The sequence below is a fragment of the Tachypleus tridentatus genome, chromosome 2 (genome assembly GCF_004210375.1).
Source record: "Tachypleus tridentatus isolate NWPU-2018 chromosome 2, ASM421037v1, whole genome shotgun sequence".
Taxonomy (NCBI): domain Eukaryota; kingdom Metazoa; phylum Arthropoda; class Merostomata; order Xiphosura; family Limulidae; genus Tachypleus; species Tachypleus tridentatus.
The window spans coordinates 66,898,666-66,955,347 of record NC_134826.1 but is presented as its reverse complement, the minus strand read 5'-3'; the positions used below and the strand labels follow the sequence as shown (position 1 = coordinate 66,955,347).

At 32.2% G+C, this 56,682-nt stretch overlaps 2 protein-coding genes and 1 long non-coding RNA gene across 8 annotated transcripts; 1 reads left to right on the top strand and 2 right to left on the bottom strand.

Annotated features, from left to right (window-relative positions):
* Window positions 1-4,260: 4,260 nt before the first annotated feature.
* LOC143244080 (beta-arrestin-1-like) lies at window positions 4,261-49,455 on the bottom strand. 6 transcript variants are annotated; one of them, XM_076488127.1, is made up of 14 exons: window positions 48,805-49,455; window positions 40,339-40,419; window positions 34,992-35,178; window positions 32,561-32,591; window positions 31,488-31,548; window positions 29,926-30,170; window positions 29,206-29,333; window positions 28,368-28,503; window positions 25,959-26,043; window positions 25,676-25,748; window positions 24,895-25,038; window positions 14,054-14,140; window positions 11,855-12,001; window positions 4,261-11,087 (listed from the first exon to the last, which is right to left on the bottom strand). In XM_076488127.1, the coding sequence occupies exons 3-14, from the start codon at window positions 35,036-35,038 to the stop codon at window positions 10,997-10,999; spliced, it is 1,275 nt and encodes a 424-aa protein (XP_076344242.1). In that variant the 5' UTR covers window positions 35,039-35,178; window positions 40,339-40,419; window positions 48,805-49,455; the 3' UTR covers window positions 4,261-10,996. The 6 variants fall into 6 exon arrangements, with proteins under 6 accessions (XP_076344242.1, XP_076344241.1, XP_076344246.1 ...); XM_076488126.1 differs by having other exon boundaries at window positions 34,992-35,164; XM_076488131.1 differs by having other exon boundaries at window positions 49,015-49,455.
* Window positions 30,489-31,481, bottom strand: LOC143244081 (uncharacterized). Its single transcript, XM_076488132.1, has 2 exons — window positions 30,820-31,481; window positions 30,489-30,775 (listed from the first exon to the last, which is right to left on the bottom strand). Exons 1-2 carry the CDS (start codon window positions 31,064-31,066, stop codon window positions 30,669-30,671), a joined length of 354 nt encoding a protein of 117 aa, XP_076344247.1. The 5' UTR covers window positions 31,067-31,481; the 3' UTR covers window positions 30,489-30,668.
* Window positions 48,188-49,163, top strand: LOC143244083 (uncharacterized). Its single transcript, XR_013024894.1, has 2 exons — window positions 48,188-48,521; window positions 48,723-49,163. It is a non-coding gene; the product is annotated as an uncharacterized LOC143244083 (long non-coding RNA).
* Window positions 49,456-56,682: the final 7,227 nt, after the last annotated feature.

Here is a 56,682-nt window from a genome sequence, read left to right as displayed (position 1 = left end):
GCAGCTAGTCATCACCACCCACCGCCAACTCTTGGGCTATTTTTTTACTAACTAATAGTGGAATTAACAATATAACGTCCTTATGGCTGAAAGGGCAAACATGTTTGGTATGCTGGGGATTGGAAGTCACGACCCGTATATTGCGAGTCAAACGTTCTGACCACCTGTTTTTTTTTTTTTTTTTGTTGCTGTTTTTCAAAATGTATAGAGCAAGCTCGAATGTTTGTTTGTTTGTTTTTTTAATTTCGCACAAAGCTACTCGAGGGCTATCAGTGCTAGCCATCCCTAAGTCTAGAGGGAAGGTAGCTAGTCATCATCACCCACCGCCAACTCTTGGGCTACTCTTTTACCAACGAATAGTTGGATTGACCGTCACATTATAACGCCCCCACGGCTGAGCATGTTTGCTTACGAGTCGCACGTCTTAACACACTTGGCCATGCCAGGCCACAAGCTAGAATTCTCTTTGGTATAATGTTTTTTCTTTGGCACTGTTGTAAAAAACCTATCTGTTTGTCTGTCCTGACCGGTTTATTTGTATATGCGAGGTATACTGCTGTAGTGATTCGATATTTTCTTTCAGTAATAAACATTTATGTATATTAATCCTAAAAAAGCCGCAAAGGCAAAACGTTGGTTTAAATAAAAACATATTCTTCTATATTTATCTGAGCTACAAAGGTAGTTTTTCATAACTTTTAGCAATCTTTTAGATACCTATTCCCTCTCCCTCTTTTATCTTTTACACTCTTAATATTTATTAATTTGACTATAAATATATCTTGTATGGCACTTTCACAGTTTTATCGATTCAAGTATTATTTCTTCCCATTATTACTATTATTTTCACAAGTACATTGCTTGAAAACTTAAAAATTATAATTTTTACATAATTTTTCCTTCTTGTTTAGCTTGAAGAGTTATTTTTCTACCTTCTATAATTCTGCTTTCTAGGTGCACTGCCCCCCGCTAGTACAGCGGTAAGTCTACGGATTTACAACACTAAAGTCAGGGGTTCGATTCCCCTCGGTGTGCTCAGCAGATAGCCCGTTGTGGCTTTGCTAAAAGAAAAACACATTCTAGGTGCACTATCTCATATCGCTAAGTCAATCGAGTATTTTGTTTATATTAGCCTAATATAAAGTCTTAATGACACATATAATTAATTAAAATAATACTTTGCCAGCTAATAAAACGCATTTATACCATAAATTCATAAGAATTGTTCAGTCAAATCTGAAACGTGGCAGTAATTTTGATTTCAAATATTTCAGGCCTGAAAAATAACCAGAAGCGCTCAGAAGCTGTGTTTGTATTCACTTCTCTCGCAGAATTAAGGTTATAATGAGCCATTTTAAGACTACTATTGTTGTGTCCGTTGCATCTCCGCTGGCCTTAAAATTTCCGAATTGAACAAAATGCATAGTTGGGAATGGATGCGACGAATACGGTAAGACTGAAATACCATTATTATATATTTTTAAATTCATTAAAATCTATAAGGAATTAGGTTAAAAGTGTAATGTTAAAATATGTATATACGAGGTCTGTTAAAAAAATACGCGGACTAACGTCATAAAACAAAATGTACTTTATTTAGAAGTTACAGGTCTGGGACCCCTTCAAAGTACTCTCCTCCCCAACGCACACACTTATCCCAACGGTGTTTCCACTTGTTGAAACAGTCCTGGTACGCTTCTTTTGTAATGTCCTCCAGCTCCTTCGTCGCATTTGCTTTAATCTCGGGAATCGTCTCAAATCTTCTTCCTTTCAAGGGTCTTTTGAGTTTGGGAAACAAGAAAAAATCGCAAGGAGCAAGGTCAGGTGAGTAGGGGGAGTGGGGAAGAACAGTGATCGAGTGTTTGGCCAAAAACTCACGAGTTCTGAGGGCTGAATTTCGCAGCAACGCGGTGCATCTTCAATTTTTCGGTCAAAATCTCGTAACAAGATCCAACTGATATCCCACACTCTTCAGCAAGCTCCCTAACAGTCGGACGTCGATTTGCCCGCACCAGGGTGTTGATTTTGTCGGCGTGTGGGTCGTCAGTTGACGTGGAAGGACGTCCAGGACGCTCATCATCTTCAATGGACTGTCGACCATCCTTAAAACGTTCATGCCACTTGAAACATGCCGTACGATTCATAGCAACATCACCGTAAGTCGTGTTAAGCATAGCAAAAGTTTCAGTCGCAGATTTTCCAAGTTTAACACAAAATTTCACAGCAAGTCGTTGCTCCTTCGGGTCATTCATTCTGAAATCCGCCAAACGAGAAAATCACACTTCACTTAAAACCGCGTAGCTAATACACAAATGAAGATATCTGCAATCGGGAAATGGCGTCGTAATCAGCTGATCTGTGCGAACCTAGCGACATCAAGCGGATTTCCCTGGAACCAACTGGAGCCGCGCAATTCAAACAGTCTGCGTATTTTTTGAACAGCCCTTGTATAATAGGCTTAAATAATGTCTTATGATGAATAACTTGTGGAATCGCAAGATAGCCCGATGTGGCTTTGCTATAAGACAACACACACTCGAGTAAGTTGTTCGCTTATCCCCCGCTAGTACAGCGGTAAGTCTACGGCGTTGCAACGCTAAAATCAAGGGTTCTCAGCCCAATGTGGGTTTGTTATAAGAAAACACACAAACACAAGCTTGTTCGCCGAAATTAGTCCATGATTTTAAATACATATTTAAAACACCTCAAACGTTCATTATAATCGGTATTATCATAAAGTTTAATATTAAAAATAAAAGTGTATGATCGAAGTATGTCTATATGTGCTTTTCTTGATAAAACGAGGGAAAAATTATGCATCTAAGATTTCTGGAAGTGTTGAATGACTAAATTCGGAAAAGTATTCGTTCATTTCAAAACATCGCTGCACAATGTGTCTAGTGTAAATATCGAGCACCAAATTGTAACTTTATAAATCTTGAAACGTATCGCTGAGCGACCAAGGTACTCGAAAATTATATTAAATGCGATTTTGATAAATAATATTACCAGATCTGTCGGGTTGAAACAAAGACTACAGTGTAGAGAGAGAAAGTTAACAGAGTAATAGAAATAATATCACGTATAAATTACAACGGAAAAAAAAACAGAAAAAATATGGAGACGCATTAACCAAATTATTAAGAAAATTTAATATTGATATATATAACGATGAAGTTTTAACACATATAACCCTCTCTTTTTCCTTAATATCTTTTAAAATAATCAAAAAATACTGAATGTTCCGAACATTTTTCAAGAATCACCATTATTTTTTATGATTTTTGTTTGTTTGGAAATTTCGCACAAAGCTACTCGAGGGCTATCTGTGCTAGCCGTCCCTAATTTAGCAGTGTAAGACCAGAGGGAAGGCAGCTAGTCATCACCACCCACCGCCAACTCTTGGGCTACTTTTTACCAACGAATAGTGGGATTGACCGTCACATTATACACCCCCACGGCTGGGAGGGGGAGCATGTTTAGCTAGGGCCATTTTTTATGAGAACAACTAAAGATGGCTTTGAAGGAAATAGGGTAACCGAGGATCAAACCTCATTATAATTAATTATAAATTTCGATGTTTTATGGATACAACAATTGTTTTAGTATTGAAACTTTAAAGAATTTTATTTTATAATCTTCTTGATACAAAATATTTGGTTTTAAAGTGAGACGTAAATGAAAAAAAAAAAGATAAAAGCTGTTTCAGTCGTGGTTTGGACGTACAAGGAACACATTTTAAACTCGGTTCGTTTTTTTTTGGGGGGGGCGTAGTGGATTCGAATCCCCGTTACACCAAACATGCTCGCCCTTTCAGCCATGGGTTATTATAATGTCACGGTCAATCCCACTATTCGTTGGTAAAATAGTTGCCTAAGAGTTGGCGGTGGATGGTAATGATGATTTACCTTCCCTCTAGTCTTACTCTACATATTAAATTAGGGACGTCTAGCTTAAATTGCCCTCGTGTAGATTTGCGCGAAATTCAAACCAAATCCAATCTTTTTAAAAATTATCACTGCCATCTGCAAAGAAACTACCGTGCTAATTATTCTTTTACAAAACAATTATAATAATCATGTGTTTCACCTTAACTTTTTATTGTATTATTTATCTGAAATAAGACAAGAATAACTTCAAACACATACGTTGTCACTATCACATGACAAACGCTTCGAGAGCAAACGCGAAGTTTTACATAGAAACCACTGGTTTCGAGCTTGATGGGAAAAAAGGAAAAGAGAGAGTGAAAAAAAAACATTTTTTTTCGTGGATTTTATAAAACCATTTTATTCAAGAAATGTATCAGTTTATATTGGAAAAATCTTCTAATATTTGAATAGTACTGCCTTCTCTATATAGACATTTAAAATATTTGTAGGCTTATAGGCGATAAGGAGGTCCAATTTCTTGTAAAGTTGTCCACTAACTGTATTTCTTCTACTTGTTCATCGTAAAAATCCTGTTGCTATGTTTTATAATTTTTAACCTTTTCGAATATTTTCTAGACTATACTGGTGACTAGAACTTACATCAAATGTTATGTGAGCGTTTTTCACAGTGAGAAGTTTTACAATTTATTATATTAAATAAATGTTCTATTTATTCATCATTAATAAAATTCCATTAAAATCATATTATCAAGGGTCAAAGATACCACTGTTAATTAAGACATAAACGCTCGCTTTCGCTGAATATCACATGTGCTTGTAAGTAGAACATAAATCATTTTCAGGCTGTTTATTTTCTGAACTTCTTACTATTTTAAATAGACTATTTGTATTCTCCCTACCATGCAGAATCGAACTCCGGATTTTTTGCATTATGAGTTCGTAAGCTTAAAACTAACAAAATGACCCCACACTAGCAGGTCGTTAGGGAAATGTTGCTAAAATCTCAAAAATAAAATCAATCAAGGATTTCCTTTTTACCTATGTTTTTGACAAACTGTTTGTATTGCCTTTCAGTAGCACAGGAGTAACTTATGACACTAGGAACCAAGTTTCAATACCCGTAATAGGAACAGATAACCTGTTGTGTAGCTTTGTATTTCACTACAAACAATCATTTGTGTTTTCGCGCAAAGTTACACGATTGGCTATATGCACTGTGTCCATTATGCGTATTGAAAACCGATTTTTAGCATGTAACTTACTGGGAACTTTCACAAACACTAGTAAGTCACAGAGGATACACGAACTCGGGAATAAGTTGTTGTCAGGTAAATTTTATTGACCACATAATAGTAGGGAAAGGGTAAAACTAGCTAATTTGTAAATGTTTATTTTTATATATTATCAAGTTTTTAAACTGAGTTTCAAAGAGAGCATACAAGAACGTCTGATACTACAATCTGCCTGTTATTTTTTAAGATAAAAAATTGAGTGTTACCAAGGTAAGTCATAGCTTTTGTCAGGTTCACAATGATAGCTTATTTCTTTCACATATGTAGAAAAAAAATATTATTCAAATATTTATGATAGTACATAATATGTTTACCTTCCACAACAATTGAGAAAAAACAAACAAACAAACAAATAACTATTAAGTTTAGTTGACTGATACAATGTAACAGTGACAAAATTATAATACCCGATTTTCTTGGTTTAATGTGGCGAGTTTTACACGAACTTACTATATGTTCAATGTTGGTTGGACATGAAAACGTTGTTCTCATGATTAATACAAACAATTACTATAATACACAGTTCTATCCAATAATCAAGCGTACAACAATATACTGCACTATTCAACAATTCAAACTATTACAAAACATAGATGTACTAAATTTATAAAAAAAATATCAAAGTTTCAAATCAATCTATAGTTTTATACCAACACTAACACCACTATATATATAAATATGGTTATAATTTGTAAACGTTAAAAGTATTGGAGTATACTTAAAAAGATATACAAGTGCACATTTAGCAAAATACTAAGTCACCTGCAAAATTGTAAATTTACGTAAGAACAAAAATAAACAAGTTAGTTATAGAATTTGTAAAAGTTATAGATTATAATTATACTCAATGGGGTTTTATAAAGTGAATTCTAACGTTGCAAGAAACAGTAATGCTGTATGCTAGACATCAAATTTCTGCTGCAAGTTTAAGTATATTTTATTATTCTGTAAATATATTTTCTAATAATAATAATAAAAAAATCACAAAAATTTTCAAGTTCCTAATCACGGTTTAAACACTGAAAACTAGCGATGCATGTAAAACAAACATAAAATAATGTAAACTGCAGATGTTTCCTTTCACATTTCTCTTTAATTTGTTCACATCGGATTACAAGTCAGAGGAAAGTAAAAAACCGCTTTTCAAAATGTACGCCTTGATTTTAAGCTTGAAAGGGCATTGTGAAAGAAAATATTGTAGCTTATGTGAAATCACAAATGCCAGGCTTATTGGATTTTGAGTTCTTGAATATATACTTTTTTTTTCGCTTTCAATCTGTTATCCTTCTTTTGGGGGAGGGAGATAGAAGAACCGAATTCAACTTAGAACTTTATGTTTTTTGTAAAAACATTAAATTATTCATTTGTAGTATATAACAGTCAGTGCAAACGCAGTTCATTGCTGAAAAACAAAAACTGCATCTTTTTGTTCAAAACGAGACCTTTCCAATCTTGTAGTTTCCTTTGGTAAAAAAAAAATTGCTGGATAATCAATTTAAAATTTTAGTTTGTAATTTGTTTTTTCTTACAGAAAGCGGTCAATAACCTGTTGACATATAAAAATGTAAAGTTTTGTTTCACAAATGATACAAGTACAAAATGTCATAAAACGCCACACACAAAAACGTGCAAGTCACTTCTATACTTCTTCACTCTTCTCTACAAGTTCTTTTCATAAAACAAGACAAATCTTTCTATAAATCTTTTGTTGAATCCCACAAGTATTCTTCACATTTTACAATATATAAAAAAGGAATATGGAAACCAACAAGCAAAAACATAGCAAGTTATAGATAAAAAGTTATAGATTGCATAAAAATTCATTATATATATATTTGTGTGTATGTGTATATATATATATTTACACTATATAAAGTAATATACAGGAGTTTCATAAGCCATATGATTTAAAAGTTAATCTACGTAAATGAGGGACTAGATTATAATACAGAAAGAAAAAGACTCAAAAATTATTTACTAAAACTGGTTTTTATACAACTCACTTTAACTCTATCCACTGCAGAAAAAAAACTCACAGGGTTATTCAAAATTTTCAGCATAAGGTTCAAAATGAATTCAAAAACAAATTGAATCTGATTCATGACTAGTGCCACATCTTTATGTATAAAATGGATAAAAAAGTTTAAGTCAATTAAAAGTAAAGGATGCTTTATAGCTTAATATTTGTATATTAAACCAGCAAGCCAAATTACCTTTTCTAGAGAGATTCTAACCTTACTAAAAGGTATGATCTCTGTAGAATATTTTTCAAATATTTATTAATGAATACATCTAGCTTGTATAGTGCAACTACTAAAGATTAATTATGTACTATTTTAATTCATAATTTCATCAGTGACTGGATAAAACTAGGCTACAAGAATGGTACTCTAAATAACTAAGACTAAATGCCAACAAACAACTGTATATCTATCTAGATTACTGTTAATGCAGAAGTGTGAAAAATATCTTAATTTTCCTGATAAAAATACTAAATCGGTCGCACAGTAATCTAAACTTTGTTCTTCAAGACAGAAATACCTTGTTCACTATTAGTATAGAATGATGTATATTACAAAGAAATGTTGATATATATTCTTCTGTGAATTATGACCACATTACATAACACTATAGATCAAAATATATTCAACACAGAACCTTGCTATTTTAACACAAGCAACTGTGATCAATGAAACAATTTCTTTTAATTATCTAAATAAAAGTTTTCTTTTTTTCAGCACAAATCTTAGGTTTTACATAAATAACTAAATAAGGCCTGTCCTTAAATGTTATATACTCACTGTACTACTTTATTCTTACTAGCTGAAGGTTGTGGGTCCAACATATAAGACAACTGACTTCAAAAAATGGACTCAAATTTAGGAAAAACACATCAGAGCCAAGAAATGAGTTGTAGGTGCTAGACTACAAAAAGTATAATCCAATAATACAATCTATAAAGCTTTTTCTTCTGATTGAAAAAATATACTTGTAAGTGAAATCTGTAAAACGCCTTGCCAGGAGCATAAACATAGAAAGAAAGGACTGTTTCGCCTGCAACGTTTGTAGATGCTGCTTACCTTTAGATTCATGCTTGAATAAAGCAAATCATATTAATTTGAAGTGAACAAACAGTGCTGAAAGTGGAGAAAGATGAATAATGAGAAGGACGTGTCCTGAAAGGTCAAACAGAATTAGATTAGAAGCAAGACGTATGGTATTGATTCTGAAGAAGATGGAAACACTAAAACCTCTAAAACTATTACTGCTATATACAGGAGTATGTTTTTTTTATATTTGATGGATTTTAAATCTGAAAAAAAAAAACTGAATTGTACAGTCAAGTAGTTTATTTCTGCCAATCAGTACCTTTTGGGACTAATATTTCAAAATGTGGCACAATGCCTTGAGGAATCAGTTTTTCATGACCAGGGGTTTTAATTTAGTTTTAAAACTTCTAAGGTTATAATCCCACACTACACTACACTTCTCTTCATGCAAGTTGAATATTAAAATTAAACTAATCAACTGTAATTCTTATATATATTTGTTATACCATTCAGTATCTTATTTCAGAAATAAAAAACTGGTGTCAAACATTTCACGTCTCAATATATAGACATGAAATTAATTATATACCTTTTTGTTTTTTTAAAGAAACTGCAGAACAAATGCATTTTTGATATTTTGTGATAACGTATTATCACCATTGTACTATAATTAATGTCTTTATTAAGTCTTTCAAAACCATTTCAGTCTTGATAGTCAGAATACAAATATATCTATTCACGAGAGAGGGAAGGAAAACTAAACCAAAGAAAAAAGGTTAACTGTCATTAATGACATATTTATAGTAACTGGTGTAATTTGTTTAAATACTTCTTTGTTCACCAACAAATTGTTCCTTCAAAAAATACCTTTACTCATTATTATGTAGTTCAATTGACTGATAGTATTCACGTTGTTTCAAATTATTTGTAAGTCAAACAAATGTAAAAGGTAATTTTTAAAAACTTGTTCTGCAAAGGTTACTTAACTATTTCTGGACTAGACAAATGTCAATGATATCTTAAAATTTATTCTTTTTCATCATGGAAATACTTAACCAAATTGCACAGAACTTAGTATATGCTAGCTAAACAGCATGTAATTTTCAATTATTAGATCACATTATGTGCATTTTTTATTTTCAGCATTTTTTTGCATTGCAAATTTTTCAAAATTTTGTTGCAAGACACTTTTGGAAAAAAAAAAATTTTCATCTAAAATTGAAATTTATTTTAGATCAGAAAGTATCACTTCATATATCCTGCCAGTATTCACCACTTTCAGCTATAAATCCTAAAACATGGCAAAAAAATTGAAAAAACAAAGACAGTGCTTAAGATCCACCTTTCAAAACTGCACAACCTTGCCTTCTTCTTGCTAGGTATTATGATTTTCGTTAACAATATTCTTGGTCTAGGTTGACCTGTATCTGATAAATATAGTTCCTTTTCAATAAATAATACTTTATTTGTGTGCAATGTTTGAATAAGATAAAATGTGACAATAATATTCAATAAATAAGAACTTGAGTCACTGGGATTTTCTGTCATTACATACTGTACTTCCTAAACCTAACTAAGCTTACCTGGTGTCTTGTTATAAAAGAAAATTTGTGTATCTTTCAATTAGATGCAATTTAACAATAAAACATTTTCATAAACAAATAAGAGTGTTCAAAGGAACTATCAGAAAATCTGCAGATCGGTGCTTTGTTCTTAATTCTTTTAAAATTACTGCTAGATTCTCTTCTTCACCCTGACAAGAGCTCCAGCTAGAAACTGCAAATTACTGTTTAAGCCACTTTATTTATGCTCCATTGATGCAAGCCATTTACAAACTGCTATATCCAATCATATTCAACTGTTGGCTAGAGCTATTTTCAGGACTTAATTGCATTAGTAATTCTTTATTGGTGGCAACAAAGGGTCATAGTAATAAAACCACTAACAGAGAAAGAAAATAAAGTATGAAACAGACATAAATATTTTCAATGGATGATAACTTCTCAGTAAATACAAACCTATACTCCAGAATGGGAAAAAATTAAAATGAAAATCAGTAAATTCTGTTTACAAGAAAAACTTATGACCCTTGCAGAAATTAATTTTGGTTTGTTTGTTTTAGAGCAAAGCCACATTGGGCTATCTATATGTCTACCTTATGGAATCAAACCCCAGATTTTATCACTGTAAGTCTCTGTAATCCCAGAGCTGTCCTATCAGAAGAGGCAGAAATGAAAATTAGAACTTTGTTCCCTTAATAATTCTTTGTGACTTATACTGAGTAAATGTTAAAACATGACAAAATAACAATAATAAAATAGTTTGTTTAAAAATTACTGAAATACAGTAAAATTTTTCTTTTGTTTTAACACAGGTTTTTAAATTTCATACACAGGTGTGTTCTTGACACTCCAAAATTGTTCTGTTTCCCAGAGAGGGTTACAATTAGAATACACTGATTGAAACTTTTCGTGCTTCATTTTGATGTCTACTGTACAAAATCCTTGTCATCAATATATCAGACAAGCACATGCCTTTGTTTATACAATTAAAATATCAGAAACCTTGAATGAAACAGAAAAATTTAATATTAAAGAACCCCACCAGACACTTTTAAGAAAGCAACTGTATCTTCATTCATTTTGGTTTAATGTCTCTGGATAAGCACTGATGATGCTCTGTCCACTAGAAACCTTAAGTAGTGGAAAATACTGTTTTCAGAAATAAAAGTCCTCACTCAACAGTTATCTGTTACACGTCTTCAAGCTTCAGTTTCTCCTCTCAGTCGAAGTCTTGCAAAATCCTCAAAAATTATGTCGTCGTCCTGATCTAATGATCCGCTCGTTCCCTCACTATAATCAACCAAAAAACAAAAACTACAATATTATCATCACAAAATACAATTTTGGAGTAGCCAAGGAGTGCTGTAACTGCAGAAGTGATACACATACTGTGTAAATTATTTACGACTAACTTCTCATCACAGCATGTTATCAAAAAAGATGAGAACTGGTAATGTGTGTCAATAATTAAATATAATCTTCAAACTTATAATTACTTTTAATGATATTATCAGCAATTAACACAATAATATCTCACAAAGTTTTGCCATCCCAGGAGGCCTAGCTTACCCTAAATCCAAATACTTGGCTAACAATGCAGAACAATCATCGAAATAAAATAATAAATATTGAATCAAATAAGAAATTATAAAAAATAAAGTTGACAAATATTGTAACCAACAAGATTGTAAAAGTTTCAAATGTTTAAGCCAATGTCCAAGTAGGAACTACCATTTAGTGATAAAAATTATACTTGTCATATTCAGCTTAAGAGATTTAGTAATAAAGTATAAAATGATCATTATGGCAATGAATATTGGATTAAGTAGTTTAATCACTACAACAACAGTAAAAATAAAAGTCATAAAGGGAATGACTGCTAAGTGAAAGTAATGCAAAAATGGGCCTACACAGCAATGCTACAACAGAATTTATGTTTACATTTTTAACTAGAACAAGTGGAAAGTTTGTATAGTTCATACTACAGTCACTTATAACTATAATAGTAATTTTGTTTCTTCTAATTCACATCATAGGATTTGAAAACTGTTACTTACGTGTCAAGTTGAATGAGATTGGTATCAACAGGAACTGTCTCATTATCATTCTCTTCCCCTGATCCTTGTGCTGGATGAACTGGAGTACTCTGTGGCTCCTCTGGTTTAGGATTCATGAGAATAAATGGAAGTTCAGCAACCACATCACTTTAAAAAGAAAGGCATTATTTCTCGCAATCTCATAGTGGCCAAGATAATATTTTCTATTGTATTTAGAACAGTAGTCATAAGTGAGTTCCATTTAATACAAGATATGTTTCTCTCACCCAATTTAATCTAGTGCAATACCCACAAGACTCGACTGACTTTGGTATTAATTAATAAGACTTATAACACATGCATCTAAAGCCAGAAATAAAAGACCTAACTTCATCATTACCACAGATTACAAGCACACAATACTATAGAACATGGTAAAGATACTTTCTTTTCTTCCCAAATATAAAATGATATACAAGTCCTAAGTAAGAAGGTTTACACTCTAATTATACTAATAGTAAATAATTTTAGAACCCATAAAAGAAAATAAAGATACTCAAAAAATTCTAGTTTGCAAAACTCTGTATATTTTAAGTTCCAAAAAGAGATGCAATAAGTGTGCTCAGTAAGTCATAATTTCAAGTTGAATAAAAACAAACACATTAGTAAAAGCCACGAATAATAAACTAAAGCTATATAGTGTCAGATACGTTGAAGTTCCAATATCACAATTTAATAATGATCCATTGGTGAGAACTACTACTAATAAGTCGAAAGTTAATTTTTTTCTATAAACTTTAATACACTCTAAACAGATTACGTAAAAAGAATGTTAGTTTTATCCAGTCATAATCTTCTATTATTTTAATGTCCATCAAAGAATAGTTGTATTAAATAAAAGTGTACAGGAAATGAAACTTATAAATATGTTAAACAATTGTTCACTGCCACCATTAAAATAATTTTCTTCCACTAAACAAACCACTTTTGAAATTCTTTGAACATTATTTAGAAAATGAAAAAAAAAAACTATTAAATTATCAGTTTTACCACGTAAGTACCAAAAACCATTTATTCCTACAGTCATTATATTCAAAATTTACACTTACAGGCACAACATAATATTACCAAAATACATAAATAATAACTGATGTTGGGGAAAAAAAAAGAATGCTAAAGATAAATCTACAAAAGTGGATCAAAAATTGAATAATGTGCCATTAAATGTTAAAAATAATTCTCAAACAACAGCATGGAAGGATTCTAGAATCAACCAAATGGGAAAAATAAATCTTAGAATGTAAAAGAATTCCCCAAAGTTAGGTTGTGTATGCTTCTGTTTGCACTTTGAATGATATGGTCATTGTAAAAAACGTTTGAGATTCCCCGTGATTTCTACAAAGATTATTTTTAGGTGACAGAAGCACATTTAAGAATTTCATTATATCCATATATCACAACTGATAAAAAAGTTAAAAATCTTTATAATGAACACATGTACCATCATGCATTGCCAAGTATCCCCACTCACTAAAGTAATAACAACAGAATTACTAATGAGGCCTGTGGTTCCTATTAGGTTTAAAAGCACACTTCCAGAACAATTGTGCACCATGTTGTCTGCAATTCCATGAAATTGTTGATTACAGGGCCCCTAATTACACACAAATAACACAATTTTTTAAAAACAAACATTCCCTCAATTTGGTATTTAACCTCACTAATTCTTGTTAGGGGTTCATCAACATATCTTTCACAAAGAAAAAGAGCGATTTTGCCATAAGTTTTAATCACTTCCTTAGAATGAGTATTTTAGAAGGCAAAAATATAAAACTTATGATGCAATAAATGAACATCACCTGTATCAAATGATGTACAAACAAGTTGGTAATTTGATGATTAAAACCAAGTACATGAATTGAGTTAATACAAGACAGTAATTTGATGATTAAAAACTAGTACATAAATTTAAAGTTAAAACAAGACAGTAATTTGATGATTAAAAACTAGTACATAAATTTAAAGTTAATACAAGGTGATAATATGATTAAAAATTGTACATAAATTTAAAGTTAAAGCAAGATAGTAATTTGAGGGGTAAACTATTCAATGCTAAAATTCTTTTTGTTTTCTTAGAAAAACAAAATAATTAAAACTGATTTAATACAACTTACTTGTGATTTGTTAATATGCACCATCATACATTTTAACCTAACTTACCCCCCAAGTGGGCCCAGACACAACTTCACCTTAACTTTATACTGGACAATAATACCCAAGTTTTCTTTCTGTTGTGGATCTGTAATTCTGAAAAATGATACATATCAGTTGGTCTGATAAAAAATAACAAAATATTAATAATAATAAATAAGAATAATTAATAATAATATTGAGCTTGTGTTAATATTAAAAAATATTGCAGTTCTTTTTAGTGCTAATGAAAAGAGATTTTACAAAAGAAATGAATGAAAATAGTGCATAAATTACACAGTATCATAAAAGTTATGAGATCAAAAGAACACATTTCATTACATTATCATTTGAGTCCTGATCTTAACACTAATTTTATGTATGGAAAAAATAAATAATGTAAAATACAGAAGGAACTATAAATAAGTTCTCTTTTCTTCCCACAATTTAATTTATTTTTTTCATTTCTTATTGATGCTCATCTCATTGCTTTTTCTCATTTTTTATGTATTTACTCTTAAGCCAGACAGGTTAGGATTACAGTAAAGCAAATAAGATATGGGTAAGATATGATAATTCGAAATTTACAAGAAATTACCTGAAATTCAAAACTTTGTTAAAACCTCATGTGCAATGTACAAGGTTTGCAGGAAACACTTACCACAGAATAATATATGAAAAAAAACGAATGTTCATAAAAGTAGGTAAAAAAATTAATAACATCAATTACCAATGATTTCCTATCATTCATCCTCTTCTTCAACTCTATATACCAGTGGATAAATACCATTTTCTATGAAGTTTTCAAAAGCTTTTTATTACTGACTTTGAATGAGTGCTAGAACTACCAACCACTGATACAGATTTCTAGTACTTAAAAACCCTGTTTATAGATTAAATCATACTATTGTCCATTCTGGAAAAGCACGAGTCTATTTTACATTTAATTAGAAAATAGCCAAAAACTGAAGAGCATGGAAACTTTATTATCTGATAGAGTAAAACTAGTTAGACACTTTATTGAAAGTAATTCATGAGAATTCTGTGCAAAGTTTGGTGAAGCTAGCCTGTCCAAATTGAAGCAAATTTTAATGAAGCTAGCCTGTGAGAATTAAAGCAAAGTTTAATGAAGCTAGCCTGTGAGAATTAAAGCAAAGTTTAGTGAAGCTAGTCTGTGAGAATTAAAGCAAAGTTTAATGAAGCTAGTCTGTGAGAATTAAAGCAAAGTTTAGTGAAGCTAGTCTGTGAGAATTGAAGCAAAGTTTGGTGAAGCTAGTCTGTGAGAATTGAAGCAAAGTTTGGTGAAGCTAGTCTGTAAGATTTAAAGCAAAGTTTGGTGAAGCTAGTCTGTAAGATTTAAAGCAAAGTTTAGTGAAGCTAGTCTGTGAGAATTGAAGCAAAGTTTAGTAAAACTAGTCTGTGAGAATTAAAGCAAAGTTTAGTGAAGCTAGTCTGTGAGAATTAAAGCAAAGTTTGGTGAAGCTAGTCTGTGAGAATTGAAGCAAAGTTTGGTGAAGCTAGTCTGTAAGAGTTAAAGCAAAGTTTAGTGAAGCTAGTCTGTGAGAATTGAAGCAAAGTTTGGTGAAGCTAGTCTGTAAGATTTAAAGCAAAGTTTGGTGAAGCTAGTCTGTAAGATTTAAAGCAAAGTTTAGTGAAGCTAGTCTGTGAGAATTGAAGCAAAGTTTGGTGAAGCTAGTCTGTGAGAATTGAAGCAAAGTTTGGTGAAGCTAGTCTGTGAGAATTGAAGCAAAGTTTGGTGAAGCTAGTCTGTAAGATTTAAAGCAAAGTTTAGTGAAGCTAGTCTGTGAGAATTGAAGCAAAGTTTAGTGAAGCTAGTCTGTGAGAATTGAAGCAAAGTTTAGTGAAGCTAGTCTGTGAGAATTAAAGCAAAGTTTGGTGAAGCTAGTCTGTGAGAATTGAAGCAAAGTTTGGTGAAGCTAGTCTGTAAGATTTAAAGCAAAGTTTGGTGAAGCTAGTCTGTAAGATTTAAAGCAAAGTTTAGTGAAGCTAGTCTGTGAGAATTGAAGCAAAGTTTAGTGAAGCTAGTCTGTGAGAATTGAAGCAAAGTTTAGTGAAGCTAGTCTGTGAGAATTGAAGCAAAGTTTAGTGAAGCTAGTCTGTGAGAATTGAAGCAAAGTTTAGTAAAACTAGTCTGTGAGAATTAAAGCAAAGTTTAGTGAAGCTAGTCTGTGAGAATTAAAGCAAAGTTTGGTGAAGCTAGTCTGTGAGAATTGAAGCAAAGTTTGGTGAAGCTAGTCTGTAAGATTTAAAGCAAAGTTTAGTGAAGCTAGTCTGTGAGAATTGAAGCAAAGTTTGGTGAAGCTAGTCTGTGAGAATTGAAGCAAAGTTTGGTGAAGCTAGTCTGTAAGAATTGAAGCAAAATCTGCTCAAATTAGCCTGTGAGAATTGAAGCAAAGTTTAATGAAACTTGTCTGTCAAACCTGAACGAAAAGTTTGCTAATACTAACTTGACAAAGTTGGGTGTAAAAAAAATTATCACAACTTTTTCATCATTATATTTGTTGTTGAAACAAGTAACAAAAAATGGTTTTTCATTAACCCTCTCGTCCTGGGCATCCTTTACTGCAAGTGACACAAAGTTTTAACGTCTTAGATTCAAAACTTTATCAATCTACTTTTTGTTACAATGATTAATATAGCATAACATTTTAGCTGATAATCCATATTTTAATACAAATTTTAAGGTCTTAATTATACAAGGAAATATTTAAAAAATCTTGAATTTCCCATAATGTGACAGATATGATACATTTTCTCTAGACATCTCCTCTATTTTATCCATCACCCCTTCAAAAAGTACAAAATTAAACACAAATAACTCACTATAAATTCGTCATTACTCAGACAAACCTTTTTATAGCCTTCAGTTCCGTTTGGTTCCAGAACTACCAACAGAAAATCAGATCCCCTCTATCAAACTGTCTTTCAGAATTCATTAACAGTTCTCTCTTACACTTAATTATACATTACCTATAAACCTACAGAAAGTCAAGGTTTTCATCTATCAAATGACATACTGTATTACATCATGTTTTCAATAGATAAGTGCCAATTTCACTTATAATACAATTTTGGTTTTCACAAGAATCACAATTGCTAGTATGGATGAATTTGTAATGGCTCTTGCTACATAGTTAGGAAGCTAGGTAAATTGTGGTTAGAGGAAATTATCTGCTTTTTCCATGTTATTAATCTATATTTTTTGGTGCATTATTTAGTTAAATAAAAATTAATTAGTGTATTAATACTGTTATAATAAAGAAAAGGGTTAAGTGTCATTCACAATTTACAGCAAGAAAAAATATTTGGGTTAGTACTTTATTTCATGATTTTTCTTTGTTTATTATTATAAAAGTTACTGAAATGTATAAAAAAGAGGGATCTCTTTAAGTTTGTTGAGGTAAGAATAGGTAAAAATAAATTATAATACAATAAATTTGTGTCATGAGGCACATATAGCAGCTTATGGGTAATGTAGTTTGATAGCTCCATATCTGTGAGCTCCACATGCCCCGAGTGACTTACAACTTATAATGGCACATATAGTAAGTAGTTAGACACACTCAAAAGAAAATAAAAGAGTGAAATTTACTTACAAATAAATGTATATTTTTATCAGTGTAAAAATATTTAGGCTAAACAAACACAGTTTCATATTATAATAATTTTACAGTTTGAAGTCATTCTAGAGAGAAAAAAAAGGGTATTATAGATTTATTTTGATTTGTTTTTGTGGTTATGAGGTTAGTCAAATTGAATAATCTCATTTCAAGATAGAGTATAAAAATAACTGATAAAATATATAGTTCTAATAGAAAAAAAACGTTTGAAATGTATTTAAGAGGTCTCAGAGATTACATAAAGGAAACATGAGAGGAGGAAAAGTACTTTTAATCTTAACAAGAAAATTATTTTTCACATGGACTTATCCAAAACAAATATTCATTTTAGTTTATTATAAATATTTCACCAAAAAATATTATTTTTTGAATGTGAAAGATGTATAATGTTAACTGAAAGACTTCCATATTGAAAGTTAAATGCATTAAATCTACAAACATTTCCAGAGTACAAAAAGGTCACAATGTCAGTCAAATTGACCAAGCTCATACTGAGAGAGCTAATAACTTTTACACCTTTTCTCTACAAAAGTAATATTAATTCCAAAAGGATAAAATAGTTACAGTTTCACTGTCTGAAGCCACCTGAAGTTGAAGGATTTTTACTCTGTTATTAATAAAACAGAAGCTTTAAGTACCCAAGGAAATGTTCTACATTTTGGAGATATAATAAATAAATAATAAGGATAAGAGACTGCCATAACAATTGTTGAAGATTAGATTTCAATACAACTAAACTTTTGTTTGACAGAAAACTTCTCACAAAGTTAATTTTAACATTGACAAAAATTCTGTAATATTTCCATCCAAATAAAACATTTACTTTACTGGTTATGATTATAATAAAACATCAAAACAACAAAGCTGCTTCTTAGAAAACTGCATGTTAAACATTTAAAACATTTTATGGCAGGTACTAACAAACAGTTTTAGAAAATTGAAAGGTGGAAGTCTTAATAGTACATTTGTCACAGAAGAACAAGAATCACATACTTTAACAAATTATGAATGTCAAAAGAAAAAATAATTACCAGCAGTGGAAATAATATCAGACTGTTGCATATGAAATGTTGGATTTTTAAAGGAAAATGTGAAACAACTACATCTATTTGTTGTTTAATTTATTTAATCAAACTAAGCTTCTTTAGACATAATACACTTCTGCCAATGAGTTTATAAATGCCATCCTTAAAGAACTATAGCATTCTTTGATGCAACAAAGTCTTCAAAGACATTTTCAATCATCATTTGATTTGCAAACTTTTTATTCCTTTAAAAAATGTCCAAATGTTTAAAAAAAGTGATAACCTGTAGAGGAAAGAGCTGATGAATATGGTTGATAAAGTTTCTTGCTTAAGTTCATTTAGTTTTTGAACAGTAACACATGAGACATGAGGTAGAGCATTGCCATGAAGCAGTATGGGTCCACTGCAATTCACTACTGCTGGATGTTTTCGTAACAAGTTTTGATGCATAATTTGAAGTCCACAACAGTACTTCTCGTTGTGATTGTTTCTTTTGGGTTTAATAATGAATAATGGATCACACTGACCATAAGCTTCTTAGGGTAAAGAGTTGATTTTGGCATGTTTTGGTGCTTCTTTGTAGTCAAGCCACTGTCTGGATTATCATCATCTATTTCAAAGAATCCATTATTCATCACAGATGACAATTCTATGGAGAAACAAGGTCATTTATGTTGTAAATAAGGAGTGAGGAACCAATCTAAATTTGTCTTGTTTGATGGTTTTCAGTCAAGTTGTGAGGTTCCCATATACTGAGCTTTTTCACCTTACCAGTTGCTTCAAGATGTAAGGAAACTGTTGAATAATGAACATTAAGTTTGCCAGCAAGGTTTATCACAGTTTGGTGAGTAGTATTTGCTTCAACTAATGCCTTCAATTCTTCCTCATTAATGGCTGTCTGAAAGCAGCCATGATGCTCAATTTCAAGACTTGTGTCACCAAAACAAAAACTCCTAAACCAACACTGTGCTGTGTACTCATTAACTGTACCATCACCAAATGCATGTTTGATATTTATGAACTGCTATTGCTGCACTGTGACCAAGTTTGAATGCATACAAGAAAATTGCATGAACAGCAATTTAATCCATGGTAACAAAATTCAATATAAATATGATTTAGTTTCTGAATAAGGAGAATAAAGTGAGCTTGAAATTGGTTGGTTGGTAGATTTAGTTTTTGTGGCACAAAGCAGCTAGGCTATCTGCACCAAACATCCGATAAAAAGTTAAAAGTAAATGTAGTAAAATTCATAAAAGGAAATTAAGGTAAAACAAAATAAACTTTAAAAAAAACACATAAATAGCATAAAACCAATGTATACATCTAGTCTACAATGTCAAGAGAAAAACTACAGTAATTCAAGTTGTAAAGGACTTTCTGTAGCGTAACTGTAATAACTATAACCTACCAGGAAGACTAACAGGTGGGTACAAAAACCACTGTCAGTCACCTGAAGTTGGCCTTTCCAGTCCTCGTTCCAAGTTATTTGACGTTGTGGTCATTTTCAAAAAGAAAAGTTATAAAAAGATTTTAAAAGATGTGCCTTTCCAGCCCTGGTTTCGAGTTATTTAAAAGTTACAGCCAATTTCCAATTTCAAATTGAACTAGTTGAACTGTGATTTTAAAAGGGAGCCACATTAAAAAGGTGTAATGTTTAAATTAAAAAACTTAAATGGTGTTAAAAAGATTAAGAGCCTTTAAAAAACTAAAACATTACCAAGGTGGAGTGGACATTATCACCACCACCAATAACACTACTAACATTATGGACAAACCTTGGGACAGAACATGTTTAAAATGGTGCTGTTGTTGAGAGTCGTAACAATGACAAGAGAGTGAAATGTGGCTTATTGTGATCTGGGTGTTACACAAACTACACACTGGTGCATCAGTTCCAGATAAAGGAAAACGATGAGTTAAAAAACTGTGACCAATGCGTAGTCTAGTTAGAACAACTTCCTCTTTCCTATACTTACAGAAGCAAGACAGCGAAAGTTCAATATAGGATTTTATTTGGAAAAGCTTGTTTTCCCGTTGCTCACTCCAAGTCGACTGCCAGCAGGCACAGAGCTGAGCCTTGAATACAGGACTATAGTCCATTTATGGAACAGGCACAGCGGTGATAGTGCCACAGCAGACAGACTTAGCTGCAGTGTCGGCAAGCTTGTTCCTGCGAATACCAACGTGGCCTAGTATCCAGGAAAACTGGATGAAAGTAGATGTTAATGAGAAATGGGCCAGTCAGTTTTGAATATCAGTGTGAACAGGGTGTGAACCAACATAAAGTGATTTCAGGGCCAGTAGAGAACTAAGCGAGTCAGTATAAATAGTGCAGTTTGAGTACTGCTTAGCTTCTATGTGATCCAGGGCAAGAGAAATTGCATGCAGTTCAGCAGTGAACACAAGAGCTGTAGAGGGTATTCTGTGCACAATCACCAAACCACAACAAACCATGGTAGAGCCATAGAAATAGCAGACAGTATTTCCAATCAGGAGTGTGTACTTTTCTCAGATGACTTAAAGATAGGTCACAACTGGGGATTGTAAGAAGCCATGGTTGGATGGGATGACCAGTGGATACAGCAATGTTATCCAAGGACAGACCCAATTCATCGAACTGCACCTAGATACAAAGGCCAAAAGGAGCAATGGCAGACCGTCTGTTCTGAAAACGTATGACCCACCGAGAAAGGAAAACACAACCCCAGGTGGGATGCTCTGATAAGGAACGAAGTTTCGAAGTATACAGTAAAGACAGTTGCAAATGGTGGAGGTGTAAAGAAGGTTCTTGAGACTATGTATAAGCCCTGAATTGGGGAAGTGCAGAACGCCCCAGTACAGAGCTGAAGTCCTTGATGATGAATAGGGTCTAGAATTTTTAAAGCCAATGGTCTGGCAGAGCCAGAGACCAGTGATCCATAGTCAAGTTTCGATTGAATAAGAGCATGATATATCTTTAGCACAGAATGTTGATCTGCTCCCCAAGAGGCAGAAGAGAGACACAGAGGATGTTCAGTGCTCTTGTACATTTTACCCATAGCTGCTTGACGTGTGGTATAGAGGTCAGCTTACGGTCAATGATAAGCCCCAAGAACTTTGTCTCAGGGACCACAGGCAGCACAACTTCACTGATAAGGAGTTCAGGATCAGGGTGAATACCCTGTTGGCAGCAAAAGCGCATGCAAACAGTTTTAGAGAGAGAGAAGTTAAAGCCGTTTGTTGTGGTCCACTTCAGTAAACGATTGAGGGCAGTCTGTAGCTGCTGCTCAATATACCTCATGTTCAACTACTGACATGAAATGTGAAAGTTGTCGACATAGAGCCCGTTTGCAACAATGAGAGGGAGTTGTTCAGTGATGGAATTAATTTTTATACTGAAAAGTGTGACACTCAGAACACAGCCCTGAGGAACTCCAAGTTCCTGTAGAAAAGAATGAGAAAGTATCGAATCCACATGAACTCCAAATCTCCTGTCCATTAAAAATTTTTTAATAGAAATGGGAAATTGGCCAAGTAACCCATATATATGGATGTCTCGCAAAATGCCATACCTCCATGTTGTATCATAAGCCTTATCAATGTCAAAGAATATTGATACAACATGTTTTCGTTTGAGAAAAGCTTCTCTGATTGACATTTCAATTCGAATCAGGTGGTCCATGGTGGAGTGTTGTCATCGGAACTCACACTAGGTTGGCGAGAGGTGTTTGATTTGAGGAACCAAACAAGATGAGCATTAACCATTCTCTCTAAGGTCTTACAGAGGCAGGTCGTCAAAGCCATTGGACAGTAGCTTGAAAGAATTTTGGGATCCTTCCCAAACTTAGAGAAAGGTAGGACAATATCCTGGCACCAGGAATCAGGAAAACATTCTCCTGCCAGATCCGGTTCAAAACAGAAGAATAGCAAGAAAAGCAGGAAATATGTGGATAGCATTTTATAGTGTATATCATCAGGTCCAATTGATGTACTGTGAGACCAATGAAGGGCCAGTTTGAGTTTCACCAGTGTAAAGGGATGATTATAGTCATAGAGACAATCAGCTCAAAAGGAAAGAGGTAACTGTTCTACCTGAGTCTTAATGGCTAAGAAGGTGTAAGAAGAAGCAGAAGTGCTAGTTACCTGGCAAAAGCTTTCACCTAGAGTATAGGTGATGATCTGGGTATCAGCTACTTCCTGACCATCAGAGGGGGACAGAATTATATTGCCTACTGACCTTTTGAATCTTGTCCCATATGTCTTTGGAACTGGTGATAGAACATATGCTGGTTGTGAACTTAATCCAAGATTCCTTCTGGCTTTGACGTCTTACCCATCAAGCATGTGCATGGGCCTGCTGGAAAGCAAAGCGGTTCGAGATTGTAGGATATACACGGAAAGTATCCCACTCTCCTTTTTGAGTCTTCCGTGCCATGTGGCAGGCAAAATTCCACCATAGACGAGGATACAGTGGCAAATGTGTCAAGATTTAGAAATACATAGAGCAGCTCATAGGCATCATGGTCCTTGCCACTGCAATGAGCACATGTCAAGGAACCATGACATAACGTCTTCGAATGATCAAACCATTGACAGTGGAAACATTGGAGAGGGTTTGGAATGTATGGCCGTACTCTGCAATTAAGATAACCTGCCTTGATGGTGGAAGACGGACATAGCGACATAAATGTGAGATGAAAACATTGGTCGGCACCATAATTCCATCTTTGCAAGTGGAGATACACCTCACTGCAGAAACTCCTTGGGTGAAGAAACCAGCAAGAATCTCCAACTCTGGGATGGTCTTCAAATCCCTCTCAACAATAACTCCTTGTAATGATTTCAAAGTAGCATGAGGTGTAACCTCAATAGGTACATCCCCAATTGCCTTTGAATGCAAGAGAAGTTCACTGTGTTGAGATGTGGATGCTTCCACCAATATGTCACCAGAAAGAAGCTTCTCTACTGACTTTGGAGAGCCAGCAAGTACCTCTAGTCCCTTCTGAATGAAAAAGAGAAACATCTGCCCTAAAGGTTTGTCTGGAAGAGAATGCAATATAAGAAAATGAGGTACAACAGGTGGTGCGGATGGTGAGAATTGCTACTCAGAATCTTCAAGACGTGGTCGTTTATCTATAGACTAAACACTATTTTATTAAGATTTTTAATTGAAGCATCCATACTAAAGAAAGGGAAATTTCGGTGCCCACTGACCCCACCCACCATGGAGCCCTGTGAGGGATGCACAACAATGTCAAACAAGGACACTGCAGCAACACCAGGGTTTTGTGAGCACTATACCCAAAAAAAAACCAGCACCAGATATAATGTTCAAAATACCTGTTAAGAACATCCAACACTAGTACTTGGTTGACCCTAGCCCGAGTGGACCAGCTGATTGATCAAGGGGGCCACCCAATGCTGCCCGTCTACAGGAATTCAAGGCCAAAGGTGTTAAGATTGAACCACTCAACCACCAGGATCCTCTACTCCCCTTCACAGGTTGCCATGAATGGCAAACATGTGGGTGGATGTTTAGATCCCAGAGGAGGTAAACTGAAGGAACAGAACCTTCTCTGGGAGGTCCCCTCACCATGTATAGGAATCCATACCAAGGGAAGCTTGAAATGAACCAGACAATATACAATATTATCATTTGACAGATTTACAGTAATGCTTTTCTTTTCAGCCTGTAAAAATAGAGTTTCAAATTTGCACGTGGAAATCTAATATTTCACATGCAATAGCCTGATACAAAAATTCTAAACCACAGTATTAGCTTGTCCAGTAAAAAATGAAAAATGCAATATGGCTAAAAAACAATTTGTGCATTTTTAACAAAAAAAGCAAATTACTGCAAAAGAAACAGATTGATGAGTATATAATTTCATTACTGGAAGAAACAGTTAATTCAAACTTACGATAACTGGAGAACTGTATTTCCAAATTAGTGAGAAGTGATTATTTTTGGAAGATTCAGGATGTTACTATGTGATAATAGTCCATCTAGCAGTAACAGAAGGGATGATTTGGCACAAAATGATTAATATCAGTTTACATCATCTTTCAAAAGCCATAACTTAGTGGTATATAGAAATTACTTCACCTATTTATGGCAAAATATAACCTGAGAAAAATAGAAGTTACATTAGCCATTTATTTTCTAAAACAAAAAATAAGGTTCAAGAAGGAATTCAAATTGTATTTAAGATGAGTATATTACATAGTGGAAGAAGCAAGATTTGTGTCTTCATGCTTCAATTGACCATCAAGTGCCAGACCACGTTTATCTTTGTTGTTTGCAAGGAGAGGTTTCAAATAGAAGACTTTAGATAATGTGAATCCAGGCCCTATGGGACAACCATCCCTAAAAAACAAAACAATAGAAAGATTTACTTTACACTAAAAAATGTATTTACATTAAATTCATATTTAAAAAAATTTAGGGATCCATAATCAGGTTACTTGAAATTTAATTTAAATCAAAAATCTTTTTTAAAATGTCTAAAAGGACATAAGAATATGTAGTAGGTTTTTAAGTATCAAATTACATATCAAACATTTTTCAGAGTTTTAATTTTAAAAAACAGTATGAGTTTCAGAGCTTTTAATAACAGATTATTGCATTATAACAATTTGTAATTCTTTTAGTAAAATGTGATAAAAGCAGCTTAAAGCTAACATCATAACTATAATGCTACAAGTAAAGAAAAACTTTCCAAAAAAGGATGTAAATTAAAGATGTCCAACTTTTCATACAGAAGTCAAGAAAACTTATCGTTTTTGTCACATATCTCCAAATATGAAAGTTCAAACTTTATAGCATGAAGAAAATACTTAAGCAGTATATATGAAACATATATACATGCACAACAAAAGTTCATTATAACAAGCAAATGTAATAGAATCCACCTCTTCATACAGAAATCGAGAAAATTCATCAATTTTCTTGTATATCGCCAAATGTGAAAGCTCTAACTTTACAGCACAAAGGAACTACTTACTCGCTCTCCACTTCAGCTACAGAACACTTGTACTGAGCAGTAGAAAACAGGCAAATGTCAGCAAACTGTCGAACTGTAATGAATATAAATTATGAAAAGTAGATGAGAATCTTGGTGCATTTAATATTTCTGCATTGTGTCACTTTCATAAACAGGTCTAGAACTCAAAATTGTTGTGGAGAAATGGACTTAAATGTTCTATTTGATAAAAAAACAACAACACTGGAGTTATTAAAACATTGCAAAATTGAAGGTATAATGTCACTTCAACTTATATGCTTACCAGAAACTTTGATCTTTTTGACAGTTCTGTTGGAATTGTTGGCAACATGAACATTAACTGCTATCTCTTCTCCATGGTAGTATAACTAGAAATTTCAAAAACATCTTGTTAAAAACTAAGCCGAGTGCTTGATAATCATGACAAAATGTTGAAGTTACCATAATAGAAACCTATATTGGTAAATGGAAAAATTAATATTTTATATTAAACAAAAGTCATTATATATCTCAAATGTCAAAGGAAGTAAGTATAAATCACAATATTTATGCAGCTCAGATGTGACAGAAAAATAAAATTAATCATAATAATTATTTATTCTTAGTGTAAATTCTCTTAAGTTCTGCATAAATTCAGTAACAAAGATTCACAACTACAGAAAATTTCACAGAACGTAATCTGTGAATGACAATGGATCGAAATAACTGTTACCCACTTAGTTAGATGGAATTCTTTCCTGAATAGCATACTTCTTAAAGTTATCATTTAACTTTCACCAAAAAGGAATGTGAAGATTTTTTTGTTTTGATTTTTATGAAAGTCAATCTTCACACAAAAGCTGAAATTCTTTAACAAACTTTGACTCAAAATATGCAATTGATTTAAACTGTTTTGAAATACATGTAAATGTACCATCACAAATTTATATAACTCTCTTCCAAGTTATTTCACTGAAAACATAACACTTATTTGTTTATAATGTTGTTGTTTAAGATTCAATTAAAAAATAAGATGCTAATGCCAGCAGGAAGACAACTGCCTTTAGAACCATGAATCTGAAGAAGATATATAAAGCTCAAATGCTCAGCTTTAATTACAAGAATGTAATCAGAAATAGCAAACAAGGATATTAAGCCATATATTTATTATCTTGTGTTTTGACACACTATCATTATCACTAAGATAACAACATGGATTCATATGTTTACAGCACATAAACAGTGCACAAAATTCATTGTCTGATTTTGCTTTTGCTAGACTGTTGTAAGATTTAGGAATGATCTGGAAACATGTGAGCCTCCAGTATTTTATGAAAGGTTCAGGTATTTCAAGGACTATTAGAAAAATATTTCAAAATTTAAGGCTAAAATTTTTAAAATGACCAGACTTTATTTGATTTTCAGATGAACAAACTTGGAATTAGTATTTTCAACATTAAACATTTTAAGTCTCACAAGGAGAACCAATCCTTCACAACCATGTTACATTTCTATCTGCCTGACAACCAACCTTCTCCACAACATTTCCATCTGCCTTATTAATAATCTTCTCTATATCTACTTGAGTCTCAACTGACTTTACCAGTTTTATCTTCTCCTGATATAAATGTTTTGTTTTTATCCTCTGACACAATTATGTGAAACTAACCTAACCTTTAGTCTGAGTCAGTGCTGAAGTATCAAAATCTACTGAATATTTTAACTTGATTCTCAATAAATATTTAAATAGACTAACTAATATACCGGTATCTGCTAAGAGAGCAATAGCTGCATAAAGGAGAGTATTGGATAATGTTTCCCTTCCTTCTTTCTTTTATTATTAAACCTCTAATGACTTCATTAGATATTGGTGGCATACTCTGCTTTGTGGAAGGTAATAATTGACTAATTTAACTGATTAAGTGCTTAAGTCTTATTTCAAGATAATTTTTTATCACCCTACTCAGGGTGATACTTTGTGAAATTCAATAATTACAGAATTGAGGACAGCAAGGACAATTCCACATTTCAGAACACCTTTCCTTCATCAACAACCATGGTTTCACTGTACCTGATGATATATTTATGGGTGGAACCTTGGTCATGATAAATATTTGTGAAATATAAAGACTTTACGTATTTTTCTATCCTGACTGTGTGAATATCAACACAAAAACTACTATGAAGTCACAAATAAAGATTCCATAATTAGTACAGTTTAATAAAAAACTTTAATAAACTGAAATGATTTTAGTTTTTCTCCAAGACACAGAATTCAGTTTTTTTCAAACAAAAAATGAATAAATATGTATTATCAAGGAAACTTAAAATCAAAACTACCCTCCATTACATCTTTGTAAAAAACAAAAACTGAACAATGCCAAAGACAAACTTCGATTTTATAATTTGTAATTTTAACAACTATTTGAACAGTTTACTGGCACAAACAGAAGATATCATCAGACAAAAAAAAGTCTTCTGTTTTACCAAATATAATTTTTTTTTTTGTTTATGATGTATAACTGTTTGCAAAACAACAGGTGAATGAACCAGTCTAAAGTAGTTGCACAGACCTGTGCTGTATACAGCATGCAGGTTAGAGTGAAGAGACAATGTAATTATAAATATCAATACATATGTTTCTAGTCAAACTTAGCAACTGTGACATCTACTTTCGATAATACTTAAAATCAACCTTGATTCACAACATTACCTCTTTATCCAGTGAGGCTTCAAGATGGAGTTTGTTAGGGGACATCATAAATTCTTTGCTAATCTCTACACTTGGCTGTTCTCCTTGCTTGCTGGGTGCATACATTATCTTACGAATAGCCAACCTTACAGAGTTCCTGTATAATAATAAAATAACAACAATGTTAATAAACTGTGGATTTGTTAATAACAAGTTTTAATTTTTTTGTTTATTCATATGTAGGTAGTGATAATTCTCAGTTCAAGTAGTTTTTCATCTGTAAATAATTACAAGATTTTCATATGTTGTCTAATCTTAATATCTACTGTTTTGGTTATCTTTGAAATTAGTTCAGAAATGAATAAATTGCTATAATTCGAATCACCATCACACCAAACATCCTTGCCCTTTCAGCCGTGGGGTCATTATAATGTGATGGTCAATTCCATTATTCGTTAGTAAAAGAGCAAAATTAGGGACAGCTACTGCAGATAGCCCTCGTGTAGCTTTGTGCAAAATTCAGAATAAACCAAACCTTTAACCCAAGCGCTTTCAAAAGGTGGACCTCTCTTCTTCAAAAGCAAACTGAAATGAGTTTTTAGTTATTTGCTTACACCTGTTAAGAATTAGTTTAATTACTATATTTATATGTAAGAAGTGATTGTATTCAGTTACAGATTTTTCACCTGTAAGAAATTATCTTATTATATAATACTAAGTGGATTACACTAGTACAATTCATTGCTTGGTCATGGTACTGAGGCTCAGTTAGAAACCCTTTAGAGGGTAGCACTCACATCCTGTATCTCAAAATTTTGTTTGTTTGTATCACTGGCAATAAAAGTTGATGATATCTTGCCTTTTGTGAGGTTTTTCTTCTGCATTATCAGCAACATAAGCTTTCAATTCATAATCCACTCCGCACGGTTTCCCAGTGTCTCCTGGTGCAGGTTGGAGGGTGACTGATGCAGGACAATGGGGGGGAAGCTAAATAAAAACAAATTTGAAGCCAGGATTTTAAGTACAGTTTCTGTTGTTGTTTCTTTAGGATATACTCTACAGTAAAATTTAAAAATATAATGTTTAATTTCTACCTTAAACAACAAGGAAGACATTTATCAAACTAAGTACTGAAAGCTTTTATGGAGTAATATTTTTCTTTATTTCTTCAACCTATACAATAATTTATCTTTTAATATTTTGTTATAACTTTTCTATATTATTTACAGATTTTTCTCTTTGGTGACAAACTGCAAGCTTTTTTTGGAATTTTTTTCAATTGTGCATTTTTTTTTACAGATAAGCAGATGATAATTCCATAGGAAAAAAAAAGATATAAATAAATGTAACTATTCTTGGTGCTTATCTCAAAGACATGTATTATTGATTTCACACCAAATGTTTCTTTTCTATCACACAGCCACTTTATGTAAAAATGATTTTAATGGAAACATTTTTTTTTTTTCAAACTGGATAACTTTTATTGAAAATAAACCATTTACTAACTACCTGGTTTACTAGGCAAAAATAGACTGTATTTTTAGTCACAACTAAAAACCACAAACATTACACTTCTAACCTCAAAATAAAAGGGGTAAGAATTTGGTCCTAGTTTTTTAATGAGTCTTTCCTGAAGCCGTGTCAAAGGTTGTTTTGTTTCAGTTTCTTCTTCAGGATAGATCTGTGCAGAAGCTAAGTACAAGTCCTTTCGAAATGTCAGCCCCAAGACATCCAAGTCCTCTCTGCCATATCGAAAGGCTGCTAAAACATGTCCAAACACCTTACGTTCCTTCAAGTATTCAGGATCCACTAAAATTACACCATCTGTAGAGAAGGAAACTTAGACAGAATATCTAGCATCATTAAAAAAACAACATATTTTTCATAATTAATCATAATGAAAGTAAAAATGAAAAACCTCAAAGAAGAAATAAAGAAACAGAACTAAAGGGGTTAAAAAGGAAAACACTCCTTTATATTACTGAATCAACATTCTTCATCACAATCCTTCCATATTAATGGTTTGACTAAATCAACACATCTTAATTTTCAAATAGCTGTAAAGTTGTACAGGTATACTTCACCATGACTCTTCCAATGACATATCAACTTAAACATTATACTTCACCATGACTTTTTCAATTCAATTACTGCATCACCTGAATCAGTGTGATTCACTATGAGTCTTCCAATTACTGCATCACCTGAATCAGTGTGATTCACTATGAGTGTTCAAATTACTGTATCACCTGAATCAGTGTGATTCACTATGAGTGTTCAAATTACTGCATCACCTGAATCAGTGTGATTCACTATGAGTGTTCAAATTACTGCATCACCTGAATCAGTGTGATTCACTATGAGTCTTCCAATTACTGCATCACCTGAATCAGTGTGATTCACTATGAGTCTTCCAATTACTGCATCACCTGAATCAGTGTGATTCACTATGAGTGTTCTTCCAATGCATCACCTGAATCAGTGTGATTCACTATGAGTCTTCCAATTACTGCATCACCTGAATCAGTGTGATTCACTATGAGTCTTCCAATTACTGCATCACCTGAATCAGTGTGATTCACTATGAGTCTTCCAATTACTGCATCACCTGAATCAGTGTGATTCACTACGAGTCTTCCAATTACTGCATCACCTGAATCAGTGTGATTCACTAGGAGTCTTCCAATAACTGTATCACCTGAATCAGTGTATTTCACCATAAATCTTCTATGTAAGTGTGACAAGAATACTCTACTTCACTATAAGATCTCCATAAATTTTAACCTAACTCAGTACAAAATGTGCATTTACTTACAGAGCTAATGTATCTTACTTTAAGGCTTTACAGAAATGTTTTTTTATCAATAAAATCTATTATTAACTAACATTTCTCTATTATAAAGCAAGCTAGAATAATTCATTACAATACAAACATATATATGTACCATACCAGTTTGGTGTGATATATCAGCATTGCACACAACTAAATTCATATTAATAAAATGAATGTAGAGTGGCATAAAATATATACCACATTTATAATAAAAAATAAATATGTTATACGACCACTTATTTTTTTGTAGATTAAAACGTAATGTAAATTTGATTAACACATTTTATGTCCATTTTATTACGACTTGCCTATGGGATCAACGTGGCTCAAGTGATCCACAAAATCTCTTTTTCCCAAGTACACTGTAATCTGTAAAACAAAATAAAAGATCTTAAAGTAATGTAATAATTTAAAATATTGTTGATTACAGAAAATTTGTTCCCAACCTGCTTAAGTGATAAAAAAGTTTTTCTTTCTTTTTCTCTCTCTCTCTTTTTTTTTAGTAAGTTACCATATATTTTTGGGTTTCAGAGATGAAACCAAGTTACCTACTTAATATCAATAATGTAACTCTAGCCTTAATATCACCAGTAAGTAAAATATTAAAACTTTTTGTTTTCAGTTGGAAATACTGTTTTCTGGTTAACAGAAGAAAAAAACTTAGGAGAGGAATAATGGCAGTCAAGACATATTTGAAAATAAAAACAGAAAGGACAAATTTACATCTTTAATGATATGAAAATATCTTTCATGAGTAATGAGTAACATGTGAACTGCAAATTAGACATGAAGGCCAGTTATAAGAAAATTTCTACACAGCAGAATGAGGAAAAATGATTTGTTAGAGAATTTGTATGTGAATTTTAATGTATATGAGCTCATTTCACTGAATTTAGGACTACTCTGCAATTATTAGTTTCTGTTGAAAAACTCTTTATTCATTTGTTAAATACACGTTAGGAAGTGAAATGGCTGTCCAGTAAATGTTTGATGGAACCTTGTGATGATTGCATTTCTAGCTGATTAATTATTCACATTGCCACTCCAGACTTGAAGGTCTATCTGAGGAGTTAATGAAAACATTACTCCATATTTAAAAGAAAAATATATTATTCAAATTTCCATATTGTTAAATAATATCTATTAAAAACTCTTATACCATCCCTGATATTTAAGCAAATTTAATTGTCAAAAACGAATATTTTGTTGAAATGTCACATACATTCCACTAAGTAGGCTGTGGGAGTTAAGGGGGGGAGACCCATTACACAGTGGTGTTAGACTCTCCGAGTCTCCTCTTGTATATATAAAAAAAGATCAATGAGAATAAACAGAGACATATATATAAAACCTAGAGAAACTTAAGACTAATCAAACATACCTTTCCATTTGGGGAGCTCTTCTTAAAAACTCTGAAAAAAATAAATCTTCTGGTTAATGAAAGAATGTTAACAATTTATTATTCTATTGTTGTTTTAGTGCAGAGTTACACAATGAGCTATTCTCATTCTGTCCACTGCATGGACTAGTTCCCAGAATTTTTTAATTTTTAAGTCTGTAAACTTACTTCTGACCCATCATACCACAAATTATGTATTTCTTCTATTTCCTTCAAAAATGCCAGGTTAAATACCATGGATGTTCTTTGTACAGAATTTCTTTTAATACAGTAAGTGTCTACCAAAATGTATTTTTTGTTAAATTATTTAATGCAAAAATAGAATCCATAGAAATACTTTTATTTAATTGCACAATTTCTTTACACGTGTCAGTTGAATAATTTTTATATGTTTTGACCAAGGAGAGAAACATTTCTTCAAAAATATTCGTAAATGCCAACATTTCCTTCTAAATGTACATTCTCATAATACTTTAAGGGTAAACACAGGATTAATTTAGCTAATAAAATTGTTTAATTCAATTTCATTTCCTTCCTACATGGAAAGTTTTCATTCTAAGTACTACACATAATTCCACATGGTCTCTGAGAGTGTTCTGTCTCAGTACTAAATAAATTCAAAATAATAGTAATAAATATCTTGCTTTTGAAATTCATATGTCATGACATATTGTAGCCAACAAAGTGAATAATTCTTCTTATGATTCATGACATGCACACATTTTACTGACATTACAACAGTACAAATTGAAATTTTAACTGACCCTTGAATGACATTAGTTTTGTATCTGCTGGCTGATAGACAACACACTACTTTATAGTGGTGTGAGTGGTTAAAACTGGTAACCACTTCAGACAGCTATCTGGGAAAATACTAACACTGATGTTGTACAGTACAGTCATAATCTCTACTGTGTATAAGATTCACACAGACTTGTAAGTACAGATGAATAAACAAGCTTTATCTAAAGTTTTGTACTGTTAGATAGTTATAAACCATCAGTAATTTAAATGTAAATCTTAACTCTTCTTAAGAGAATTTCTGTACACATCTTTATGTATGATTCACAAATCATAAAAATGTAAATGTCTATTAATGCTCCCTAACTAACTTATTCATACGTAAACTCTTACTAGTTTTTCGTTTGCAATTGAGCACAAAAATACACAATAACCTATTTGCATTGTGCTTAACATATGTATCAAAACCCAGTTTCTAGCATCATAAGTCTGTAGTCTTACTGCTGTGCAATTGTGAGGCATTATCATTAAAATAACAGAATTCAAAACATTGTGTTATAAGCATCTTCAGTCTTTTCTTATAAAGATAGTGATGAGGAAAATACATACACAGAAATCCACTGTTGCTTTAGAAATAAGCATCATTTTTTAAGTTGATTCAATAATGAGTGAAGACCATTACTTAGATAATTAAAAGTATATACAAGTGTAGTAACAAGTTTCTCCAACTTTTGTTTTTAATTACAGCTGTACCAACGTTTACAAGAACACCACACAAGTACCTAAAGTACCCTGAAAATGGCCTCAGCATAGAGGCCAAAATGTCACCCCCTTCACATTCAACAAGCAGTTGTAGTGTATTAAAGTTTTTAAACAAATTGTCTACTCTGTCTAAAATTCCACTAAAACAACATCCAATGTATTCTAGCTGTATCTATCTGTACTTGTATACTGCTTCACAAATTGGTATGTGCAACATATAAAAGTTAGCTTGAGTAGATAACCACTTCATTGTGTGTAATGGAAATTTATGGTTTAGTAGTTTGGTACATGTATAAAATATTTTTCTAAGTGCGTGTTTGTGTCTGGTTCACTTAAAAAAGTAGTTACCTAACAAGAAATAGTGTTCACCTTGCATGACACTGTTATATCCTGGAAATAAACAATAAATGTAATGTGGTTTACAGCTTTGTTAAAATATAAAAAGTACTAATACTCATAAGCTAAATCTAAAACATTACTTTCTAAGTAATGTTTAATTCAAATATTACAATACCATCACTGCATTAATAAAATATTCAAGTTAGAATTAAATTTAAATAATGGTATTTCAAGATATAGAATAAATAGCTTTTAACAAAGCATGAAAAAAAAACCAATAGCAATGGAAAATATATTTCAAACAAATACTTCGAGGTACCACTATAAAAAAAAGTCAATCTATTTCTCAAATAAAATATTTATGTATAGAAATTTGAAAACAAAAATCTTCAGGTGAGACCAATTAATTACCTTGTACCAGGACATTTACTCTATATATCCTTCAGGTGAGAACTAGATAATTACCTTGTACCAGAGGATTTACTCTACAAATCTTCAGGTGAGAACTAGATAATTACCTTGTACCAGGGAATTTACTCTACAAATATTCAGGTGAGAACTAAATAATTACCTTGTACCAGGACGTTTACTCTGCTGCTCACTGTCATTATCTTCCATCTTCAACAAACACAGCCACCAGCTACACTCTTAACAGGATGATTTGCTGGTCGTAGAAAAACTGAATGTTCCTCTTTTCAAACCAAGCACAGTCTTAATAAATCTTTGTTTTTCTGAATGTTGGTTCTGCAAAGAAAAATCTGAAACATAAAAGTATTTACAACATTTCTCTATCCAAAATTCTAATTTCAGACCTGTAATACTTTCAAAACACTGTTTAGATGCCATAAAACAATTTTTTTGTTTTGCAAGTTTTAGTAAACTCCGTGATTGCAGCTATACATATTCTGCACCAAAATATATGGTGATCAGAAATAAAGTCACAGGAAGAAGAGTCACGTGCTTCTTTAATACCTAAATACAATGTAAAATAATACAATAAAAAACATTTAAGTTATTTATTTCTTGCGATAACAGCGTGATGCATGACATGAATCGTCATATGTAAAGTACACAACATACATAATTATTACAACTTACATAACTGTCACAGAAGAAAATATATATATAAAAAGTAAATGGCGAACAAGGCTACTTGATTGGCTTCCTACCATCTAAAGAACGAGGCTTTATATCTGACCTGAGGAACGTGTTGCCTAACCTGACCTCATAAGGTCAGTTTCAATTACAATCCTGGGTTGATCTTTTTAGATCTCATGCATTATATATTAAATTTATTAACACATCATTCTAATCTCAGCATTTCATCATCAAGATTCACAGTGTCATGCTTTTTGGTTAAGGAGCACTCTACAAACAGTCTGTTAACTTCATCAGGGCACTTTTTAGGCACATATGACAAAGTGGTATAATTCAATAATTTAATTTCTGCAGACTTAAAAAGTTTTAAATATAAATTTTCAAATTGTAACTTTTTCCTACATTCATATATACACATAACCAAACATATTAATTAGTCGTTCTGAAGTGTACTCACAACAGCATCTTTCATTTTTTTATTACTGTTTTCATAAAACACAGTGATTCTTTAATTAATGTTAGTGGGGTTGATCAGTTAGACTGACCCTATACTGGAAAACAAGTATTGCTTATAATTCCAAGTTTACAATGTGTATCTAAAAGAAATTCTACAAGCTTTTAGTAAACTGTATGACTCAGTTGTTTGCAAACAAATTAGAAACATTACTAAAGTATTTGTACTCGAGATACATTTGTAAACTGACAACATTAGTCCAACTCTGATTCTGACAAATCAGAGTACAAGTTATATAATTACCTCCTCTCACAAATAACTTTTTTCAATTAGTACTCCCTCTAATGGTGCAAATTTTTAATGCATGTTGCACTTAATTAGCCTCTGGAATCTCTAAAATGCATATCTACAGTTTTTTCAGTATCTGTATCTGGTATTTACTCTACTAGAAACAGTATAGGGTAAAATAAACAGTTGATAACTCTGACTTCAGATATGCAACATCATGTTGGCATCATTCTGGAAAAGACCGTGAGAGATGCACTTGAACCACACCCCCTCCCATACACATATCAATAAAACTTGTAGTTGTTTGAAGATTTTATTTTGGGTTTCTGTTATATTTTAAAAAATTGTTTTTGTTTGACCATGATTATAGCAACATATTTTTTCAGTTCATTACAAACTACTGCATTATTTTATCATGATACTACTATATTTTCATTCACATTGTTTTATCTTTTTTATTAAGCATTTTTTTCAATTACCCATGACTTCATATGATAAATGCTGTTACAAATTTCATGACATTTCTTACTTGGAGAGTGAATCACAAATATCAACTAAATACTATCATGAGATTCCAATTATGTTTGTTTTTCAAATATACAGTTACATCAGACTGATTTTCCATAAATCAAATAAACTAACAACTAAACGATGAAAATTAACATTTTTCTAAGCTGAAAATTTACTTCCAATAAATAATTTCTCCCTCTCACAAATAACTTTTCTCAATTAATACTCCCTCTATTTGTGCAAATTTTCAATGCTTGTCACTATCTTTCCACTTTTCACTTCTGCATGTCCACATATAAATGATTATGCAGCTGCTCTCCACCAACAGGAGCGTGACACATCTCATATTCATAACCAGTCCCTTTCCACATTTGCACTTCTTAATCACTTTGAGATTGGTCAGAAGACTTACACCACATACCATCAGAAGTGCAGAGACTGGGTGGGAAATGTGTGAGAAGTGATAAATATCTATGAGAAATACATTTACAGTTTAGAAAAATGTTAGCTTGCAATATCATATTTTACCTCTACTCAAATGATAAGTTTTTGCAGCTGTGCAGAAATGAAAATATACACAATTTTCATGAATTACACTACATAAATGTCAGAAAATGGCAGAATGTCCATTTTTATATATTTTTTTTGCTTAAAAGTGTTTAAATAGTTAGAACTAGCATGTAAAATCACTTTATGAATTTTTAGCTACAATATATGAATAGCTAGAAGAAATTCTGTCTTCAGGAGTAAATTACTCTGTTAATCCTAAACTGTTGTACAAGAAAATGCATCATGCATGCAAAGTAATAGAAAACACAACACTAACGACCTAAATTGAGTAAAAATAGCATAATTAATAGCATTCTGCTAGTTTCTTCCTACAAATTTCCTCTACGCCTACTGTATAAAAACCACTATATTTTTGTTAGCAAAAATACATAACATTTACAAATAGCAACTTTTACAGAAAGTTAAGAATATTTTATTACACTAAAAAGTAATCAATAAAATATTACACAAAAAACATAGCTAGTTTCTGCTATACCACACATTAACTGAACATTTCTTTCATTTTTTGAAATAAAATTATTTTTCAAAATGAGCAAAAATGAATATATGAGATTTGACAAATAATGCTGATCTTCTAAGAAAAAATAAGTTAATATGAAAACCTGTTAGATTAAATACATAAATACATAATGTATGTTAAACATTCTTTTAAGTATATGATCCATACATATTTCATATTACGTTAAACATTGTTAGAGATCCATAGTTCGAGAAACTACTCATATCAGAAAAGGGTCAGATACAGGATGTCGTAACCCCCCTCCAATTATATCTCCATTTACACTACTGATAAATTTATATTACTTATTTAGAACCACATATAATCAGTAACATTGGTGATAATATTAATTTAATAGCTTACAAAAGTTATTACAAATAACTCAGTCAGGTTATAATCTAGTGATTTCAAAACTTACATATTTATTTCTAATAATGTGATTGTTATGAAAAACTAAATAGAAATTAATTGATAGGTTGTTTAAGCAGAGTGTTCATGATGAAACTTAGTTTTAATAGATGACAACAAATAGCTTTCTATTCAACTAAGTTTCATCAGTTAAAGAGATGTTTTATTATAGAATGAAATTAAACAGCTGCAAGTATATTTAGAACAAAAGTTACAAAGTCTATGCATAACTTCATATTTTAGTGTCTGTAAAGGGATGCCTGGTTTATTTTTTCAATGAAAACATCTTTTTCATTAGTTTTCTATGTTCAACAAGTCTTATGTTAGAAGCACTACTAGCTTTGATGATACTGAATCTCAAGTATTGACATTAAAAACAGAGAAGACCAAGCCAACAAAAGTGAATGTGACAATTGGGTCACAAAGAATGAGACAGAAAAAACAGGTTTGCACAAAAGACAATTTTTAATTTAATAGTGATGGACCAAAAAAACAACAACAAAGCATTATTATACAATATAGGGCAAATGATCATGTACTTACAGATGTATTAAAAACAAAAAGATATATTAATAGTAAAAGTGGTGGAAAGTACTAAATAATAGGTTCTTGCCAGTTAGTTCTTGCCCCTAACATAGGTTAGTGTATCAATATAAATTTATTACAATGTTATAAACGTTTCTTCAAAATGTACCACAGGAAGTTAGCTCTTGATTGAATATTATTAAATAACAATAATAACAAGTACTGAAAACCTATACTCCACTATCCTGTTAGGCAAGTTGCACATTATTTGCTCAATGCCAAACTTAAATACTTAACTAAACAATAAATGAAAGCAAAACAGGCCACCTCAATGACAATGAAGGTTAACTTTAAAGTTACAAAAAACTTGAAGAGTTATCTAAAAGTTAAACTACATAGAAATATAAAAGAACTTGTTAATGGTAATCAAAAGTGATGACTTTCAAGAGTTCTCACACTGAAGTAAAAAGACACCAAGACATTGGGTGAAAGTCTAACAAAAGTCTAGTGTATGTTTATGCAAGATCTGCACAAGTATTTATGTAAACTACCAGGTAAATTTCTGCATGAATCCTCATGCAAAATTATGAACAGTTTCCTTTCTCAGGCCCTAACAATATTTCAAATATGGTATATGAATACCTTTAAGTTTTTGATAAAATAAAACAGTGATTGGTACCTAATAGGTCAACTGACCAAAGTGCAGTGAAGATAATGGTCAAGTCCACCTGTGACTACTGCCCAATTCACTGGCAATAATAACTTAGCCTGCTGATTGAGAAGCTTGTTGTAGTCCACAAGTCCATATAATCAGTTAACAAAGTTATGAAAGGGCATATACATACTGCCATAATCTAGACAGTAAAATGACTACACAGTGTTATGCTCCTGTAAAGAAATGAGACTGAACTCCACTTCACCCAATTAACTTCTGAGGAAAGTCACAGTTAGAAGCTTTCTTAAGCGATGCTAGAGTTCAATTTTAGGAACTGTAGTGAAAAGAAAATTTTGAGAATTTAACTTTAAACTAAAAGGAAGAGAAAACATGTAGTACAGCTAAGTTTTACAGTGAAAATAAACTATACATTCAATATGAATTCTGAGGGTGTCTGGAAAAGGCCAAGGCTTGAAAATTTGTCATGGTAACAGTTAATAGATATTGGTTTGGTATGAATGACTTCTGTAAACTGGAAAAGCATGATTATAATTAATAATACTTGTTGTAAAACATTAATAATAGGTCTAATATATATATTTGTTAATACTGCATTTTTATCTAGTCCCTTAGTGATTTTCAAACACTGGAGAAGTGTATAATAATAGTTTCATCAGTAAGTGAGCGAGCAGTGACCATCATTCCAGTAAAATTAAGACAACAGTTTACACCAGATGTTTTGGTTTTTTCTCTTGTACAAGAATAAGTATAGGAAAACAAGTATATAATACACTAAATGAAAAAGATAATAGAACAAAATATACTTCATAAAGTCGTTTGTTAAACTAACAATTCCTATGTGTCAAAGCCTTTCTGATTATAATTACACTTCACCAGCAAGAGGTACTTACCCCATAACAATTGTTGTTATTGAAATAAACAGCTTATACAGATAGTGTTTCAGTATCCCAGTTGGCTTGTTACCAAAGAATCTACAGAATATAGTGCAGTTTGAATATTATTATTATTATTACATATTCTTCTTTTTCTTGACAAATTCCTGAAACTAAAATAAAGAATGTAGTGTTATAAAATAATAATAATTTCTTATGAATTTCAATTGTTGTATTTGTTTAGCAATGATCAGTTACTGGCTGAGGCCATAACTGGCTTGCTGTAGATTGACTGTGTTAACCTCAGAAGACCTAAAAAGCTCGTACAATAATTAAAATACCAACTAAATAAAAACAATGACACATAATATTTCTTTTTGATACTACACAATATTGTATGGATGTCTGGCTTTGTTTATATTAATTTATGAAAAAATAGAGGGGTTTAAGATCATTTAGATAAGTGCAAACTTATACAACATTACTAATACAGTTATTAATTTCTGAAAAAGAATTGGTGGAAAGACAGGAAGCACAGATCCCCTCCTCTGTGCCTCCTTATAAAAAAAATTTACACAATTATAAATTACAAACATATTAGTGTAAAGAAGGGCAGTAAATTTACACTGCATTTAACACTTAAATAGTCATAGGATTGGCAGAGGGTGTTGCCAGCTATTGCCTTCCCTCTAATCAGTAGTTTAAAAATTAATGACAAGTAGCTTTGTAATGCCAAAGGCAGGAAAAGAAAGTTTAATGACAATGGGAATCAAACCAAGACCCTCTTTTGTAATATAATGGCAATATACTGATTATTGGATAGTTGGAATAATTACAAAACTGTAAATAACCATAAAACCTAATTTGGAATAGTTCTATTTTCATTACATTAATCATAATGGATGTAATTGTTGCTTACAGGTAAACAATTAATTGAATAAATTATCCAGCTCTGCTTATATCCTATTTTTATGATTATTTTCTTTCTATTTATATCCTACCTCCAACATTATTCTTAATTTCTGTTTGTACCTTAATTCTACTTGTCTTTATATCAATCAACATTATGTAGATATACTCTAATGTTTGTTTTTTTCATTACTTGGTAATCTCATGTATTTTATATCTGATGCAATATTTATTCCAGATGAAAAAACAATTACATGTATGAAACTTTGTAGAATAGATGGGAACTGCCTGTTGTGGAGACACAAGCATAGAGGGAAATGTGTCAAAAGTCTTCCACCTTTCATCTTCAGGACATTCTACAAAGTTTCATCATGAATACTCTTGCCTAAACAATCCATCAAACAATTACATGTATTTTTTTATAAGTTTATACTGATTATATTAATTACTTATAACAAACAAAGAAAGTTTATATTTCTACACTATGCAAGTTCTGTTATTCTAACAAAAAAGTCACTTTCATCTCTAGTGGAAATATTATTACTAACAACATTTACGGGGCAACAAGATGACCATTGTTTCATTTAGGCTGCCCCATCAACTTCAAGAAAGGGATTAAAAAAAACAACCCTGCCCTGATCATTTAATAACTTATGGAACCTTTCCTTAAACTTACTACATCCGGCATACCTGAATTTACTTTAAATGCGAACCACTCTATTGGTAAAGTAAAACTGTATAAGTTATAAAAGACTTACTCTGCCAAATTTAAGCATTTCTTCTCCCTACTATTCTCACAATTAAATATGGAAACAGATGATGCATTAATACTATCACTTCCCTTAATAACCTCAAACACCTCAATCAACAGGGAAATGAAAAAGGAGTATTTTTCTGGAGTTACCATTAACTTCAGATATTGATAACAAAAGAAGTGGATTAATAACTATCTCTTAGCTGTTTAGAAAACATAATAAGTTGTTCAAGTTATAATAAAAAAACTGTAAAAAAGTACTGAAATATATAAATACGTAAAAAGGAGTGAAATGTCTCTTAATGAATGCTAAAAATCACATTAAAAACTCGTATATAATAATAATGCATTCCATGTAACATGAATCACTATAAATTATGTGGCAAAAAATATTTTGTTACCATGTGGATTCATTTAGCTCTTTCATAATACAGATCTTCATATTACACTCTCAAAGTAACAATGCATTATATCATTATATAATACAGTGTTCATTTAACTGCTTCCAAAGATTACAAGTAAAAATTTTATAGTGCATTAAGATGCATCAAATAAGCATGTTAATATTAGCTGGTACACAGCCAGCAAAACACTCAGGGGTAAAATCTATGCAAATCACACAATCACTGTGCTGTATGACAAAGTTTGAAAGGCTGATCCGGTTATGTAAAGAAAGAAAAATAGATCAATGGCCTCTACAATAATATCTAACATCCTAATAATGCTGGATATTGTCTGGTAGTATTATCACATAAAACAAGTAATGTATGGATGTGCCCAACAATGTTTAGAGAGTTTTGTGCCTGCTTTTAACACATGTTACACATTCAAAACAATCAGAATCTGACTGTGGATTAAGGTGGTCACATACAGTAGCTGACTGGTCCTCTCAAAAAAAGTTCATATGTTAGGTGAGGGGATGAAAGTTTGAATTAAAAGCACCAAGAAACAGATGGTAAAGTTAAATAAATCTCTATTAACCTTTAAGTAGCATTCTTTTGTCATCTTGATACAAGTACACTTTTAACATTCTAGAATCCAACAGTCTAGATGACACTGACATACACGCTTGAGAAAAGTTTAAAAGTTTCTTTTCAATCATGAAAAAAAGAAGACAATTAGGAATACATAGAAACATGTTTCTGATAATGTTGTTGTTGTTGTTTTGTTATTGAGCACAAAGCTACACAAAGAACTATCTGTACTCTGCTCACCACGAGTAATGAAACACAGTTTTATAAGTCTGCAGACATACCACTGTGTCACTGCAAGACTTCTTATAATGCTACCATATGCCAGCTCAATGAGTTTAAAAACAAACATATTCCAAGTATATGGTTGATCTTTGAAATTTTTTTCTTCCTTGTTTGTTAAGGTACATTCTTGTAAAAAAAACAAAGACTGATTCCTTCACAATTATTCTGAACTGCCTGAATCTACAGCAGGAATGTATGTGTAGCCAATACAGTGTAGGCTTACAGAACAACTTTCAAAAAACGATGTACTGTACAATGTAGAAATATAAGCTGGCACAGAAGTAGTTTTGTTGTTTTTTTCAGCAAGTCAAAAGTGTGAAATCCAAAACAAGTCATTAAGTACTGTTTGTAAAAATGCTTAAAAATTTAAACAAAGGTTTATAGAACATTATATGACACATGACGAAGCTCAAAAAGATTTTAAAATAAAGAAAAATGAAGAAATCAGTTTCACTAGAACTGCACCCTCCCTACAAATAATCTTTTCATGCAAGGATATGAGATCAACTTAGTTATTTGTCTTTTTTTTTTACCAATAAAATTTTTTTGTCAGCTCATTTCTTCTGATTTCTGGTTCATTCAATGGTGTATTAGTTGGTTGAAAGTTAAACTAACAACAAATTATCAAAGAAGTTATGAATTTACATATCAGTATACTATGCTATCTAGTTTTTTACGTTTTACCTGAAGAGTATTGAAAGTTTAGTCAACAGAATAATACACTGATTTTATATTAGTTTTATGATTCTTTGTAATTGAAATTTTTTTATCAGCAAAACTTGTTGAGATTTTTATCTCCATAGATCAGTCAGTAAGCACTTTTTTGTAAGTTGAACAGAGGATAGCATCATTATTTAAGATTTTCTCTAGTTTTAATCAAACTGAAAATGAGTAGATATTGCTCCTACTTTGCTGCATGTAGACACATTGTGTATTACTATGGTTACAAAAGGACTAGACTGATGGATGGTTGAAATCATTTAAGGTATGTTGGTTTGTGTACTCTGGAGTTAAAGTGGACTTCATTCAGAAGTTCAACACAAATGTTTGTCAAACATAACAGTTTGAACATGGCAATCATGTTTGTTTTTTCAATTTATAAAGCATATAACTGCATTACTGTTTACTGAAGATCCAGTATCATACCCAAGATTCTTTGCTGGAGAACAGAGAAATATCACTATATTAACTTAGAGTCATTTTCAGTTCCTTTCAGTGATATATATTATTGTATCATGCAATTGTATCATTGTCACAATTTCTTTGGGAAAAAGGAGAGGTCATGTGAAGGTATAAAAGTTCATTGGGATCTATTTTAAACTACGTTTTATTATTATATGATATTGAAAGTTTTTAAATGAGTCATTGTACAATCCTAGAGATAACATAAGAAGGTTATGGGTTTTCATGGTAATAGCTATAGGTAACTTATTTTGGTAGATTAGGTTATTTCAAAATTCTAAGCCAAATTATTATCTTTAATTTTGTTGTTACAGTAATAAGCCTTTTATTTTATTAAGAAAAATACAACTATACTATAAAAACTCCTCACTATCAATTGAAGGTGAAAGCACTACCAGTTACTATTTCAAGATTATATGGAAGGATATCACCAATAGAAAACAAAATTAAGTTGAAAGATGTACATAAAAAAGGCAAGCTGAAAATAATAAATATATTTTCTAAAAATTCAGCAATGAAAAACCCTGAGAGAGAGGAAAACAAATATTTAAACAGCTGCATACAAGCCAACTTCAAACAGAGGTTGAGAAAATTAAATGAGAGAAATGCATATTAAAATACCATAATTATCTGCAGTAGATTCTTTAAACCAAATTTCCAAAATATAAATGCATATTTAACAAATAAACTTATGACACTAATTAAGTAAATGTAAATATTAACAACTTTTATGTAAGAGTTAACTCACATTTGATTTACATGGTAATGAAATATTTGATGAAAAGAGCAAGATACGCGAGAGAATAAGTAAGCAACACTTTAAAATTTCAAATATATGAACTTGGTAAGTATTATATTAACAAAATAATTTAGTTGCAACAAAAACAAATAATGTATACATAGCTCTAATCATGTGACAGTATATTCTTTAAAAGTGCCAGTAATTGTTGTTTTACTCTGTGCACTTTAGATTGTAAGGCAAAATGTACTATCTCTGAAAACATTTTTTCTTCAAATCTTCAGGCTGATATGAATAAAAGCAGTTTTCAGCAACTTTATCTTCAAGCTAGTACATCATGAGTAAAGATTATATTCAGGAACTATTTGTTTTCAACTTGATGTGTTACAATGTTTAATAACTCTGTTTATAAATGTTTCAATATGCACTTCTGAATTTACATATACAACAATGATTTTACAAGTTCATAGAACATAACTGGCTTAATATGTGCTATCATATTTTTAACTTTTTTAAAAGAAGAACAAAATGGTAAGTGTTAATGTCCATTCTGCATGGTTTTAAGATGGTAGTTTTCGTAGTTTTAGCTTTGCTTGATAAACAATTATATTTTATACATAGGTACAATTCAAAACACATAACATGGGTTAGACATGTATACCCATTTTATACGTATTACTGGTGTTTGTTTGCATCTGTTTATTATTCAGTTTCGCTATTTACGTTTTTTAATATTTTCCTTCTTTATTTTACAATATCTAAACTCTATGTTTTCAACTTAATTTTTGTTGGACTTCTTTCTTGTTTTACACATTTCAGGAATTATTGCTTATCTTTTTGTTCATCACTACTGTTTTGTTGACAATCTTATAATTAACTTATCAATTGTTATTGTGAAAATTCATTATATACATACATATTACATTTTTATTTTAATATATGACATTTTAGACAGTTTAGGTATCTTTATTAGGGAGTTGCCCTTTTCTCCTAAGTTAAATATTTATTATATCAAATATGACTGAACTGATAGAATTTCTTTTTCTTTTTTATTTTGTTCACAAGTGTACCTATAATTACTTATAAAAACAAAATACTGTATTGATGTCTGAAATATTAGTTGTTTAACAAGTTACATAGCTTAAAACAAACATTCTTTCTAGCTACATGTACTTAAATAGTCTTTGTTACAGGATTGTAATTAGATTTAGTTTGGATTTATGTGTTAGTTTCTAATTATAGTTTTGTTGCTTATCTTCTTATTTTGCTTTCCCAAAATTTTTTTTTCTGAATCCTGCTATATAATGTGATAGAATTTGGGGAATTCTATATCAGCAAGTTTTGACTGGAATGAAATATAAATATTTTGTTTCGTTTTTTCAAACTATAATAAGACTTTCTGGTATCATATTAACAGCCATTTTTGTGTATAATGTTTTATGAAGTACTGCATTGTTCAGCTTTTCCTCTAATAATAGATTTTTTTACTGTAACAGGTAATAATTTGATTTTATTATTCTCAAAATTACAATTTCCTTTTTAAAACATTTATTCCTCTTTTTTAACCTTCTATTTCATGTGCCAAACAGGTTTATAAAATAAATATTTAAAAGGTATTGAATTTATCTTAGGAGTTGGGAAGATTTTACCAACAAAAAGAGTATCAGTAAACACACCAAGATACTTCTTAAAAAAAAATGTCATAGATGCAGTTACACATGCTTCACACATTTAAACAAAGATGTTTCTGTATATTTATTCAATATTATTTATGTTTTTGTATCTCAGAACAGCTTATATGGGTATTAAGACTTTTATTGATAAGGAAGGAACAACATTTTGACCTTCCTAGGTCATCAAGAGGAAATTCTGCACTGAAAAAAATCTACTTCTAATGAACTAAACTTATAAGTACTTGCATCAACACAGAAGGAAGAGATGTGTGTCAGGTGAAATGTATTTTTATAATTTGAACTTGACATAATTTCTATTTTAAAATATTTGCTTAGTGAATTTCTTATTATAGATTTCCAATTATGTAATTTGGTGAACTGAATGAAAAGCTGGTAGATGAATTTCAATCATAACAAATTTATGATAATTAGAGCAGGGTAATTAGTAGGATTGGTAATTAATTAATCACTAATTATTGGGCTGATTAATCTATTACATTGACATAATTGATTAATTTCAGAAAATTTAGAATGTTGGGATAATCAAAAGCAGTTATAATCACAAATACAAATATTGATTAATCGATTATTTTACAAATGTGTAACACTTGAAAAAGAATAGTTATGGAATCAGTAACACTGATGCTTCATCTGTTTTCTTTTGTATTTTATATCGACAATGATAAAACAAAAGGACACACAAAGTTTGGAAGGATATAGTTGTCTTAGCCAAGAGTTTTACTCTTCTAACAGAGTGGATGGCTTTATAGAATGGGTTGCATTCTGATGTGCTGAATGAAAAAAAGAAAAGAAAAATTAAGACAGTTTTGTGAAAAAAAGGCATATCTAATTTCATGTCATATTTTGTATTTGTTTGAAGTAGAAGGGACAACCCTGATGGGCCAACAAAGCCCTTGTTTTCTTAAAACATTATACTCTAATATTTAAGATACTATTAACAACTTTTACTTTTCCACAAATCAAATAGTTATGTTTTTCCTACCCGAATTTTCTTGAACATCAGTTCTATGAACCACGAGGTCACAAATGGTTATTTACTACATTTATCAAGATCATAAATATAACAATATGAAACCTTTAGAAATTTTGCACTATAATCCCAAGAATTAGGTAATTTAATTATTATTTATTTTAAAAGCAGTTTAAAGTCATGTAGGCTACAACCACACACCCAAATTCTTGGTTTTTGAATTAGTTTTGATCTAGTTTTATTATCACCATTCCCAATTTTTAAAATTAACTACATCTGCAAATTTCTTCAAACACAAAATATTGTAAGAATTCACGCTTCATAAACCACCACAGGGAAATGTTGCCAGTTAACAAAAATGCTCCATATTTTAGCTACACTAATTACCAGATTTAGGAAAATTTATTTTTGATCTACATTAAAAGTAGGTAGCTTGCACTCAATGAAATTTAATAATAATTAACTTTACAAGTAAAAAAACAACAAGAGAATATTAACATACACATATGTATATGTTCTTACTCTCTATATGTATTTATTTACCAACTATATAACTTCATATCAATTACATTTTAATTTACATACTTTATATAATAAATTTAAATATAAACTTCTGGTATTATCAACTACTTTACGCAGAGGGTGCTACGATACATTTGCGAAAGCGTACCTCTCATATCAGTGTTACAACTAACACGTAAGTAAAATAACATAACGTAATAATACTGCCTGATCTAGTAATTACGTATATTGACATTTTCGTTAAAATGTTGCCAATCCAACACAGGCTGTTAATGTTAAGTACTAACCAATAAAATTCGAACCGTTTATAATATATTTTAAACTATGCCTAATGTCAGTGCTACAGTTAACGAATTATATACTTTTTTTTTTACAGTCTTATAAATCGTCTTCAAACAAAAGCATGACATGAGTTTAAGCCTGGTTTACAGTTACATACAGAGGAAAAACCGGCTCACCCACTGAAGGCTAGATAATTCATGTGAACAACGGCCAAGGCTTACAAACACCTCTACACCGCACTTGACAGAGGTAAAGGGCTTTGCTTCTCCGGGATGTGTAAACAAGTTGACTCACGCAAAATCAGAAAATCGATATCCTGTTTAAGTTTAAGAACGAAATCAGTACGTACAAAACATCTATTCTTCTACAAACAAAATTTAACTTACAAACATACACATATATTTCTTGCTTATGAAATATATGTTACACCCTACTTTTCCCACTTATTTCCAGAAATGGCGGAAAAACCACACATGCCCGTGAACTGAGCTGTTTGTGTCATACATTATACGAGCATCAGGACCTTCAGCTGATAAGCGCGTGCGTACAATTCAGCAACGTATTACGCAGGCTATGCGATAAAAAGAAGCAGTCAGTTTGTGTGTTTGTTTATTCTAGCCTGAAACTATGTAAAAGATTATCTGCGCTCCGTCCACCACGGAGAATCGAATCCCGGAGTCTAAAGTTGCAAGGCCGTAACCTTGCTGCTGATTCACTGTGGGAAATTAATCCCAAGTAAAAGAATTTGGGGCCCCGTACATTATGGCAAATTTGCATCTCATTCCGTCAACTACAGTGTACGTAATTTTTTGATTAAACACAAAAGCACACTATAGGCTATCTGTGCTCTGCCCATCACAGACATCGAAACCAGAAGTTTAGCGCCGTCTTCCTGGAGACTTTCTGCTAAACCACTGAGGGTAGTGTAATGTGTTTAGATATATATATACACATACATACAGTCCGTAGATACAAGAACGGCTTCCTTATCACTATTAATAGATTTAACTATTTGTTTCTCAGCAAAAAACACACAAGCACCAATAATTGTACAAATATTTGTTATACTCACTCTACTAATTTATATGAGATACGGTTAATTTATTTTTATTCTTATATCTCACTCGTTTAAGTTATAGATAAGCTTAGAAAGCATAACAGTTACTGTAAGATATAAATAAGTAGAAAGACGACCAGGCATGTCCAGGTGGTTAAGGCGCTCGACTCGTAATTTTAGGGTCGAGGGTTCGAATTCCCGTCACACCAAACATGTTCGCCCTTTCAGCCGTGGGAGCGTTATAATGTTTGGTCAATCTCACTCTTCGTTGGTAAGAGTAGCCCAAGAATTGATGGTGGGTGATGATGACTAGCTGCCTTCCCTATAGCTTTATACTGCTAAAGTAGGGACGACTAGCGTAGATAGTTCCCATGTAGCTTTGCGCGAAATTTGCGCTAGCCATTTCTAATTTAGCAGGGTAAGAGTGGTGGAAAGGCTGCTAGTCATAACCACCCACTGCCAACTTTTGGGCTACTCTTCTACCAACGAATAGTGGGATTGACCGTCACGCCCTCACGGCTGAAAGGGCGAGCATATTTGTTGTGATTGGGATTCGAATCCGCGACACTCAGATTACAAGTTGAGTGCCCTAACTACCTGGCCATACCGGGCCTTGTACCATTTTAAACTTTCGAACAATATGCTATAGAGAAATGGTGAAAGTAACAATACGTACCAATCTTTCTTGTTTGCTTCAAACTTTCGTGCAAAGTTACACAAGCTAGGGCTCCTCGCCGGTACAGCAGTAAGTCTACGGATTTATAACGCTAAATTCAGGGGTCCGATTCCCCTCGGTGGGCTCAGCAGATGGCCCGATGTGTCTTTGCTATAAGAAAACACACACAGCAAAGAAAGATAGTGCGCCACACAAATATAATTTATTGTGAATTCCGGCAATTTTTTTGAAGACCCTGTAGAGAATTCGAGTGAGGAGAACAAAAAGTTCTGGTTACGACGAATTTCCAGAGAAGCATTCGCTAAATATTCTTAATACTTTGTCTCTATTTACATATTTTCAGTTTAGAAATATCCTAAAATACCTGATTTATTTTTATTTAGAGGGTGCTATTTAATCCTATGAGTCTAAAGGTTCAAAGTGCGTATGTCCCAACCTTTCACAGAGCACCGCTTAAAATTTAACTAAGCAACTTTATTTTCAATATATGCTAATAAATTTATGTTGTCTCAAAAATTCGGTCAATGTACTGACTTCACTTCGACCCTTAAGCATCACGCACTGCCATCTGTTGGGCTACTCGAGTCTGACCAAGGCCTGGAATGACCTAATGTTAAGGGTACTCTAAATCACATCTGTGAGTTCGAACCCAATTAACGAACTCGCCTTTTTAGTCGTTAGGGCATTACAATGGTCAATTCCAGTATTGGATTAGAATGGTTCAAGAGTAGGTTGTTTCAGTGCCGCGGTTGTCCTGAGCGAAATATAAACTAGGGAACAAACCCCTTCATTGTTTTTTAGAATGGCCCGGCATGGCCTAGCGCGTAAGGCGTGCGACTCGTAATCCGAGGGTCGCGGGTTCGCGCCCGCGTCGCGCTAAACATGCTCGCCCTCCCAGCCGTGGGGGTATATAATGTGACGGTCAATCCCACTATTCGTTGGTAAAGAGTAGCCCAAGAGTTGGCGGTGGGTGGTGATAACTAGCTGCCTTCCCTCTAGTCTTACACTGCTAAATTAGGGACGGCTAGCACAGATAGCCCTCGAGTAGCTTTGTGCGAAATTTCCAAACAAACAAACAAAACAGCTTTTTAAAAAATGGCATATAATTCGATAAACTAAATTTATATGTGGTAAAAACAATTAAGGAGATGCAAAAGGAAAAACTATGTTAAAAAAGAAAAACAGGTTTTATTCTTATAATTTTATTATATTCAAAATGTGTTGTAAGTCTCTGACTGCGATGATCCATCGGCGACTGCTCATTTTGCCTCTTGGATAAAACGATACTGGAAAGTGGATACTGTTAATTAGCTGCGCTCCCTGTAACATAGTAAATTAGGGACGACTAGCGCAGAAAAACTTCGATTAGCTTTGAGCGACATTTGGCGAAATGAAACAAACTTTTCTCATCGAGAAATGGAATTTTATTGTCACTCTTACGGAGCATCCACGACCTCAAAGTTCGTTTTTGTACAACAGAACACCGGCTAAGAAACCTCATAATCATAGAACGTGCACCTTAAATGACTACAAAGTCACACGCGACTCCTAAAATATATGATATGATACGTAGCTCAACCTTCTTAAAAAGAAAAAAAAGAGAATAAAACAATTAATTATTAAATTTTTGGATCAAGAAATTTAGCTTGAATGTAAACACGTATTAGAACCAGTGTGTATAATTATATCCTCTTGATGAAGAGAAACCCACTCGAAATAAAAATATCTCAGAACAGCTGGTATGGGTATTAACATTTTTACTGATAAGGAGAGAACAACGTTTTGACCTTCCTAGGTCATCTTCAGGTTAAGAATAAATAAATAATTGAACATTAGATTGTTTTCAAGTATATTTATTTAGATACATCGGATGCATTTGATATCGAAATCCAAATAACAATTGACAAAACTGGCCAAATCTTATCAAACGCTAACTGGACTTTTCATTTAAATGTATGTTTATCGAAATATTGTACTGAGTTTATATTTGTGCGTGTTTTGATTTATTTATAATGTAACGTTTCATTATTAAAAAATACAAAATATTTCATGTGAGGCCACGCGCCGAGGAAAGATGTGCTGCCCTCTTTCGGAGACTGATCCCATTCGTAAAACATTCTTTTTCTATGAAGATCAAGAAAGTTGGGTTTGTAAACATAATTCGGTTCTGTTCCTTGCAAAGTTTTATTTCAGAATAAGCCATATCTTACTAATGTTCTTATACGTTTTTTTTTAACACAAATATTTGCCACGTGGCATTTACTTGTATCGTATAAATTGGATGTTCCTAAAATAAAGTGTTTTCAAATATAAATTTTATTTTGGTATTATGTTCTGTTAGTCAGTTAGAAAATATATTTCAACCACTATACAATAGTCTGTTTATGAAGGTGAAAAGTACGACACTTAAGGATGAAAACAGTTATAAACAAATGTCAGTAAAATAACAACCACTGATATGTATTTTACAAGGTATTTGGTGGGACTGATAAAAATAGATATAAATCATGAGTAAAAATAACTGTTGTTCTTACTGGCCTAATGGTTAACGTTCCCAGATGTGAATACGATGGATCAGAATTTGCATTCTATTTTCGAAAAATCCTGCTCTACACTTTGGGGCATTATTTCGTTTGTTTTGAATTTCGCGCAAAGCTACACAAGGGCTATCTGCGCTAGCTGACCCTAATTTTGCAGTATAAGACTAGAGGGAAGGCAGCTAGTCATCACCACCCACCGCCAACTCTTGGGCTACTCTTTTACCAACGAGTGGTGGGATTAACAGTCACATTATAACGCTCCCACGGCTGAAAGAGCGAGCATGTTTGATGTGACTGGGATTCGAACCCACGACCCTTGGATTACGAGTCGAGTGCCTTAACCCCTGGCCATGCTGGGCCCACCACAATGGGATCTATACGCTACGCTGTTGTTTCTTGTGTATCAGCGGTGAGTCTGCATGTTTACAAACGCTAAAAAGTGGGTTCAGATACTTATGGTTGGCAAAGCACAAATAACTTATTGTGTTGTTTTTCCGTTTAACAACAAACTGACCAGGTTTCGTCAGTGTTTACTTCTTTTCCCCAGTGGGTCACTGGTAAGTCTGAAAGCGTATAATTCTAAAAATCGACTTTCGATATCCTCGTTGGGCATAGAAAATGCAAATAGCTCATTGTGTAGCTTTGCGCTTGACATCAAACAGTTCTTTTTCTGTAATTATGAAACTTTCCATCTGTACAATCCGCAGGAAGTCCACGCACTGCTGTTCTAGTTTACGTTTCAAAACTTGGAGATCTGAAGCCATAATAAAATAAGTTATTTTATAAAACTTGTGTATGCTTCAACTGCATTTTAATGTCTGATTTCGTAATAAGATAACGTATGTTTTGATTTCAATAATAATTTTATTTATTGTTTACTTGCTAAACAAGTTGTGTTCACCAGATGTCATATAATTGTGGTCTCATTCATAGCATGCTAGAATTGTGAATCTGATGTGAGGGTTAAGGGTTTTTTTATTGCTGCAAAAATAGTCACCGTAACTTGTGGCTGTGGAAACGCTATGAGAGTAAAAGTCAAATCTCACTATTTGATCAGTCAGTTGCAAACTCTCTTTGTTAACCTGAAAATGATCTAGGAAGGTCGAAACGTTGTTCTCTGATTATCAATAAAAGTGTTAATACCCATACAGCTGTTCTGAGATACATACGATCAGTCATTAGTAACACAAGAATTGGTGGAGGGTGTTGTTAACTATACAGGGTGTCCCAAAAACATGTATACACGCTTTGAATGATTATAACTCACTTAAACTTTCTTTTTTTACAGGTGTAACTGATTTGAAGTAATGAAAGAAGCAAGAGTAAGCTTTGAGAAAAGGAAATTTATTTTAAAGTGTTGCTGGAAGTGTGAAAAATCGAGCGTTCATCGCATGTTGAAGCGCGTTCATTGGAAAATAGGCCCAGCATGGCCAAGCGTGTTAAGGCGTGCGATTCGTAATCTGAGGGTCGCGCCAAACATGCTTGCCCTTTCAGCTGTGGGGGCGTTATAATGTGACAGTCGATCCCACTATTCGTTGGTGAAAGAGTAGCCCAAGGGTTGGCGGTGGATGGTGATGACTAGTCCCTGTGGTCTTACACTGCTAAATTAGGAAAGGCTAGCACAGATAGCCCTCGAGTAGCTTTGTGCAAAATTCAAAAACAAAACAATCATTGGAAAATTTTTATTCCGGCATTAGTCCACACCCTCAATGAAGATGATCCTGACCGGAGAGTTGAATTTTGTGAGTGGTATTTGGCAAAGTCTGCAAAGGATGCACAGTTTCCAAACAATGTTGTCTGGAGCGATGAGGCCACATTTAATTTAAATGGCTCAGTTAATCGCCACAATTGCACCTACTGGACACTTCAATATCCGCATGTTGAGGTTGAACACCACGTAAACTTACCAGGGGTTACAGTGTGGTATGGATTATCAGTGTTGGGCGAAATTGGACCATTCTTTTTCGAAAACACAAAAAATCGTTTAAGATGTTATTTTTAGGTGTTTCTGGAAAATATAAAGTTTTAATTTTTTCTGGTAAGATTGGCTGTTGGATGTCAATAAAATTGTCAAAGTTTTCTTCTTTCTGTTGGTATTTTTTTCGGTGGAAAGTAACACAAGTCTCCTGGCTAGGTCTTCTAAACATGTTTTAATTTCTAGGGCTAGAATGTACCTAGGTGCTATTACGAAGTTGAGTCCTTTGAGAAGTAGATGTATCAAGAACCGATACACAATTTAAAACAGAAATCCACCGAAAAACCACCCATAGTGGACTATACATTCCTTGAGACTCAGCACATGAAACAAAACAAAAACTCAACATACTAAGAAACCAAATAAACACAGCCATAAAACTATGCTCACCACATAAAATTAACGACGAATTAGACAAAATAAAACAATACTTCATCAACATCAATAAATTTCTTCCACAAGTCGTAGAAAACATTCTAGACACAAAGCAAAATCAACCAACAAAAGTAAATATATCTCACGAATAAAAAAATCACGAAACCATATATTTCCGACATCAGTAGAAAAATAACCAACATTTAGCAAAAACTAGTAACAAAATATGGCATTCCAGTTAATACTAAATTTATTCAAAAACCAAGCATAAAACTAAGGTCAATACTATGTAAAAACTACACTGACAAACACCACACCAACATTATTTATGAAGAACAATGTGATAACTGCCACGACTTCTATATTGGAGAAACAAGTATAAAAATGGAAACTAGATTCAAAGAATATAAAAAGTCACCTTCACACGTTTTCGAACACTGCAAATCAAATAAACACAACATGACTATAGAAAACACCCAAATATTAAATAAAGAAACAAGCATAAACAAACGCAAAATTAAAGAAGCATTACTTATACAACAACTCAAGCCCAAAATACACCAATACAAAGGAACACCTTTATACGTATATTAATAAATATAATCAATATTTAAGCACGCTCTCTACATTCCTACACTCAAACAACCCCCTTCAAACCCCAGTGGAGTTAATTCAAGCAGTAAAGAGGTAATTGCGCCAATGGCTGTATATATCAAAGATAAGATAGATATTACCCATTATATTGATGTTGTATTTCAAAAATGGAATAATCATAATAACAATAATTATGGCTAGGTGTTTAGGGCGCTCGATTCTCAATCAGAGAGTCACGGGTTCAAATTTTCGTCACACCAAACATTCTCGCCCTTTCAGCCGTGAGAGAGTTATAATAAAACGAACAGTCTCACTATTCGTTCGTAAAAAAGTAGCCTATGAGTGGGAGGTGAGTGGTGATGACTAGCTGCCTTCCCTCTTATACTTTAAATTTAGGACGGGTAGCACAGATAGCTCTCGCGTAGCTTTGTGCGAAATCAAAACAAAGAAATAGTTACGATAATCAAAGGTTGAATTTTTCTAACCGTCGATCAACTTTCAATTAAGCAACAGCCGACCAAATTTTAATAACATGAGGAATATTATAGTCGAGATTAATAATATTTTAGTTCAGTCCCTATAGCATATAAATATTACATTTGTCTAAATTTTATAATTACATTTAGTTTGTTTCAAATTCAATACAGCTACATGTTACTTCGCAGATGTCAAAAGACAATGTAAATATTTAGTTTCTAGCTTTTTTTTTCATAAAGTTTTATAATTGTGGTATTTGAGGAGATATAGTACGGAAATATACTATATGTTTTTCACCCCTTGAATTAAAATAAAGTTTTAAAATTGTTTTGTTTTTTACAGTTCCTCTGTTGAACGTGG

What these genes read in the sequence shown, in the direction of transcription:
- LOC143244081 (XM_076488132.1), bottom strand. Translation starts at nt 31,066, where the DNA reads ATGGTGAAATACACTGATTCAGGTGATACAGTTATTGGAAGACTCCTA. An exon ending in AGTGAATCACACTGATTCAG is followed by an intron (nt 30,776 to 30,819) that starts GTGATGCATTGG and finishes ACACTGATTCAG; the next exon opens with GTGATGCAGTAATTGGAAGA.
- LOC143244080 (XM_076488127.1), bottom strand. Translation starts at nt 35,038, where the DNA reads ATGGAAGATAATGACAGTGAGCAGCAGAGTAAACGTCCTGGTACAAG. An exon ending in AGTAAACGTCCTGGTACAAG is followed by an intron (nt 32,592 to 34,991) that starts GTAATTATTTAG and finishes TATTTTTTTCAG; the next exon opens with AGTTTTTAAGAAGAGCTCCC. An exon ending in CTTACCCCTTTTATTTTGAG is followed by an intron (nt 29,334 to 29,925) that starts GTTAGAAGTGTA and finishes GTTTTTATTTAG; the next exon opens with CTTCCCCCCCATTGTCCTGC.